Raw genomic sequence first — 72,089 nt, 5'->3', positions numbered from 1 at the left:
CAAATTGGGGAAAAAATTGCTCAAGAACACCAAATTTCGGATTAAATGGTGTTTAGGTGTAGAAATTTACCGTTTTCCTTGAGTAATTCCTAGATAGCATCCTTCTCAACATGATTTTAGTAAAAAATTTGGTGATTAACGGTTAAAAATTGTGATTTTGGGGTGTATTTCGAGGGGTTTTTCGGCAGTTTTTCGCTGTGTTTTTGAGTTGTGGAGTGGGACTGATCTGTTTCAGCTATATTTTTTTTTCTGTAATCCGACCCCTCCGCGAGTCGCGGCATTTAAGCCTTCAAACTCCGCGACTCGCGGAGTTTGCTTTTTTTTTTAATCATTAACTTATAAAACAATTAAGTACTAAATTTTAAAATTTTGTTTCCCTTGTTATTTAGGACGAGGTCGTTTCGGATCGATGACCTAGTCCGTCCCTCGACAAAATTTTAAAATTTGTCTTTTTGTAGCGATTGTTTTAAAAGCTAAGATTTTTGGGGTTTTTTAATGTTTTTGGCATACTTTAATTCAATGAGATTAAAAATAATGATAATAAAAGTTCTCGTCCCTCTCTCGGGTCAAGAAATTTCGGTTCAAAGACCTAGTCTTCAACTTACGACGAATTTTAAAAATCATATTTTTAACTTAATGAGATAAAGTAAATTTTTGTTTTTAAATTCACACAACTTAAATATAAAATTCAAAATTTATATTAAAAATTCACACCAAACTTAAAATTTGAAATGCATAAAATTAAAAATTTATATTTTAAAAATTAAAAATTCACACCAAACTTAATTTAAAAATTTATAGATTCATACCAAACTTATATTAATTTTTTCAAATATTTACAATTTTAAATATATTGTTTTTACAAAGTTTATAATATTAATTTAAGATTTAAATATTAATTTTAAAAACATGGTAAAAATAAAATTAAAAATCTTTTTGGCTTTTTATCCCACTTTAGTCAATCAAATATTATCAAAAATATGCGCCCCTCTTTTCGGTAAAGTAATTTCGGTTCCAAAACCTAATTTAACTCATGACGAATTTTTGAAATATTTTGGGTTGATTGTTTAAAGATATTTATACCTTAAGAATAAACGTTAAATTTCGCAGTGATGTAATAAATTTTTGAATGATATCAATAATTTTGGTTGCCAAACCTAATTTTATTCAATACCAATTTAATACTTTTTAGCGAACAAATTAGCGTTTATTATCAAAAGGTTAAAAATAAAAATAAAAATAAAAACTGTACAGACATACCTGTGAAATAGATTTCTTAGTTATATGATCTATCCCATTCATAAGATAGTCGGTTTAATTGGTTTTCCATGGCTACATAGGCGTAACCTCGAGCATTCAGTGTCTTTTCTTCTAAACATATGAACGGTCCGTCTCTGCATAAAGTAACAAATTCGGTATTTGAATAGGTTTGATTATTTGAACATTTACCTCCATGTGACCATTTTCTGCATTTGTGACATCTTTCTAGGTGTTGTGCTCTTCTTTTCGCTGCGGATTTTGATTTTCCTTTACCAAATTGTAACTTATTATCTTCGCATCTGGATTCTTTTCTAACTCCGTCCATTCTTTCTCTGATTACTGATACTAATTCACTCGGTAGTATGTCATTATTACGTTTAGTGATCAAAGCGTGTAGCATTAGACCATGGTTTAGTTCACAGGCAGTCTTCATTTCGTAAAAACCTAAAAAAATAAAAATTCAGAATGGGGGAGAGAAGACTAGTTCTTTAGGGTCTGCTAGGGAAAGACCATTCGGGTTCCATTTTCGAGAACTACACGAAAACAGACAATCTAACTCTAACAGAAATACATATTATGCTTTAAAGACTTGATTCTCCCCACACTTAGTTAGCTGTTGTGTCAAAATTGTGATTAACTTCGTTGTCGACTTCCATCGGACCATGTATGTAATGTTTAACTCTGTGACCATTAACTTTAAATTCAATCCCATTTGAATTTATTAATTCTATCGTTCCGTATGGGAAAACTCTTTTGACTATGAATGGTCCAGACCATCTTGATTTCAATTTTCCAGGAAATAGCTTGAATCGTGAATTGAAAAAAAGAACTCTGTCTCCTTCTTTAAATTCTTTTGAACTTCTGATTCTTTTATCATGCCATTTCTTCGTTCTTTCCTTATAGATTAACGAATTTTCGTATGCTTCATGTCTTAATTCTTCTAATTCGTTTAGTTGACTTAATCGTAGACGTCCGGCTTCATGTAAATCAAGATTACATGTTTTCAAAGCCCAAAATGCTTTGTGTTCAATTTCTACTGGAAGATGACATGCTTTTCCATAAACAAGTCTAAAAGGTGTGGTTCCAATTGGAGTTTTGTAGGCTGTTCTAAAAGCCCAGAGTGCATCCTCCAATTTAATGGACCATTCCTTCGGATTTGATCCTACGGTTTTCTCTAAAATACGTTTTAAAGCTCGGTTGGTATTTTCAACTTGTCCACTTGTTTGTGGATGATATGCGGTGGAGATTTTATGAGTTACTCCATATCTTTTAAGAACTTTCTCAAGTTGATTATTACAGAAATGAGTACCCCGATCACTTATTAAAGCTTTCGGTGTTCCAAACCTTGCAAAAAGACGTTTTAAAAAGTTGACTACAACTCGTGCATCGTTAGTTGGGAGAGCTTGTGCTTCCGCCCATTTAGATACATAATCAATGGCTACGAGTATATATAGATTATTATGAGATTTTGGAAATGGACCCATAAAGTCAATACCCCAAATGTCAAATACTTCACATACTTGGATGACATTTTGTGGCATTTCATCACGTTGACTTATTTTTCCGGCTCTTTGACAAGCATCACAGGATTTGCAAAGAAGGTGTGCATCTTTGTAAATTGTAGGCCAATAGAATCCAGCTTCATAAACTTTTCTTGCTGTTAGTTGAGGCCCATAATGCCATCCTGTTGGTTCTGTGTGACAATGGTTTAATATTTTACTAGCTTCATCTCCAAATACACATCGGCGTATTATTCCATCGGGACAACTTTTAAACAGATGTGGATCTTCCCAAAAATAGTGTTTTATATCACTGAAGAATTTCTTTCGTCTTTGGTACGATAATCCTTTTTCAAGGAATCCACATACTAAATAGTTTGCATAGTCTGCAAACCATGGTATTTCTTTATAATCTATCTTCAATAGATATTCATCAGGAAAGTTGTCTTGTATGGTCGATTCATTTAGAACTTCTAATTCGGGATTTTCAAGACGAGAAAGATGATCAGCGGCGAGATTTTCTGCTCCTCTTTTATCTCGGATTTCAATATCAAACTCTTGTAAGAGTAAGATCCAACGGATTAATCTTGGTTTAGCATCTTGTTTTGAAAATAAGTATCTAAGAGCAGAATGGTCGGTATAGACCACCGTTTTTGCTAGAACGAGATATGATCGAAATTTGTCAAAAGCAAAGACAATAGCAAGGAGTTCTTTTTCAGTAGTTGTATAGTTTGTTTGTGCTCCTTGTAACGTCTTACTAGCATAATATATAGGTTGAAATCGTTTTTCAATCCTTTGTCCTAAAACGGCTCCCATTGCAAAATCACTTGCATCGCACATTAGTTCAAATGGTAGATTCCAATTTGGTGTTATCATGATCGGCGCATTAGTGAGTTTCTCTTTAAGAATATTAAAAGATTTGATACACTCATCTGAAAAGATGAATGGAGCATCCTTTTCTAGGAGTTTATTCATAGGAGTGGCAATTTTAGAAAAATCTTTTATGAAACGTCGGTAAAAACCGGCATGCCCTAGAAAACTCCTAACTCCTCTAACATTGGTGGGATGTGGAAGTTTAGCAATTATATCTACTTTAGCTCTATCCACTTCAATTCCTTCCTTTGAAATTTTATGTCCAAGAACGATGCCTTCTTTAACCATGAAATGGCATTTCTCCCAATTAAGTACTAGATTTGATTGTTCGCATCTAATAAGCATTCGTTCAAGATTAACTAGACATGATTCAAATGTATCACCGAAGACTGAAAAGTCATCCATGAATACTTCCATGCATTCTTCTATCATGTCGTGAAAAATCGCCATCATACACCTTTGAAAGGTTGCAGGGGCGTTACAAAGTCCAAATGGCATGCGTTTGTAAGCAAAAGTACCATAAGGGCACGTGAATGTGGTTTTCTCTTGGTCTTCGGGTGCTATTGGAATTTGAAAATATCCGGAAAATCCATCTAGAAAACAATAATAACTATTTCCGGCTAATCTTTCCAACATTTGATCTATGAAAGGTAAGGGAAAGTGATCTTTTCTGGTGGCGTCATTTAATTTTCTATAATCAATACACACACGCCATCCTGTTACAGTCCTAGTAGGAATAAGTTCATTTTTCTCATTTGTAATGACAGTCATGCCACCCTTCTTAGGCACGCATTGAACTGGGCTTACCCATGGACTATCATAGATTGGATAAATTAGACCTGCGTCTAGCAGTTTAATAATCTCTTTCTTAACTACATCTTGCATATTAGGATTTAGTCTTCGTTGGCGTTGCACATACGTTTTATGACCTTCTTCCATAAGGATTTTATGTGTGCAATACGAAGGACTTATTCCTTTAATATCATGAATCTTCCATGCAATGGCTGGTTTATGAGCTTTCAACACAGAAATGAGTTGTGATTTCTCATTTTCAGTAAGAGAAGATGATATTATTACAGGTAATTCAGATTTACCATGTAAATAAGCCTATTCCAAATGGTTTGGAAGTGGCTTTAACTCTAATTTCGGAGGTTCTTCTATCGATGATTTGTATCGATATCTGTCTTCTTCTTTTAGCATTTGAATTTCTTCTGTTGTTGGTTCATATCCATTAGCTATAAGTGTAGCTAACATTTCAGCTTCATCAATTGGTTCATTACCTTCTCCTAAAGAACATTCTCCTGTTCCTTGTAATTCTGGAAATTCTTCTAATAATTCTGCATGTGCATCTATAGTTTGAATATAATAACATGTATCATCTGCATATTGTGGTTGTTGCATTGCTCTATCAACTGAAAAGGTAACACTCTCATCCTCTATACTTAGGGTTAGTTTCTTACCGAACACGTCTATCATTGCTTTAGCCGTGTTTAAGAATGGTCTTCCTAATATGAGAGGAACTTGAGAATCTTCTTCCATGTCCAGAACAACAAAATCTACTGGAAATACTAAAGTACCAACTTTAACTAGCATGTTCTCCATTATCCCTCTAGGATATTTTATTGATCTATCGGCTAGTTGTATGCTTATTCTGGTTGGTTTCAATTCTCCAAGGTCTAGTTTAGCGTATAGTGAATATGGCATTAGATTTATACTAGCACCTAAGTCTGCCAATGCTTCTATTGAACTAAGACTACCCAGAAAACATGGAATTGTGAAACTTCCTGGATCAGATAATTTTTCTGGTATCTTATTCAACAGCACTGCTGAACAATTAGCATTCATAGTAACAGCCGAGAGTTCTTCCATTTTCTTTCTATTTGAAATTAGATCTTTCAAGAATTTAGCATATCTAGGCATTCCTGAAATCACATCAATGAAAGGAAGATTTACATTTATCTGTTTAAACATATCCAAAAATTTGGATTGCTCGGCTTCAAGTTTCTCTTTCTTCATTTTACTCGGGTAAGGAAGTGGTGGTTGGTATGGTTTAACATAAGGTTTAGCCTTAACTGTGTTATCTTCATTAACCTTTTCAACTACCGGTTCTTTTTCCTTATCTTGATCAGGTTGTGGTTCTTGTGGAGTAGGAATAGTTTCTTCAGAAGTTACAGGTATTTTCGGTGGTTTAAGTGTTGTACCACTTCTTGTGGTAATAGCTTTAGCTGTTTCATTCCGGGGGTTAGCATTTATATTACTAGGTAGACTTCCCGGTTTTCTTTCACCTATTAACCTTGCTAGGTTACTTACTTCTTGTTCCAGATTTTGAATAGAAGCTTGTTGATTTCTAAATGCTTGAGCATTTTGTTCATTGGTTTGTTTTTGAGATGTGAAAAACTGCGTTTGAGTTTCAACTAGCTTCGTCATCATATCTTCTAAATTCGGCTTTTTATCATCGGTTTGTTGTGGTGGTTTGTTTTGAAAATTCGGTCTTTACTGATTGTAATTATTATTGGATACTTGTTGATTGCTAGGACCTTGTTGGTTGTTGTATGGAATAGTTCGGTTATAATTCTGGTTTTGATTGTAAATTGGTCTTGGCGGTTGATAATTATTCTGATAATTATTTCCAGGCCTTTGGTTTATGTATGAAATATTCTCTCTTTGTTCCATTGTTAATTCAATACTGAGACAATCTTTTGTCAAATGTGGTCCTCCACACTGCTCACAACTAATTCGTATTGAGTGAATATCTTTAGTCATCTTTTCCATTCGTCTCTCCACAGCATCTATCTTTGCGGAAATGGAATCTAAGTCATGGCTAGAATCTGCTCTAGCTGCTTTAGATGATCTAATGATATCTTTTTCTTGGTGCCACTCATGTGAGTGGGAAGCAGTGTTATCAATAATTTTGTAAGCATCTGTTTCGGTTTTCTTTATAATAGAACCACCAGCTGCTATATCTATGTCTTTTCTTGTAGTGATGTCGCATCCTTGGTAGAATATTTGTACTATTTGACAGGTGTCTAAACCATATTGCGGACATCCTCTTAACAACTTTCCATATCTTGTCCACGCCTCATATAAAGTTTCATTTGGTTTCTGTGTAAACGTAACAATTTCTGCTTGAAGTCTTACGGCTTTAGATGCAGGAAAGAATTGTTTAAGAAATTTGTCAACTAAAACATCCCATGTATCAATCGCCCCTTCAGGTAACGATTCCAACCAATCTTTGGCTTCTCCCTTTAAAGTCCAGGGAAATAACATGAGATATATCTGTTCATCCTCCACTTCTCGGATTTTAAATAGTGTGCAGATCCTATTAAAGGTACGTAGATGTTCATTTGGATCTTCCTTCGGCGCACCACTAAATTGGCATTGATTAGTCACCATGTGTAGAATTTGTCCTTTGATTTCATAATCTGGCGCATTAATGTCTGGATGAGTAATTGCGTGACCTTGGCCAGTGCGTTTAGCTCTCATTCGGTCTTCCATACTTAAAGGTTCCAGATTCTCCATAATTGAATTTGTTGAATCGGAATCACTAGAGGATTCTGATTTAATGGTTCGTTCCTCAACAATCTCTGTTTGAATGATTGGTGGTTCCGGAGGAAAGTTTAATGGTTCAGGATCTACGAACCGTTCCTGAATATTCTCCGGATTCTCAATTGTAAGGTCGGGTTCAAAAAATGGATTATCGGAAATTTGAACTGAAGTACTTGGTCGACTGGATGATGATTCTAAAGAAAAATCAACGGCAGTAATATTTGCTAAATGTCTTGATCTAGTTACAGGTGGTGAACGTACAAAAGGTGGTGAACGTCTTGCTCGGTGCATTCACTGAATATCCTATTAGTTTTTAAAAGGAAAGAAAAATTATAATAAGTTATCCAATTAATAGACTTTTCTGATTTTGCCCACGTTTCGAATAGCCAAAAGATGCAGCAGAGGGGCAGGATTCGTTTGGTCTCAACATAATTGAAGACTGTTTGGCTCCAATAACCCGGTCCACGTACAAATCCAACTATTACTACGAACCAGAAAATTTCGATGTCTATCAATTTAACCACTTAAAATAAATTTTCGTAATTTTAAGAAATTTAGATAAGAAGTAGAATAAAAATCTATGTCCTAAAACTAGAAAAGCGAGAAATAAGAAAGAAAAAGAGTTCGTCGGAAAAATGTCAAAAAAGAAAAATGGTTGAAAAATAAAAGGTGACGGAAAAATTAAAGAAACTTATAAAACTTAAAAATACTTGACTAACCTAACCTTATTACTACAACTAACTTAAAATTATAATCGCAAATTGAGATTACTAATTGGAATGATAATTGATACATAGTAAAAGGTGTCTAAAAATATTAAAGCTTACAGGAAAAACTAAATCCCAAATGGAAATAACTTAAAAAGAAACTAAAACTTAAAAAGGCGTCGCAAAATTCTAAAGCACTTAAATCTTAGTCTAAAGAAAAAAAGCACTTAAGGAATTCTACGGCAAAGACTAAAAATCTAGGAGTAAAAATAACTATAGTAAAAACTAAGTTTAAAACTAAATATGAGCTAAAAATACAAATATTAAGCTAAACCAATTAAAAAGGGACAAAATATAAAAATATACAAAAAGTTGTAAAAATTACAATTTTTATAAAAATATTATTTTTATATTATTTATTTATTAAAACTATTAATTTAATATTTTAATTAAACTAATTAAACAAAATAATAATAAAAACTAAAATTAATAATTAATTAAAACCTAATTAGGGTTTTATATTAATAATTATAATATAATCCGTAATTAATGTGAAATTAGGGTTCTGTCAGTGTGTCAGAGCAGCTCCGCGACTTGCGGTATTCAAAGCTTCAAACCCCGCGACTCGCGGGGTTCCAGTTTTCAACTGACAGGTTATTTAAATTCTACGCGTTTTTCTTTATTTTTTTTATATATTTTTTTTCTGTTTTTAATTTTCTGTTTTAATAAAAGTATTTATATAATAAAAACTTATATCTAAAAACTAAAATAGAAATATTTTATAATTTTATAAATAAAAATCTTAAAACTAGATTTATATATATATTTTTTTTATATATGTTTTTAAATAAAAACAAAATACTTAAATAAAACTTATATAAAAAATAAAAAAACTTTATAAAACTTAAATATTTAACAAAATCTTAAAAATACTTATATTTTTTTTGTTTTTCTTTTTATATTTTCGAATATTTAAAAATACTTTTATAAAAATGAATTTTAATAAAAGTAAACTAAAAATCTTTTTTTTTTTTTATATATTAGCGTTGCGCTTTCGGCATTTAAGAAGTTCCCCGGCAGCGGCGCCAAAAATACTTGATAGTGGTAGCGGAGTGGTATAAAATAGTTATTAATTTACTAGGAAAAACTATTAAATACGATACAATTTTACACAAGATATTTATTTATTTAGAGAACGGATATACTTAAACCTTGCTACAACACTTATAGGCAGTGTACCTAATCGTACAGTAGTGTAGTTTTTAGTAAGTCCGGTTCGTTCCACAGGGAATCTTTTTTTTTTTAAACAAAGCTCAACGCTATATTAGTTTACTTTTATAAAAATATAAATATATATATAAGTAATATTATTATTATAAAGGGGGTTTTTTACCGTTTAATGACCGGTTTGTCGATTTTAAAACTTTAGTCGCAGTTAAAACCTAATATAAAATATTAAATAAATAAAAGACTTAATTTAAAGCGTAAAATAAATAACGATAATGAAATTGCTATAAATAAAAGTGCGATAAAATAAAATTGCGATAATTAAAAAGTACGATAATTAAAAGTGCGATTAAATAACAATAAATAATAAAAATGTGATAATTAGAAGTGCAATTAAATATAAAATAAAGGAAATTAAATATGAAATAAAAGAATTATGCTTATTTAAACTTCCGTAATCATGATGTTTGACGTGTTGATTTTAGTTTTATTCCCATGGGTTAATTGTCCTTTGTCCTGGATTATTTAATATGTCCGTCTGGTTTTTGTCCATAATAGTCCATCAGTCATAAATATAAAGTGCGAGTGTCTTCGTCAAATTATCCTTATACCCGAAGTTAAATATTCCAACTAATTGGGGACTTAAACTGTAACAAGATTTTAATACTTTGTTTAATAATTACACCAGGATGTCGACTGAGTGTAACCCAAGGTTTTAATATTTTGTTATCAATTATACCAAGTGTCCTTGTACATAATTTTACCCCTGTTTTAATTATTCTAGAGGCTATTAATCCATTCCCGTGTCCGGTTAAATGAACGATTCTTTGTACATATAAATACCCCGCCCATCGTGTCCGATCGAGTGTATATGGTAATTTATAGGGACGCCCAATTGTAAATCTTTATATTAACATTAACAAACTATCATTTAGTTAAACAAATATAAAGCCCATTAATAGCCCATAGTCTAATTTCCACAGGTGTCGTTCTTTTGTCCAAACCCCAATTATGGTACAAAGTCCAATTACCCAATTTTAGTAATTAGCCCAACATCATGATTACTTCGGATTAAATAAGCATAATAATAACTTAGCTACGAGACATTAATGTAAAAAGGTTGAACATAACTTACAATGATTAAAAATAGCGTAGCATTACACGGACAGAATTTCGACTTACACCCTTACAACATTCGCTAACATACCCTTATTATTAGAATTATAATTAAAATAAAAATATAAATTATAAATATATATATATATTTTACGTATGAATGAGGAGAAGAAAAAGATGATGATTACGATCAGAATGCGCGAGCTTTATAGGGATTTTCTGAAATTGGGGCTCCGCGACTCGCGGCCTTTTTGGCCTTCAAACTCCGCGAGTCGCGGAGTTTGAAATTATAGCTCAGATACTTTGGAGTCTTTCTTGCCGACGGATTTATAAATATATATAATATATTAAATAATTATAAGAATTATTTAAATATTATATTATATTTATGTGCATAGTTGATTTGTAATTTTTAGTCCGTTGCGTCGAGCGTTGAGAGTTGACTCATGTCCCGGTTCCGGATTTTTGAACGTCCTTGCGTACAATTTAATATCTTGTACTTTGCGTTTTGAATCTTGTACTCTTGTAATTTCGAGACGTTTCTTATCAATAATTGGAACCTTTTTGATTGTCTTTTGTACTTTTGAGCTTTTTGGTCGTTTGCGTCTTCAATTCGTCGAATCTGTCTTTTGTCTTCACCTTTTATTATTTAAACGAATATCACTTGTAAATAGAACAATTGCAACTAAAAGCTTTTCTTTCTTGAGGAATAATGCTATGAATTATATGTTCGTTTTTAGCATTATCAGTTATTATGATTAACATTAACATTATTATTAGACGTTATTATTATTAATATTATTAGTATTACTATTAACTTATTTAATTATTAATTATTAATTATTAGAAATATTGATATTATTATCATTATTATAAATTCTATATAATTGTTGTTAGTATCAATACATGTACATATTTAATCAGTATTATATATACATATACATATGCAAAATACAGTTAAGTTTATAATCAAATACATATACAGATTTATAGTTATATAAAAACAGTTTATATATTATATTTTTTTATATATACGTAATTAATTATAGGATCCAAATCAGATTCAATTTGTCAAACCAACTGTTGATGATTGATTGAAAGTACCAATTAATTCACAATACCAACAAATTCTATTAGCAATTGCTTTCAACCTTTTATTTTTATTTTTCCTTCTTTTCTGTCTCTTTAATCATCACATGCAAATTAGTTCGTTTTTGTTCAACTCTTCATTAGAACCGCCACTCCAAGAACCCAAGCCAAACTTCTGTCGAGTTATTGATGCTACTATGTCCGTTCCATTCGAAAACCACCTATTCCATTTCCTGTTCTTAATTATGATCCGATTATAACTCAAAACACCACACAAACCCATCGACTACTACCTCTATTCACTTCTGTTCTTTCAGTCGACACACAAACATATCCAAGGAGTGCTGCTACTCGCCGTTTCTATAAGGATAAAAAAATACAATTTACAAATGATGAAGAATGATGAGCAATAATGATAAAATAGTGAAAAAGGTTACAAGTGCCCTTCCTTTATTTTTTTTTCTTTTAGTTGACATATATCCCCACTCATCATATTGTTTAGGTAGTGGTAGCAATATTATAATGGATGGTTCAAATAAATTAGTTAAAGTACCCAAATATTTGAACAAGTCATGAGTATTACGCAGTATTAGGAGGGATAAAGTAAAAATAAAGATGATGACATGATGATAATGTTTGGATTACGATTATGATGATAGAGCATGTTAAATGATGATGATGTACGCGATTAAGATGATGATGGGGTTGTGAAATGATGATAAAATAAGTATGGTGATATATGACGGTCACGTTGATGATTGTGATCGACAACAAGATGATGAAGTTATGCTTTTAATAATTAGGATGATCACGGTGGCATGAGGATGATGATGATGATTACGTATGATCATGGAGTTAGAATGATTCGAAAATTTTTATGACCGAATGATAGATAATGCATTATGATAAAGATATGATGATGATGACATTCGATATGAAAATGATGGTGATGAAAGGATAGCGAGGAAGACGATGATTAGTGCATATGGTATGGATGAAGGCTACGTACCATTTCTGTTTCAAATCCCCTTTACGTCATTTTTTTTTTCTAAATCAAAAGCTGAACCAAATTGCTTATATATACAACGGGCCACGAATTCAGTTGTTGGGCCGTAAATTGGTTGGGCCGGATAAGGAAGCTTGGTCGGGTGATGAAGACGGGTTAAATAGACGTGGAGGAGTATTTAGCTAGAAAATAAAATTTGGAAGGATGGTCTAGGGGTGTTAGTAGCTAAACGAGAGGTTGGGAGTTCAATCCCTGGTGTGAGCATAGGAGTCTTTTTTTTAAGGCTTATCAAATTGAGGTAGTTTTTCTAATATTATTATTATTATTATTAGTATCATTAAATAAAAATATTATTATTAACAATATCATTATTATTATTAATATTATCAATTTTAATAAAGTTATTATTATTATTATTATTATTATTATTATTATTATTATTATTATTATTAGTAGTAGAAAATCATTAATACCAAAAATTGCCTTTTTAAAACAGATAAATATTTTGTACTTAAAATTTATTTATTATATAAACTATACTTATATTAAAATTTCACATAACTTTATATATATCAAACCTACTAAAAATTATTTATATAAATACGTACAAATAACAAACTATCGATTTTTAAATAAAACATCGAACAAGTATGTATATAAATATATTAATATAACTACATAAATATTAACCATTTTGAATATATATACAAATTAAATATACATAAGATATAAATTAAGGATATAATGAATAAATTAGTTCAATTACAATTACATGTGTTTTAATATATATATTACTGAAATAGGTTCGTGAATCCAAGGCCAACCCTATACTTGTTCAATGTCATTCTATGTATTTTTACTACAAAAAATATTAGGTGAGTTTCATTATTCCCTTTTTATATATATTTTTGGGCTGAGAATACATGAAATGTTTTAATAACTATTTTACAATATTTATAAGCGTGAGTTTTCATTTGCTCCCTTTTTAAATGCTTTTGCAATATATATTTTTGGGACTGAGAATACATGCGCTGCTTTTATAACTGTTTTACGAAATAGACACGAGTAAATGAAACTACATTCTATGGTTGGATTATTAAACCGAATATGCCCCTTTTTAGTCTGGTAATCTAAGAATTAGGGAACAGACACCCTAATTGACGCGAATCCTAAAGATAGATCTATCGGGCCCAACAAGCCCCATCCAAAGTACCGGATGCTTTAGTACTTCGAAATTTATATCATGTCCGAAGGAGGATCCCGGAATGATGGGGATATTCTTATATGCATATTGTGAATGTCGGTTACCAGGTGTTCAATCCATATGAATGATATTTTTGTCTCTATGCATGGGACGTATATTTATGAGAAATAGAAATATGAAATCTTGTGGTCTATTAAAATTATGAAATGATTATTTATGTTAAACTAATGAACTCACCAACCTTTTGGTTGACACTTTAAAGAATGTTTGTTCTCAGGTATGAAAGAAGTCTTCCGCTGTGCAAATGCTCATTTTAAAGTTATTATTTGGAGTCATTCATGACATATTTCAAAAGACGTTGCATTCGAGTCGTTGAGTTCATCAAGATTATTATTAAGTCAATTATAGTTAGATATATTATAAAATGGTATGCATGCCGTTAACTTTCAATGTAATGAAAGATTGTCTTTTCAAAAACGAATGCAATGTTTGTAAAATGTATCATATATAGGTCAAGTACCTCGCGATGTAATCAACTGTTGTGAATCGTTTATAATCGATATGGACTTTGTCCGGATGGATTAGGACGGGTCCTTTCATTATTGTACTAGAATTCCGTCATCAACAAGTTCTCACCTCGTCAATTGTTGCACTTCATCACACATCTCACCATATGCTCACCAATGCCGGATGAGCCTCTTTCCTTGATCGTTCGTGAGGATGACCCCAACATTCCAACCTAATCTCAAATCACATGATACCTCTCACAATACCAGGGACCACACCCACGTACCCAAACAAACAACCGTGTGTCTCTATATGAGAGAATCAGAACTAGAACTCCTCACCATACCATCGTCCTCATAGTAGAGTATTACAGTAATGATTCCTACAAACATGTTCCCCGAACAGGGAAAATGATGCAATCATCTCGGTACAAACTCAGAATCACTTGCAAACACCATCCGAAATTTACGCCATCCCTATTAATGTTGCGGAAACACCCTTCACGATACACTCAAAAAATCACTTTGGAATTCCCTGAGGTCATCACCGGCCTCCTATCCCTCACTAGTGAGACCCGATTGCCCCTTCATACGGGAACCGACTCTTCATTCGAAACACATCGTCATATACTCTACTCATGGCACTCTCGAGCCATAACTCAGCAGTCGAATCATCCGACCTCGAGTCCGTTACCAATGCCCAGTTACTCTATCTCGATAGGAGTTAGAATCCTTATTGAGGTCTCGAACGGTTCTTTTCAATACATCTTCTGGTATAACACTACACGAGCTTCTTCGTGCGGTAGTATAAACTCCCTCACTTAGAACTCTGCTCCACATTCACATCGCCAAGATGATAACACCTTGCGAATTCACCACTCTTCAATAGGCATGACTGCTCTTATCGTTGGTCATACTCTTTGAATTCTCAAGAATTCACCTCAAGCTATTATAGTGGACATACACAGTCACCCTTTAGCGTCATTCAAACAATGACATAACACCTACATAACGCGTACCTCGCACTCCACCTCACCGCTATCCACAAGGTAGACTTCTTCAAAAGTCTACCTACACCTCTGGACCTAGGCATAAGCTACCTTGCTTTACCAATTCTACAAGTCAGTCGAATCCAGTCGACCTTTCATTCACTTAACCATCCAACTGCCGACATACATTTGCTCACTCTCATGGAAAAGAGCGATCACTTAGGCATCATGAATGCGTCGCCCGCATTATCAACACCAGCCTTGACTTATCTAGACCGTTAAGTCCGAGCCCCACCGGGAAACCTCAAACACCCAACCTCGTTAAAGAGACGAGATTCACCCATCTCGCAAACTCATTGTACACCCGTCATCAAACTTTGCTCCAACGTTGAGCATATGAAGGATCTTAGATGGTCCTTCTGCACTTCATATGAAGTGTTTACTACACCGTTCTCAAACTTCGGCTCTCGCAATTGTTGAATCGTTAAAATCTGTTGTACAAAACGACCATACACTACTATCCCCAAGGGTCTCTCACCGGTTCCCTAAGCACAACACGACTACATCATCATTGGAGGCGAACATTGCACTAGCAGGTATAAAAGGTTAGATGACACATTGTCTTTCCGACTCCCACCACCCTTTATCGAGGTTTAAAGACTCGATCACTATGGTTCCATACACCCGATGTCACCTAATACGTAACCTAATGACCTGAAGTCATAATTACCTTACAAACCTTATTGTTATTCTAGCGAACTCACGCCCTTCAAGAATCCACCTAAGTTAAACAATATAGCCTAGCTAAGAGCTTCACAACACACTAAAGAATTGCTTGGAAGCACCAAGACTTTTACTTCTCCGCACATTGAAACAACTACGAATATAGGGGAAATTCCATAAGGAACTCACCCTACAATCCCACAAACATACAAACACGAATCATCGTCATAAAGGGTCTCACTCTCATGAGTTTAGCGACCCGAAGACTCTCCGACACACCAACACCAAAAGACGACTCACAACTAGAATCACGACATGACACTCTAACCACACACTCTACTGGGTCGTAACCTATATTAAAATCACAATACTTGTTACATCCCATTACGGGATCCAAGTCTCAACCACACACTCGTATCGGTCATCCTAGTTACGGTAGAAGACCACAATCATACAGTCTCGATCATGAACCCACTACTTAGGGTGGCTATAAACTCCCCAATCTCGTGATTCCACCTACTTGTCTTAAGTGTCTATATTCACCGTAAGTCTCCTCAACCTACAACACACCCGATGTGACAACAAGCACAGCACCCGAACCACCGCAATCTAGGAACCATTACATGACTCCAAAATTGCTCTCAAACCCAATGTCGGTCTACTTAATCTAATATACATGCTTCTCGACAAGTATCTTAAAGTCAACATAATCTAAGAATCACTACATGACATCCTACTCGTCACTAACATCTTCTAACCATGTCATGTTCCTCCGTTCGGACACAATATGTCATGCTCGCGTGACAAAATACACAATTGTAATAATGGTGATCAGGCACTATTACAAGCATGTACTTTATCGCCTTCACACGACATAGGGAGTACTTTACATGAAGTAAGGAGACATTCACTCAATTCTTTACACAAATCTATGTATACAATTTCAATCCAGACATATTTCAAAAATACATATTCGCATGTACCACACATAGACATGTCATTTAGCTACCTATACATTATAGGCACTAAGTTCTTACTAAGCACCTCATCTAATAAACTTTCAGGTCCCAAAATTATCACATAGCACATGTCATCGGCAAATCACGTTAACTACTTACTAAAGGTAGTCTACTATCTTCTATCGAAACGTCGCTATCTAGTATGAACTAAGTCACAGCTATTCACACTTTCAACATCACAAATAATGAATATGCAATTAGGAACTTCTAAATCACCCACTACCAAAGACACACAAGACCTTTCACAAGTGTGTTGCTCCAAAAGTCTCCCATTTCGAACACTAATATAGAGACTTCTACCAATGCTCGAGAAGTGTCCCTTACTGAACACTAATATAGAGACTTCTACCAATGATCCAGAAGTGTCCCTTACTTAACACTAATATATAGACTTCTGCCAATTACCTTCTAACAAATCATCTAACAAAAATTTTCATGGCAATTCAAGTATGCATATCCACAAATACTACCCGATAATCCGTCTAACACATTTCAACATGGAAAATCAAGTACACGTATACGACAAACAACACAGAAGACATGTACTACACAACAACCATAATATACTAACATGGCATGTAAATCATCTACCTATTACAATAGGCACAAGTCTCATCATATCGGGTCATATCGTCAATCACATATTTAAGCCCCACATATTTACATATAATACACAATCTCTAAGGTTTAAGTCTAGACAATCCTACTTCTACAAGCAAGCACCCAGATCCCTTATCCAGCGCTCTGATACCACCTGAAACAACCTCGACTAAATAACCGAAAACGACAATTTTTTTTAGATCCCACTATGGGATCTAGTTCTGATCAAAATAGGGAATACGGCCACATTTTTGCACCGTGACCCATTTCAATTCCAACCCATTTCGACACCAGTTGCTTAACCAAATCATATTTCATTTCAAATGTATTTAAACCAAGACTTTTAACAAGGTTATATCATTATACAATACTTGATAATAGATTGACCCGTTACAATATTAGGTGGAAAATTTGACCCATTTGACAAAACAACAATCAATGGATCAAAGCATGATTCTTGGGATATCACTCTCCCACCCAACGCACCTACCAAAGGCATCTAGCATAAGCATAAACAAGTCTCAGCTACATCAAATCAAACTTAACCGCATCGTAAAATCATCTCATGCATAATTAAACTAATCATCTGTCTTATCTATTTTTGCTCAATCCGAAACCTATAAAAAAGTTAAACAACAACAGAATAAGCGAAACGCTTAGTGAATACAATATGTGCATGCGATTTAACAACATTCATAAAGATAAACAATTATCCACATATCACAAAACAATCAAGTTATACAATTTCACAATCACATATGGTTCCCGATGCGTTCTCCAACATGAACCTAGAACTCTACCAGTACGGATCTAGAGGCGTTTTCCAACGTGAACCGGGATCCCGATTGATGCATTCTCCAACATGAACCAAGCACCTCATACCACTATGGATCCACGATGCGTTCTCCAACGTGAACCGAGACCCCGCTTGATATCTAGATGCGTTCTCTAATGTGAACTGAGATCCTAGTTGATGCGTTCTCCAACGTGAACCAAGCACCTCATACCACTATGGATCCACGATGCGTTCTCCAACGTGAACTGAGATCCCGCTTGATATCTAGATGTGTTCTCCAACGTGAACCGAGATCCCGGTTGATGCGTTCTCTAACGTGAACCAAGATCCTCATACCACTATGGATCCACGATGCGTTCTCTAACGTGAACCGAGATCCCGCTTGATGCATTCTCCAACGTGAACCAAGCACCTCATATCATCTACAATACAAACAATCGCATACCAATACAAATCTTATTAACAAGTAAACACACATTGTACTCACCTCAAATCCGAGCAAATTACGTAACAAACAAGTTTCAAGCAACTATTCAATAACCATTTATCAAATACTTCCGGTCAAGAAGTCAACGTATCCGTCATCAAGCACAATTCCACCTAATAATAAGCATACACATACATACATACATACATATATATATATATATATATATATATCACAAAATTCATTCATATTTGGTCAAACAAGACCGACTACTCTAAGATTAACCATTTAGATTCATAAACTCATTTTAACATCTTTTGAACTATTATCAAGCCCAATTCATCTCAAACCCACTTCTAAACTTGATCCACAAAACCCATTTTGACACCTTCTAAACATGAACACAAGACTTACAAATTGCAAGTTTCATTTCTCATTACCAAAAATCATACAAGTCTTTAACTTGCACATAAATTTCTTAGTTTAATCAACAATTTCTTCTAAAAGTGAAAAATTTGATTTTGACTCAAACTAAACCACTTGCAATTCACTAGTTAAAACTTCTAATTTCATTAAACTAGTTCATTATTTCAAATAAACCCCAAATCCACAATCCCTAACCCTAATTTTTGAATTAGGGTTTCAAAGGAACCAAAACCTTGATTCCAAACAATTAAAACATTATCTAGATACATAAATTTCAAATTTAGAAGCATAAAAGTTTATACCTTAACTTAGGGTTACAAAAACCCAAAATTAAAACTGGGTGTAGAAAAGATGATGAATCTTAGCCTTCAATGGTTCTAGCTAGTGTTGTTGAAGGTGATTACACCCAAAATATTAATTTGCATGAAGGAAATTTATGGTTCTTGATTGTTGCTTCTTAAAATCGACATTTTCACCCACTCTCTATTTCTATAAATATTTTTTTTAACTTCTAGAATAAAAGAGATGTATCCATATTTTAGAGGTGTTAAGTTATTCATAAGTACACTTTTAACCCTCCCTTGCACCAAGTCTTTCAATCCAAGTCCTGACTTTACATGATAAGTCCTTTTTCTAACCAAGGTTAAGTTATCAATAGAAAATAATAAAATAATACCTTATAAAATTATTTGGATGTTACATATAACTAACGGCAATATGACATATCAAAAAAGCGCTGTTTGATGAGCCTACATAGTATTAGGTAGTTGGTCAGGCATCTTCACGAACTTGTTGATATGGCCAAAACGGACAGTTTTATTTGTGCGGTGTCGTTAGGTCGCAACACGTCAGAATCAGCCACCAAGAGGGGGGTACTGTTTTAAATTTATATTTAGCGGGGCCTAAATCGTACTACTCCTTATTATGAGTAAAGAAAGTATGACCTAGGGTCGTATTTTTAAGATATCAGTAGAATCGAACTTATACTTATAGCTTAAGATAGTTATAAAGGAGTAGTGGTTACCTAATTTTGGGTTTTTCTAGTTTATAAGATAGATAAAGTAAATGCAATAAAATTCGTAATTCAGATAAGGTTAAAACAAGTGCATACTATGATTTCATCAGTAACTCTGCCGGAATTATGGAATGCTGGCTCATGAATAGGTAGAGACCTTGTATTCATTACACTGGTCCTAAACGCCCCCGTCGTAACACATGTCACTGGGTAATGCAATAGGATTGAAGATTTTGAATAGACAGCAACGTCCTTTACCCCCGACGCCCGTGCAATCTGACTACAAGCATACACATTCAGATGGCTCATCCAATTGAGTGACTCGATTGGGTGACGTATTAACATTCCACAAAGGTCTAAACTTTCTTAAACATAATAAAATACAGGGTTTACCATATCCGAGAGACGTGATGTGTTTCAATGATTTCGTTAATGATTGGGTTTAAAAGATAGTTAGGCCCTTTTAAAAAAAAGTTCAATCATAAAGAACACCATGGCCAAGTCAAGTTGACTTCCATGAACACGTTCGGTTATCCTAAGGTCCAATCCTTTATGTATTTAAACAAACAGTTCCTTAATTAACCAAGAATCCCTCAAGCAAGGTGCAATGCTTGAGACCGCGTTATGGTGCAGTGTACTAATCAGCACTAACCGGGTTCCATGTCCTTACTTAAAAGAGGTACAACTTACAACAACCGTTGTGCTTCAACATGCACGTACGAAGTTTATATGCTTGGTGACTACACTAGCATGGTCTAGGACTGAAAATGTACTAGGAGTCTAGTTAGATGTTTCACTACGAAAGAGTCCTTAGTCGGAATCCAAAGCTTGATAGACTTACTACAACCGGTGTGCCTCAATCGATCTTACATTGTATCCGATATACTTCTCTTACCAGGGGGTGACATAGATAGTGTACTCTGAATCAGGGTTCGCGACTTCCCAATTGCTCTAGCCAATAACTACGTTCTATTAGTTGGAAAAGCGATTGAGTTTAAAGCATAATCGGAAATCATTTCAACAACATTTACAAACAATAATATTATTTTGGCATTATAACTGGTTATATCATAGCATACACTAAAGATAACTACTCGCTAATCATGGCAACAACATCACAGAACATAATGATAGAAGACATTATTATAAGATAAAGGATAGAAGTACCAGTAGATTAAAGGAGTTTCGAATACAAAAGTGACAACTTCAAACTTCAGACTGCTCCTAATACAATCTTCGGCGTTCTTCTCCGGGTACTAGATTTCCCGCACGGAGTCGAAGACCTTGAAAGTATGAGTAATATTATACAAGAGAGAGAAAGAAGTGAATTGAAGTGTGTGTTGGATTGAATGACAAAGACCCTTTAAATAAGCTTGAAATTTACCTGCAAACGGCTGGAAGGCCGTTTGGCAAGCCGTTTGCAGGGGCTGTTTACCAGGCCTGCCCGTTTAACGTGCCCGTTTGATCTAGGCGTATGGCAGGCCGTTTACCATACTGTCAGGCCATTTGGCAGCCCGTTTGGCTTGCTGATTCGCTAGATCGTAAGTTGATTTCTTGTCTTCCACCGTTTTCGCTCTAGAATCTTCGTTTTAGCTCCGATTCTCTTGATTCTTTTTGCACCGTCTTCGTAATTACTTGATCTTCAATTTTAACTGACGAAGCGGGTATTTTGTGTAACAACCCGGAAATTTCCGACCAAATTTAAACTTAATCTTTATATTATTTCGACACGATAAGCAAAGTCTGTAATGTTGAGTCTCAAAAAGTTTTGGAACTATATTCATGTAATCAATTACCCTTTGACTGTGCTTGACGATTCACGAACATTTATGTGTATATAGATATGTATATATAATATATAGTTATATTAATTAAAAATGTTAACAAAGTATTAGATGTATAATACTTTACATGAACGTATTTGTTTCAATATATGTTTAATATATTTATCGATGGAATTAAAAGATAATATCAAATTATTGAATTATCAGATACATTGTGATATGATTATGGGTCTATGTTATGAGGTCCACTGTGATTTAAGAAATCTATTTTTTTATAACATTCGGAAAATGGTAAAATGATTTATAAGTAAGAACAAATATGTCAATTAACGGAAACTAGACAAGGGTTAGTAGAGATTCCTGTTTAATTTTCAATTCATGTTTTATAATATTTTCCTCATGACTTTGATAAGATAACTATGTTAACTTTCACTTTATTTAATATGAAAGTAAGAACGTGGAGTGTAAATAACTTAGATGTTGGATATCGACAAGTTAAGTAACTCGACATTTTTCATTAAGATGATTTCATACGTTTATTTAACCTTTGGACTTTATCTTATGCTTCACCAACAGACTATAATTTAAAAACTTGAAACCTATTATGAATATATATAATTCTACTTTTCTAAAACGTTTTATGATATAACGATTTCCATTATTTTAACCTTTTAACAAAATGATTCTTAAATATATTTAGTTTTGGAAAACAAAATTATCATATTTATTTGATTTAGTTTCAGACGTACAAATACATTTTCAGTTTAAAAAGAACTTATTTATTATTAAAACGTATATAACTTTTATACATATCTAGAATCACTTTTGACAACTCATTACTTAACCAGTATGATAAAGATAACGATATTTATATTTTATTTTATTAAATATATATAACGAATTAAATTAATATTATATATATTTATACGCGTATTATACGTACATAGTTTTATACTTTTACTATACTTTAACTTTACCTTTACTTTACTTTTACTTTACTTTAACTTTAATAATTCACTTTAATAATTCATACTTTAATAATTCACTTTAATAATTCGTACTTTAATAATTCACTTTAATAATTCACTTTAATAATTTAAAAATCTATTATAAATAGAATTCAATAGGTTTCATTATTTCATAGAAACTGAAAATATATTTCTCTAAACTCTCATAATCGATTTACTAATATATATATATATATATATATATATATATATATATATATATATATATATATATATATATATATATATATATATATATATATATATATATATATATATATATACTTTGTATTATTTCAAGATATTATTAGTATACATAAAATACTACGACGAGGTTCTGCTCGCATGTTTTCAAAATGGGTTTTGCGAGCGGGATAAGGCTAAGGAAATTATGGGTTATAGCTATGGAGGTTATGGATAATGTTCGGGAGTATGCTCATGAGGTCAAACTAGTGTTTATCATCTCCGTTGTGTTTACGTACTTTCCTGCAATATTGAATCACAATATTGATACGTGAGCACTCATAACTTAACTTTTATATGTTAGTAATGTATCTCTGACTAGTGCTCGAGTATATATGATTATGCATGTTTGTATGTTTAATTTCGTCGTTAAATAATTTATGATAGATCATGAGTTTAATACACATACTACTGAGATAAGGTATATGATATGCATGTCGTTGGAAAGCTGGCGAAAAATCAATACCTTTTCATTTAGATATCGAATAGTTTCGATGAACGGATTAAAAGATGTAGTCAATTGAATTATCTATAATTTTAGGTATTATTGTTAAAATAATTATTATTATTATTACTATCATCGTTATTATCGTCGTTATTATTATTAACTAATTATTATTATTATTATTATTATTATTATTATTATTATTATTATTATTATTATTATTATTATTATTATTATTATTATTATTATTATTATTATTATTATTATTATTATTATTATTATTATTATTATTATTATTATTATCATTATCATTATCGTTATAAATGTTATCATTAAAAATTGTCATTTATATTAGTATTACTATCGTTATTATCATCAAGATTATTAATAAAATTATCATTATTATTATTATTATTATTATTATTATTATTATTATTATTATTATTATTATTATTATTATTATTATTATTATTTTATTTATTATCATTAAAATAGTTATTAGTATTATCATTAATGTTATTATAATATTTATTATTATTAGTATCATTATCATTAAAAATTAATATTAGTATCATCTAATTATTATGACTAATATTATTATCATTATTATGAATGCGATTTAAAAGAGGACTAAAGCTATTAAACAAATCAATTAGGAAATAACGAGTATAAGTATCATGATGAAATTAAAATATTGTATGATATTGATTTAAGAAAAAAAATATCCTTTTTCATTATTTTTTATCATTATTATTATTATTATTAAAAGTATCATTTATATTAAAACTATCATTTTTATTAAAATTATCATTTTTAATAGAAATGTCATTGTTATTATAAAATATCATTTTAGTATATTAAAAATTATCATTTTGAAAAGAATTACTATTATATAAGATATTATTATTATTACAGTTAATATTAAAAAGTATCGTTATAATTATCATGATTAGAATTATCATTTTATCATAATTAATATCATCATTTGTAAATATAAATATTGTTATTATTATTAGTAGAATAATAATAATAATAATAATAATAATAATAATAATTATTATTATTATTATTATTATTATTATTATTATTATTATTACAAAATAATACAACTGTTACTTATTATTATTATTATCAATATTATTTTATCAAACAAATATGTGATACAAAGATATTTTTACCACACGTAATATATTTACATTAATAATACATACCACCATGTTTTTATAATATTGAGTGAACTGTATAAATTTTATTATTTAAAATATATAAAAGTATATTTTTATATATAAATTTTAATATAAATTTTTATTTATTAATAAATGACTTATATTATTATTTACTCTAATAAAATTTGATAAATATATTTAAATATATAAAACAACTATATTTAAGCTATATAATAAACACGTATGAATTTTTGGAAGTCATTTTGGGTCAAATTGATTTTTGTTGACTTTTGCATGATAATCTCGAGCATTAGAATTGTGATACACTACGACTTGACCTGAATTTTTTAGACAGATATTGACCAATTTATAAATATATATATACTTAATATAGGTTCGTGAATCCGAGACCAACCCTGCACTTGTTCAGTGCCGTCATATGCATAATTGCTACGAAATACCGTATAGTGAGTTTCATTTGCTCCCTTTTTAAATGCTTTTGCAATATACATTTTTGGGACTGAGAATACATGCACTTTTATAAATGTTTTACGAAATAGACACAAGTAATCGATACTACATTCTATGGTTGAATTGTTATACCGGATATCGCCCTTGTTGAACTTGGTAGCCTAAGAATTGGTGTTTATTATAATTGACACCAATTGACGTGAATCCTAAAGATAGATCTATGGGCTTTGACACGCCCCAGTCAGAGAATTTGAACTGCTTTAGTACTTCGATGTTTATATGTTTGGGGATATTCTAGATGCATTTTGTTAATGTCGGTTACCAGGTGTTCAATCCATACGAATGAATTTTAAACACTTGCGAGTGTATGATTATTGATTAAATGAAATCTTGTGGTCTATTAAAATTATGGAAATGATTGAGTACGATAAACTAATGAACTCACCAACCTTTTGGTTGACACTTTAAAGCACGTTTATTCTCAGGTATTAAAGAAATCTTCCGCTGTGCATTATCTCATTTTAAGGATATTACTTGGAGTCATTCATAGCATATTTCGAAAGACGTTGCATTCGAGTCGTTGAGTTCATCAAGATTATTATTAAGTCAATTATAGTTGGATGTATTATGAAATGGTATGCATGCTGTCAACTTTCGATGTAAGGAAAGTTTGTCTTTTAAAAACGAATGCAATGTTTGTAAAATGCATCATATAGAGGTCAAATACCTCGCGATGTATTCAACTATTGTGAATCGTTTATAATGTATATGAACGGGGCATTTCATTTTTCCGATAAAGTTCGAATCTTTCTTGTTTTTGGGCCTTAATACCGGGGTGAAAACGTGATGTTTTCGCCGATATCAAATATCCCACACTTAGACTTTGCTTGTTCTCAATCAAACTCTCATTTTTTTCTTAAGAAATCTTTTCGGTGTTTCTTTTCAAATAGCCTAAGCGGTTTGCTTTTTATTATAAGAGCGAAAAGTAAGATTAGTTATCTATGTTAGGATTGAAACTATCTCTGCAAGCATGCGAGAAGGTTACATGACTTAGGCTAGCTTTCACGGGTCACTCAAATCACACAAGTGTTTTGGGTTCCCTATAAATCTAAGAAATGAATTCACTCATAGCCAGCCATGCTGTACCCATCGTCATAGGCTTGATAAAGACTCAAATCCATATTACTAATGTGAGAACGGTAGTAACCATAGCTTCTAGGTCATTTGTCAATGATGGAAAGGAATTTTGGAGTGGCGGTGAAGTTGTTTTTGAGGGGTGAGAAAAAGGTAATACAGTCTTTATGAAGACTTTTATTCGGAATTTAAGATAGATAGGAGTGCTGATATTTTTTAGAAGAACTTTTGAACTTTTCTTCATTTGATAATCATTTTCGGTCAAGTTCTTCTTCGGCGATTCTCTTTATAAGTTCTGCTCCTTTTTCAGAACTTTTGAAATTTTTTTTTGGAGATATCATCTCGAGAAACTTTTTGCCGGTAAACTTTTTCAAGACCTTTGCCATGATACTTGAGAGGTTTATAACATTAGGTTTTCAGAAGGAATCTCATTTTCTGGATTTTTCAAGTGATAGTAAAGATGATGTGAATGAGGTGGTGAAGTAGAAGTAGTGGAGGTGCGAAAGGTTTATTTTTGACAAATGGCTAGCTCTTCTGATTATAACTGAATCAAGTTTCGCTGCTTTAGAAATGTAGATCTAAAACAAGTTTTGATTCTGAGCACAGACATTGACACTCTCAATGGAAAATAGTGAAGCATTAAAGATGAATGCTGGCCTTATTTGGGTACCTCACCATAATCAATTTAGGTCGATAATGCCTAGTCATGCAATGCTCTATTCGAGATTTGGTTCAACCTAACAAGATTTCCACCCTACTTAAGCCTTACTTTTATTTACAAACGTTTTAGGTTTTCAAAAACACTTTTTCGAAAAGGCTTTCTCTTGTTAAAAATTTTAAAATTTGGCTTAAGAACTTGGAATCTTCATAGTGGGTTATTTTAATACAACATAAAAAGATTATACCAGCATCCCACACTTAGATGAACATTATCCTCAATGTTCCTAGTGTATCCCACACTTAGGAGTTCTAGTTGAAGATTTGGGAGTATTTGTCTTGTATTTATTTGGGTTGGGATCCCACACTTAGTGATAAGCTAGGATGTGGCATAATTGAAAGTTTGAGATAGTAACGGGAGGAAAGAAGTAACCTTAGCAGATGTTGCTTGTGAAGATACTAGCTGGCTTTCAATCCTTGCGTCCTTTATTGATCGGCTCATTTGTCATCCTTTATTCTTCTACTCTACTTTATTGCACGGGTTGCCTCCCGAGAAGCGCTTTTGATTAAGGTCGTTGGCTCGACCGTAGTGATGCTTAGAAAGCAAACATTCCTCGCTAGTGGTTGTGATCTTGGTCTTCTTGAGGGAATGTGAGTCTTGGAGGGAAAATCCTGAGATAGTGTCGGACCAAAAGTGGTAGAAGATCCGGTACTTCTCTTAAAGATCTTCTGAAGGATAGGTAGTGTGCAGTTTCGGCTCGTGATAAATCTTGAAGTCCGATGAGAATATGATCCACGGCTCTGCTGGTTGACCCATGAATGTCAATCATAGAGGCAGTACTGGTGGTGATTATCTCTCTGATAGGATGCTCATTTCGGAGGTCTTCAAACAGTGTCAGAAACTGTATCTTTAGCATCTCAAAATCTTCGGAATGGTGATCTCCACAGTAAGAGTCTGTAGGTTTGCACAGATTGGTCAAAAGGCGAAGCTGAAAAGAAGTGAAAAGCAATCCTGACCCAAGCATCAATGTCACCGTCTTTGAGTATATCTCCCGATATCCAGCTTTAAATGTGAAATTTGGATCCGTGGATTCGTGGAAGATACATGCTATCTGCTTCGTAACGTAAGTGGCAATGTTGACTTGGTCTGGTTCAAGATGAGAGAATGGATTGTTGCATCTTACTTCTTCTGTAACTGCGTCTCGCAACTCTTTGATAATCAGATCAGCGTGGTGATCAATTGTTACATAAATCACTAGCCTGTCTAGTGTGCTTTCGAAATAATATTTTTTCAAGAGAGCGAAAAAGATGTGAATATCCTCGATCATTTGCAAATCAGAGTGATAAGTCAGGCGTCCGGTGGAAAGATCCATATGCTTCCGGATGAGAGTCAGTAGTGCTCGTTGGTTTGCTGAGAAAGGAAGTGCAGATCCGGCTAAGGTGTTGTAAACCTTAGAGTAAATGATCTTCTGATCTCGACAGAATCTTGTCTCAAGAATAGTGCGAACCACTGAATTGTGCTCTCGTTTCCTTTCTTCGCGGTAGATATGATCGAGAAGGGTGTTGATGAAGTCTTAAATGCGCTCTTCTAGGATTTCAACATCATTGTCTTCTCTTTGGAGATAGAGATTGTATTCTTCTGGGATAGCCATGATTCGTTCCGTTAAGCGTAGCGTGTAATCAATTGTTGATTTACGGATGGCTTCGAGAATATCTTCAAATTCATCGGTGTTATTGATGAAAGTTATCATGTCGGTGTGTGTAGATATGATCGGAATCTGATCTGAAGAAGAGTCCGACTCCCCTTGATCTGGTTCGGTTGGAGAGTATGAGTTATCTAGAATGTATTCATGTTGCTCTTCCTCGTCATCATCGGTATAATGTTTTTTTGAGGATTCGTCTGATGAACGGGCTTCTTCAGTATTCTGGTTATCCACTTTGATACTTGCAGGGTCAATTTCCATATCTTTAACCTCAACCTTATCAGTCTTCTTCTTGAAACGAATGATTAAACTGTGATCTTCTATCTCAAGCCTCATTAATTCTTTATGACGCTCAATACTTAGAGAGGGTATTATCACAGTTTCTTTTATGTCTTTCATTTCCTCTTCCTCTTCAGATTCTTCCTCTTCCTCTATTTCTTCGCTGGGATCCTCTTCTTCCATTTCTGGGTCGTCTGCAGATTGTGATTCGACACCCATTTCGATATCATCGGCTGGTGGTGAAGACTCATCATCGGAAGTGATCCGTCTGGTGGAAATAGCAAACATCTCTACCTGTCCAGAAAGATCGGTAGGTCGGTCAATTTTGAAGGTAACGCTCTCCCCATGTGATCGCAAGATCAAGGTTTGATTATACACATCAATGACCGTCCTAGCCGTATTAATGAAAGGTCTTCCTAACACTAGTGGTGTGTGTAGGTCTTCCTTAATGTCCAGCACTACGAAATCTGTAGGGTACAAGAATTTGTCGACTTTCACCAAGACGTTCTCAACTATGCCCTTAAGATATCGAATTGTGTGATCGACAAGTTGGATTATCATTTTAGTTGGTGACATGTCTCCTAACTCTAATCTCTTATAGAGAGAGTAGGGAATTAGGTTGATACTTGCTCCTAAATCTTCTAGCGTATGAATGGTTCCAGATTGATAGATCGAACACGGGAAAACGAATCGGCCCGTGTCTCCTAGCTTTGGTGGTAGAGAGTTTCTGAGTAATTTCGAGTATTCTTCACTCAGTGGAATTTTGTTAGAATCTAGTATCCTTAGTAAAGAGAAGCCTTCGGATGTGTCTCTTCTATTTTGGAGCTTTGGACATAGTGTTCAGAAATCTTCCATCGAGTTTGAAGGAATCAAGCTTGGATGGTTCCTCCTGTAGCCTTCCCGGGTAGGGTACACGAACTGGAGTTGCAGGGGGTAGCTTCTGAGTATATGTCGATTTGTTCTTGAGCCTAGCTGACCTTCTCCGGTGGTTCTTCCTCGGGGATTATAGAATCCATTTGCTTAGCTTCCTCTATGTGTGGATTTTGGATAGTATTACTAGGTAACCTTCTTTGTGGTCAGGTTTCAAGGCGTTGTGATAACTGTCCGAGCTGCGTCTCTAGACTTTTGAGCAGAGCCAATTGATTTCTCATTAGTATCTTCGTCTGGTCTTATCTGGATGCAGTTCTCTGATTTAACTGTTGTTGTCCTTGAATGAACTGAGTCAATTGATCATCAGCTCTGAGAGTGGGGTTGGTTACTTTTGTAAATTGGGTGGTTGGGGAATTTTCCTCTACTGGCGGACCAGTGAGTGGAAGTGGTTGATCGTAGGACAATTAAGATTGTTGGACTGGATAAGGTGGGTAGCGACAGGGAAAAGGCTAGTTGCTTCGTTGAAATTGGTTAACCCTAGGTTGTTGATTAAATTCGGGATTTGGTTGACGAGCTGGGTATTGAACGTAACATACTGAACCGTCAGGGTTTTCGTACTCAATTTGATATTCTTCAGTGGGTTACGGGTTGGTACAACTAACACAGGCCTGAGCTTGGTTAACTTGCTGCTGCTACGTCTTCAATTCTCCGAGTTATTTAGCGAGAGCTTCCATCTTATCTGTGAGGGATTTGATGGCCTCTGTCTGACTATTAAGTGCAGAGAGTGGGGCAGATGATGAAGTTGTTTCACCACTGTTCCAGTCATGATGATGCATTGGCATGTTCTCGAGCAATTCCCATGCTTCGTGTGAGGTTTGGTTCATCATATTTTCTTGAGCTGCTGCATCGATCGTTGTCCTATGATTTACCGTAAGACCATTGTAGAATGTACAGATTTGAGCTGACCGTTCTAACTGGTGATTAGGGCATTTCTTCAGCAGGGTTTTGAATCGCTCTCATGCAGTGTAAAGAGATTCATCATAACTTTGTTTGAAGTTAATGATGTCATTCTTAAGTTTGGTTTGTTTAGAAGGAGGGAAATATTTGGTTAGGAATTTAGTAGCCATCTCCGTCCATGACGTGATGGAATTTTTTTCTAGTCCTTCGAACCATGTTTGAGCATGATGAGTGAGAGAATATGGAAACAAGTATAGCCGGACTATATCTTGTCCTATCCCTAGCTGTTTGTAGGAGTTCGAAAGAGATATGAATTTATCAAAGTGAGAGTTAGGATCGTCATTCGGTAGTCCATGAAACTGACAGCTGTTTTGGATGAGCTGTATGATGTGATATTTTAACTCGAACGAGTGTCCTTGAATCTCTGGAAATCTGATCGGTCCTGTAGTGACCTGAACTTTTCCATGATTATATATTAATTGAAAACTATATTTGCATGATTAAATGTTTCCAACATGTTAAGCAATCAAACTTGTTAAGACTTGATTATTTGAAATGAGTTTCATGTAGACAATTGACCACCCAAGTTGACCGGCGATTCACGAACGTTAAAACTTGTAAAAACGACATGACGATATATAAATGGATATACATATAGTTAACATAAGATTATGATAAGTAAGTATCTCCATAAGTATATTAACAATGAGTTATATACATAAAAATGAGACTACTAAGTTAAGAAACTCGAAACGATATATATAACGATTACCGTTATTACAATGTCTTACTAAATACATATGTATCATATTAAGATATTGTTGCACTATATTTAACATGATAAAATGATAATTATATATATCATTAAGTATGTTAACAATGAACTACATATGTAAAACAAGACTACTAACTTAAGAATTTTGAAACGAGGCATATATGTAACGATTATCGTTGTAACGATATTTTAATGTATATATATCATATTAAGATATATTTATACATCATAATATCTTGATAATGTAATAATTTAACATCTCATTAGATATAATAAACAAAGGGTTAACAACATTAAATGAGATCGTTAACTTAAAGGTTTCAAAACAACACTTACATGTAACGACTAATGATGACTTAATGACTCAGTTAAAATGTATATACATGTAGTGTATTTAGATGTATTAGTACACTTTTGAAAGACTTCAAGACACATATCAAAGTACTTCTACTTAACAAAAATGCTTACAATTGCATTCTCATTCATTTTCATCAACAATTCTACTCGTATGCAACCGTATTCGTACTCGTACAATACCCAACTCCTAGACATATATACTATTGGTATATACACATAATAATTCAGCTCTTAGTAGCCCTAGATAGTCAACAAACATGTGGAACCAATAATTAGACAACTAGCATGACTTATGAGCAAGGAAACAAAAACAAGAACTCCTTTTAACCCCACTCACCTACACCACTCACCACCTACTCCATTTCACTTCCAATTTTCTTCCCAATTCTCTCTCAAAACACACACACTGTTCCATGAACGTCTAAGTTACTATTTTTCCAGCAAAAATCATCAAATATAATCTTTGGTTATTACCTATAATCATCATAAAAACAATTACTCAAGAACACATCAAGAACACTTCCAAGTTTACAAGTTTACTTCCAAGTTTCCTAATCCATTCCAAGCAATTATCTAAGATCAAGAAACCTTTGTTATTTACAGTACGTTATCTTTCTAAATCAAGGTAATATTCATATTCAAGCTTTGATTCAATTTCTATAACTATAACTATCTTAATTCGAGTAATAATCTTACTTGAACTTGTTTTTGTGTCATTATTCTATTTCAAGAACTTCCAAGCCATCAAAGATCCTTTGAAGCTCAAGTTATTTTTTCATCATTTCCAGTAGGTTTACCTACTAAACTTGAGGTAGTAATTATGTTCATAACATCATTCGATTCATATATATAAAACTACCTTATTCGAAGGTTTAAACTTGTAATCACTAGAACATAGTTTAGTTAATTCTAAACTTGTTCGCAAACAAAAGTTAATCCTTCTAACTTGACTTTTAAAATCAACTAAACACATGTTCTATATCTATATGATATGCTAACTTAATGATTTAAAACCTGAAAACACGAAAAATACCGTAAAACTGGATATACGTCGTCGTAGTAACACCGCGGGCTGTTTTGGGTTCGTTAATTAAAAACTATGATAAACTTTGATTTAAAAGTTGTTCTTCTGGGAAAATGATTTTTCTTATTAACATGAAACTATATCCAAAAATCATGGTTAAACTCAAAGTGGAAGTATGTTTTCCAAAATGGTCATCTAGACGTCGTTCTTTCGACTGAAATGACTACCTTTAAAAAAATGACTTATAACCTGTATTTCCGACTATAAACTTATGCTTTTTATGTTTAGATTCATAAACTTAAGTTCAATATGAAACCATAGCAACTTGAATCACTCAAAACGGATTTAAAACGAAGAAGTTATGGGTAAAACAAATTGGATATTTTTGCTTGTTGTAACTACGTGAAAATTGGTAACAAATCTATATTAATCATATCCTAGCTAACTCATATTGTATTATACATGTATTCTAATATATTATGTAATCTTGGGATACCATAGACACGTATGCAAATGTTTTGACATATCATATCGACCCATGTATATATATTATTTGGAACAACCATAGACACTCTATATGCAGTAATGTTGGAGTTAGCTATACAGGGTTGAGGTTGATTCCAAAAATATATATACTTTGAGTTGTAATCTAGCCTGAGACGTGTATACACTGGGTCGTGGATTGATTCAAGATAATATATATCGATTTATTTCTGTACATCTAACTGTGGTCAACTAGTTGTAGGTTACTAACGAGGACAACTGACTTAATAAACTTAAAACAGTAAAATGTATTAAAAATGTTGTAAATATATTTTGAACATACTTTGATATATATGTACATATTTGTTATAGGTTCGTGAATCGACCAGTGGCCAAGTCTTACTTCCCGACGAAGTAAAAATTTGTGAAAGTGAGTTATAGTCCCACTTTTAAAATCTAATATTTTGGGATGAGAATACATGCAGTTTTATAAATGTTTAACGAAATAGAAATAAGTAAATAAAACTACATTATATGGGTGAATGATCGAAGCCGAATATGTCCCTTTTTGCTTGGTAACCTAAAAATTAGTAAATCGATCTACTAATTGACGCGAATACTAAAGATAGATCTATTGGGCCTAACGAACCCCATCCATGGTTGCGGATGCTTTATTACTTCGATGTTGTTTTATCATGTCCGATGAATTTCTCGGAATGATAGGGGATATTCTTATATGCATCTTGTTAATGTCGGTTACCAGGTGTTCACCATATGAATGATTTTTATCTCTATGTATGGGATGTATATTGAAATATGAAATCTTGTGGTCTATTATTACAATTTGATAAATATATAGGTTAAATCTATAACTCACCAACATTTTTGTTGACGTTTAAAGCATGTTTATTCTCAGGTGATTATTAAGAGCTTCCGCTGTTGCATGCTAATATATGGACAAGATTTGGTGTCAGCATGCTTGTATAATATTGTTTAAAACTGCATTCGAGATTTATTTTGTTGTAACATATTAATATTGTAAATCAATAAGTATTGGTAGTGTGTAAGTGTGATATTTTTTAGATTATCATTTCTGGATAATCTAGGTGATGTCTTTTTAACCTTGTCGATAAAATAAAGGTTATGGTTTGTTTTAAAAACGAATGCAGTCTTTGAAAAACGTCTCATATAGAGGTCAAAACCTCGCAACGAAATCAATTAATATGGAACGTTTATAATCGATATGAACGGGACATTTCAGGTCCTCCTCAACCTTTAATCGAGGGTTTGGTATTTTCTGCTAAAGTAACGCGTAATGCCATTTGATTTCTGATTCGTGTTTCCTTGCGTGCTTTAGAGATTATTGTGTCTGGATCAGGTATGAAAAACAACGGCCCTGGTCTAGATCGGGTTTGGGTCATACACTGGGTATGCCTTTTTGTTTTTAATTTTAAGCCGATAAACTAAATTTCTAAACTAAGGTAATTCTAATGCAATCTAAGGTAATCTTAATCTAAGGTAGTCTAATTTAAAGTAATCTAATTTAATCTAAGATAATCTAACTATCCTAAGGTCGAATATGTTTTTGATTCTTGCTACTGATTCCCTGGTACTTCGATAATAGAGCTTCGCACGAACTATTCAACAAACCAAGTGGTCAGGCCGACTACGGAGAGGCAGGATTCATTTGGTTCCAATATAATTGGAGACTGTTCGGAAAATCCAACAACAAGTCTGTGTATAATTGTCTTTCTTAGACACCACTAAATGCTTGTGAATGAGTTTGATAGAAAGCAGTATTATCTGATACCAGTTCCCCGGCAACGGCTCCAAAAACTTATACTCCCCCTTGATTTGGCCAAAACGAACGATTTTATTTGTGCGGTGTCGTTAGGTCGCAACACATTAGAATCAGCCACCAAGAGGGGGTACTGTTTTAAATTTATATTTAGCGGGGCCTAAATCGTACTGCTCCTTATTATGAGTAAGGGAAGTATGACCTAGGGTCGTATTTTTAAGATATCAGTAGAATGGAACCTCTATTTAGAGCTTAAGATAGTTATAAGAGAGTAGTGGTTACCTAATTTTGGGTTTTTCTAGTTTATAAGACAGATAAAGTAAATGCAATAAAATTCGTAATTCAGATAAGGTTAAAACAAGTGCATACTATGATTTCATCAGGTACTCTGCCAGAATTATAGAATGCTGGCTCATGAATAGGTAGAGACCTTGTATTCATTACACTGGTCCTAAACGCCCCTGTCGTAAGACATGTCACTGGGTAATGCGATAGGCTTGAAGATTCTGAATAGACAGCAATGTCCCGTGCAGTCTGACTATAGGCATACACGTTCAGACGGCTCATCCAATTGAGCGACTCGGTTGGGTGACGTATTAACATTCCACAAGGGTCTAAACTTTCTTAAGCATAATAGAATACAGGGTTTACCATATCCGAGAGATGTGATGTGTTTCAATGCTTTCGTTAATGATTGGGTTTAAAAGATAGTTAGGCCCTTTTAAAAAGAGTTCAACCATAAAGAACTCCATGACCAAGTCAAGTTGACTTCCATAAACACGTTCGGTTATCCTAACGGTCCAATTCTTTATGTGTTTAAACAAACAGTTCCTTAATTAACCAAGAATCCCTCAAGCGGAGTGCAATGCTTGAGACCACGTTATGGTGCAGTGTACTAATCAGCACTGACCGGGTTCCATGGCCTTACTTAGCAGAGGTACAGCTTACAACAACCGTTGTGCTTCAACATGCACATACGAAGTTTATATGCTTGGTGACTACACTAGCATGGTTTGGGACCGACAATGTACTAGGGGTCTAATTAGATGTTTCACTACGAAAGAGTCCTCGGTCGGAATCCAAAGCTTGATAGACTTACTACAACCGGTGTGCCTCAGTCGATCTTACGTTTTATCCGATTGAGTTCTCTTACCAAGGGGTGACACAGATAGTGTACTCTGAATTGGGGTTCGCGACTTCCCAATAACAGAGCCAATAACTACGTTCTATTAGTTGAAAAAGCGATTGAGTTTAAAGCATAATCGGAAAGCATTTCAACAACATACACAAACCATAATATTATTTCGGCATTATAACTGGTTATATCATAGCATACACTAAAGATAACTACTCGCTAATCATAGCAACAACATCACAGAACATAATTATAGAAGACATTATGATAAGATAAAGGATAGAAGTACCAGTAGATTAAACGAGTTCCGAATACAAAAGTGGCAACTTCAAACTCCAGACCGCTCCTAATAAAATCTTCGGCGTTCTTCTCCGGGTACTAGATTTTTCGCACGGAGTCGAAGACCTTGAAAGTATGACTAATATTGTACAAGAGAGAGAAAGAAGTGAATTGAAGTGTGTGTTGGAATGAATGACAAAGACCCTTTAAATAAGCTTGAAATTTGCCTGCAAACGGCTGGCAGGCCGTTTGGCAAGGCGTTTGCAGGGGCCGTTTGCCAGGCCAGCCCGTTTAACGTGCCCGTTTGATCTGGGCGTATGGCAGGCCGTTTGCCATACTGGCAGGCCGTTTGGCAGCCCGTTTGGCAAGCCGTTTGGCTTGCTGATTCGCTGGATCGTAACTTGATTTCTTGTCTTCTACCGTTTTCGCTCTAGAATCTTCGTTTTAGCTCTGATTCTCTTGATTCTTTTTGCACCGTCTTCGTAATTACTTGACCTTCAATTTTAACCGACGAAGCGGGTATTTTTCCAATAAAGTTCGAATTTTTCTTGTTTTTTGGACTTAATACCGGGGTGAAAACGTGACTTTTTAGCCGATATCACTTGTATAATCGATGCCACAGAGATAGACAACGATATTATTAAAAAATAGTGAAAGGGGCGACGATTTAGCACCAGATATCCGGAGGTGTGGAAAGAGAAGAGAATGTTGAAAGAAAAGGGTTTTTTGTGTCGCCCTATCCAACACGTAGTCTCACTTGTGTCATGCTTTTTGTGTTATGTTTGGTTATGCGGTTTTGGTATGTTTCTAAGTTATAATTTTGTTTGTAGCGTTCGTTGGTGCCTTTTTGGTTAGTGACCTTCTAATTTCGGTACGGTTTAGTTTAGATGAGGCGCGGTGTATATAGTATATTTGTTAGCCGCTTTCTAGGTACGAGCCTCGTCGGTTTATCCTTTGTATCTCTTGTTGAAGACGTTTTCTTATCAAGAACGTTTTCCGTTTTTTATATTAGTTTTTTCTTTATTTTCGGCAAAAAAAAAAAAAAAAAAAAAAATAAAGAAAAATAAAAAGCACACCCTTAGAGTAGATACACGAGTTGATAGGGATGATATATTTTGATGGAATGCAGACATGGATGCCATGAGGAAATGCAATACAAAGGATGTTATATCCTTTGTATCTCTTGTTCAGGACATGATCTATAAAAAGGGAAATGTCATCAACAACTTGCAACACGAAGAGTTCATCGAGATTTATGAAGTTATCGGTTACAACAAACCCTTCAATAGCTACAAATTGTTGCACTTCAACAAGTTCATTAAGAACTTATAAGCTTCTTATTAAATACCTGATAACTAGATCTTTATAGTTGAAACTTTAAGTAAACCTGAGGCCCTTGATTAAGTTATGGTTTAACAAAAACCCCTGATAATTAATTTTACCTCTCTTCTTGAAAACTCTATACTACATACTAGTATCATTCTCCCCATTAAATTTTTAACAAACCGATCAAATTTGTCGTAAACCTGATATTCACAAAAAATTTGATTGGTTTACTGTATTCACTTGATCATCAAAAGTATCCTCCATAAGAAGACTTTGAAGAACTTCGAACCTTGAAGCGATACTGTTTCTCACCTTCTTTAGAATTTTGAACGACGACAACTTTCATGGTAACATTATTAGGAGGAAGCTGCAATCGAAGGGGGTAAAGCTTCCCGTCTAATGGACTTTGAGAACAAACCGTTATGTTGTGTAGTCTCGTTTCTTCCTCTAACATACGTGTCAACTCGTTAACTCCGTTTCCTTTGAAACTAACGCAAAATCCTTGCGAGTTTTCGTCAATCTCCCCAACATCTTCAGACACCACATGGTAATATATCGCTCGCCCTTCTTCCCTCTTTAGCGGTGAATCAATCGACTACAAAAAAAAAATTAAAAATTAAAAATAAAAAAGATTATCCCTTATGTTTCACTCTAAGTGTCTACCGTTACTTTTTAAGTCTTGCTTTGTCAACTTTGACACTAAATATTTTCATCTGTGTTATATAATATTTAATGAAAATTATATGAATAAAAACACATTTAAGGGCAATTCATTCATATAATTTTTCATCAAATATCATATAACACAAATAAAAATATTTACAGTAAAGTTGACAAAGTAAGACTTTAAAAAGTGAATAGTAGACACTTATAACGTTTACTTATAAATTAAGATGATAGTTTATCAATCCGTACCTCATGATTTGAGAAAGTCGGGGACTTCGACCGATTAGTTGACGGGGAGCTGGTTTCAGTGGAACTAAACGATCCCGAATAAGGAACCAACTGCATCGAATCAGCAACAGTCTCAACAAACTCAATTTGCCACATGATCCAATCTTGCGTAATCGTTCTATGAGGAATATCGTGAGTAACCGAATTCCTCCATGGAGGAAGCCCGCCGTTAGCCCTCAAATAATGCCCGTATCTCGTCTTAAACTTCACTTGTTTCCCTTCGGTTATCGGTTCCCATTCAACCGACGAGTCAAGTCGACTAGGCACAGATTGCACAACTTTATTTCCAGTCATTCCAAGCAAAAAATGATGATTCGAAGCCGTTAAGTATTTATTATAGCACGACTTGAAGCGAACAATGGTGACATCATCGGGCGTATCATCAACAAACTCGATGATCCAACGGTTGCTGTTTGATCCCTTGTTGCGGTCTTGGGAAACGTTTACTTGGTCGTGATTAGCGTGAAGGTATTTACCGTGGTGACTTTTTAAGCGAACCATTTTAGCGTTACGTAGATCCGTTAATGAAGGTGATTCTGGCTGCTGTTGATGTTGGATTAATTGTTGTTTTCGTTGTTTGATCATCGTTAACATTGAAGGTAAATGAAGTCGAAAATGAGGAAGTTTCTGTGTAAAAGAATGAAAAGAAAAGGAGATGAATTTGGTGAGTTTAGTTTGAAATTGGGTATTTGTCACTGTCATTGTACCTTCAAACATCCTCACCTGTTATTTGTATATGTTTGGTGTCAAACTCAAAGCAAACAAATTAGCATATGATTTATCAAACGCGTATTACATACGGATATTAGTTTACGTGTTGTTTGATGACCAATATAAACTGTTTTTGTACCCGCGTTTGTTTTTATGTAGATGTGACCAAATTAACATAGTAAGCAACTAAGCATGATCATACATCAAGTTTAGTTTATAGAGATTTTTTATTTTTTTTTAATTGATTTATTTATTTATCAAAGAAGACAAAACACTTCGTATGACTGTTTTCGTTAGGGGGTAATGTCGATATAGTTGAGTTCGAGTTAAGTGATCAGGGTTTTGTTTTCATGGTTTTGTATTGTGTCTGCTTTTTAGTGATTTTCAGTTTTATCTTTATTTAATGGTGGTTTTGATATAACCATCGTAACATGAAGGCGAAAATATTAATTTAGGGGTGATGGTATAAAAAAATTTACCCCTAAAAATTATAGAATATTACACCAGAAATTTTTTCCTAGGTGGGAGGGTACCACCTCCGGGTACCACTAAGGTCCACCCCTGAAGGTAACCTAATGGTCAGTGGCGGAACATGAACTCGACTTTAAGATAGGTAAAACCAATGACATGGGTAAACACTAAAAAAAAAATCTTATTTTTTAATTAAAAAAAAACTTTTAGTCAAAATTTTTTTTTTTTTTTTTCAAATCCAAGTGTGACAGATACCACCCTACGGATGCACTAAGATCCGCCATTGTCAGGGTACTAATTTTCTTACAAGTTTTCTGGTTCAAATTTCAGTAACATTATATCATGGGGTAACTAAAGAACATGTTCGAAAATACTCATGTTATAACTTCACTAACACTAACATGTTCATAAATACTAATGGTATAACTAAAAAATGCTCCAAAATACTAACGCCATCATATAGACTTGGTCCGGGTAATACTATCTTAAGACTGGTGCGCTTTTATAAATTGCTTGCACTAAGGTTCGCGAAAAAAGTGATTACCCGATATAAGTCAATGCTCGTATGCAACTTTACGAATACATGGTGATTTAAAGTTGCATAAATTTGGGCCATTATAATCAAGGAGTCCAATTGACATAGACTTGTGTTTACCGGGCCACCAGCGTCATCTCAACCCACTTGGGCTCAAATTCATATCTGGATATACTAAAGAAGATAGTGACAAAAGGGTTCATTTGGGCCCATATACTATCACAATACTTTTCTAGTTAAATACGCACAACGTGTTGAAAAAGCCTAATATAACTCCCATTATTTATCTTCATTTTTAAACAACTTTCAAATATTATTTATTCACTTAAAATGTTGTACAATTTTAATTTTCCTAGAAATTATGGAGCTTATACTATTGAGAACGTTCATATATCTTCACCATTTAAGTTAATGCATGTTTAAGTGAGAAAACATGATATACTTTATATAAGTAGTGTATCGACAATATAGTATCTATATACTTTGTTGTAAATTTACTTTTAGTGACAACTTTCAATAAGATTCACTTAATCGTGGGAAACGACAAACAACAGTAGAGTCACGGGGACCAATGTAAACGGACAAACCACAGTAGAGTCACAGGGACCAATGTGGAATATTAGTAGTGTAGATGTCACCCACTATCAACGTCCTTGGTACAATCTAACCTCACCTTCACTTGTTAAAATTAAACGACAAAGTATAACAAACGAAACGACCAACCTAATAGTATATAGGATAAAATTAAACGACAAAATATAACAAACGAAACGACCAACCTACTAGTATATATAGGATAATATATTGTTTACACTTCACATAAGGTCGTAAACATCTTTAAATGGGAACTTGTCTCTTGTGACTTTGTAATTACTAATCGGTGTAGGTAGGGACTACGGAGAATTTTTTGGCCAAAAGGTATATTTTTACGGTGTGTGTGTTGTCCTAGAACTATGCATGGATGAGATTTGAAACACCGGTATACCCGGCCTTCTCAAATCCGAGTTTGACAAATCACCACGAACAAGGGCGCAGTATTATGAAGACATGTAGGGGCATCCGCCTGATCTGTTTTTTTTTTTTTTTTTTTTAAATACACTAATAAGAAATTTACTAAAAAAATAAGGTTTTTATTTAGGTTTACCCCGCTCTTAATAGAAAATTTTAAGTTTTTGCACCCGTCCGATTTGTATTCGGATTCAAGTTTCGCCACTGACCATGAAGATGAGCTTGTCAAGTTCGGGTTAGGCCATGTGGCCATCCTTTTTGAAACTCGGTCTTCCCAAGTTTGGATTTTGACCACTTTTTCTAACGCGTTCTGAAACCAGATTCGGAAGGCCGAATTTAAGTTTTTAATGAGCTCAGTTACTTCATGTCTAACTCTTTTATAGCTTTTTCATTTATTACAATAACGAGGTGGATGTGGATATGAAATGGACAAGTGGTAGTAAAATTGCATGTGATTTTGCTGTCCATTTTTATTAGAAGAATGAAAGAGGATATTGAACATATGCTTCCAAAGCCGTTTTAAGTGAAAGAAGTGAAACCTGGCCTTTTCAAAGCCGAGTTTCAGAACGAGTAAAGAAAAAGTTGTCCACATGCCTTAACCCGAGATATGCCAAAACCCGAATATGGGCAGTGACGGATCTAGGATGGGGTAGTCACCGGTTAAAACACCTAAAAAATTTCTACTAGATGTCTTATTTCAATGGTGTCACTCAAAAAAATGTACACTATCCAGTAGTGTAACTAGTTAAAAACTCAAAAAAATTTCACTACATCGCGTATTTCAGTGGTGTCCCGTGCTACCACTGAACACTATATAGGTCCGCCCCTGGATATGGGAAAGCCAGGTATAGAAGTTTTACAAATCTCATAAACACACCCTATGACATACCTTTTGGCCAAAAAATTCGACTAGGGACTACTTGGAGATTCATAATCGACTAGTTTGACGGTGATCAACTATAACTTTGACTGAAATTAACCGAATTTGAGTGAATAAAATCCGGTTTTAAGTAATAAAATCAATTTTGACATAGTAAATTGGACTTTTGACAACTAATAAATTCTACTTTGGCTAAGTCGAAGACTAGACGAAATTAATCACGCTACTTTAGTCGTATTAGTCGGGAATATTTGGCCAAATCGGACTACATTTATAATCAAGATTTCACATACAATCCAACTAATCATGTATTATATTTACTAAACAAATGACTTCCACTTGTTGGGTACTTTATACTTTGACTAGTTGATGTACTCGTATATCACTGAAAAAATTTCGTATATCACCAAGTCCTTTATGGTGCTATACAATAGATATCACCAATTAGTGGTGTACAAAATATTTTTAATATCATCACCCTTATGTTTTAGCTAAGCACTTCTAATTTACAAACATATAAGCATTTTTATAATAAAAAAAAAACAAGTTTTTCTACGGTTATTTTACAAAATTTTCTTTTTCTACTAGTGGGAGGAAGGAAGGAGGTTATCAATGGAATTTGGTCCAACATTTGGTATATATATACATATATAGTTCTAAGCTATTGTGAATCTGATTCTCATTGTCCCCAATTCTTTTAAGTACTTCGTAAACTACATTGCTACCATACAAACGACTCATATAAATACGTAATGATGTATATACATCTATACATGTTCATATAAATTACATAATGATGTATATCTATACATGTTTCACTAAGTTAGTGTCCTAACCTATTACTCTATTCGTCTCATGATAAATTAATATTCACATTACTATTTTGAGTTATCTCATTATTAGTCTCTTTGGTTGTTTAACCGATCAAAAAAGTCTCAAGCGAGTAGATATGAAACTTGATCGGTGAAAATTACAATTAAGAAGTTTTCGTCAAAATTGATAGGACAAATGGAGTATCTAACATTTGGTAATAGTAAAATATATGTTTCAAATTGACACTATCCTACTCTCCACTTGTTCTCTAGCTATGAGAAAGCATAATCACAAGTAGTGTGTAAAAAAAAAGTGGTACACTAGAAGATGGAACATATTTAGGGTTGTGTTTTTTTGCATGTGAAAGCACTAGCTAATATGATAAATGACCATATCTACCATCCACTACGAGTGTTGGAATTTTGACATTCTATGTGGCCAATAACTCAATCTTCACATTTTGTTGGGAGGTCCATTATTTAGAATTCACATCCACATGTTATATGCCTTTTATTTTAATGGTAAGTGCAAAGTGCAATGCAAAGTGCTAATTGAGTTCCATATTACAGTATGTTTTAATCTTTTGTTCATTTTCATAGCATATAGCATATTATAACTAGATTTTCATATGTTTTGTTACGGATATTAAAATGTTACCATAAGCATCATTAATGATTTGTTGAACGCTTTATGTCTAAATTCTTTGGTTAACTAGTGAATTTATCAAAGTAAAAGGAGGCCTATATACGTCTATAGACTAGACTTATGATCTGATTTATGTTCCGGTCAGTACTAACTAATTTAATTGTATGAATATAAGATTTCTATTGAGCCCTATTTAAATAAACTGAGATTTCTTTAAATTTTAACATTTGTCTAATTATTATTAACTAAATATGATATTTACTTTTTTATACACGTATTAATTACTGTACAAATTATGTATAAAATTTTAAAATAATTGAGGTTGATTGAGTTAAATTTAACGTGTGACACTTGTAAAACTCTTTTATATTACCAAAACCACAAATTTTCCTTTTTTTGATCACCGGTATTTCTTTATAGTACCATTTTGACATGTATCTTTACCCGTTAGGTCTATCTAAATAAACAACGTAATCTAATCACCATCATATATAACAAATAATTAACTTTCCACACATCCCAAAAAAATTTGATATCTTTAAAACGTGTCCATTATTATAATTATCTATTATCTATGACGTTTTATATCAACCGGGAATTTATTATCTTCAATTCATTATCACACCAATGCAAAAGCTACACAAAATTGGTACGAAAAAAGAAACGTTACACGTAATATTTAGTTAATTTATGGAAATATATAAGGAGTAAATAATACGTACACATCATATAGTATTTCAATTCTTCTCTTTTTAATATAAATAAATATAAATATATATAGCACTCATAAGTATAAGTATGTTACAAAAAGGAAGGTCACACAACATTTTTTAATCCATTTATTTTTTTGTCTAATAAATTTACAGTTATATTTTTAAATTAATCTAAATAGTTAAATTTATATTATTATTATAAATATAATTACAGATATAATAGGTAATTAAATATACATGAATAGTGTCGTTTAAGACCTCCTTTACTAAAAGAGTTAAAATTATTTAAATCCAATTAATTAATTACCACAAATTTCATGTCAATTAAATTATTATATAGCAAATAAATAAATATTAAAATATTGGAGAACTAGGTACCTTTTTCCTCGATTGTGGAAGGCTCCGAGGTGACGACCCGGAAGACTGACCCGACCCAAAACCCGATCCAGAAACATTATCGGACTCCGGAAAACTAGGAACTAACACTAAACAATTATTTGCAACAACACAATCATCTTCCATAACATCAACAGGTTCAACGTCCCACAAAATCCAATTATTCATTGAACTCGTAAAACTTCCGTCATGCGTCACCGTATTCCGCCACGGTGGCATCGCACCATTGGCTCTCAAATACGTTCCAACACACGATTTCAGCTTAAACTGAAACCCATCTCTTATTGGTTGCCATTCAATTGATAAATCTCTTGTGTTTTCAGTAACTGATTGGATGATTTTATTGCCAGCTGTTCCTAAAAGTACCGGTGTACTGCATGCCGTTAAGTAACGGCCGTAACAGCTTTTCAGACGGATCACGTGATTGTCCACGTGTTCGATTAACCATCGTGCCGGTCGTGTTGAACGGGCGGTTCGGCTTTGATAAACGGTTTGATAGTCATCTCCGGCGATGAGGTATTTGTCGAGATGGCTTTTTAGTTTAACGGCCACTGCTTTCTCAAAAAATTCCATTTTTTGATATTTATGCAAAATAAGAATAATAAATGTTAGTGTACAGTTTGGTTTTATATTAGGGGAAGTTACAACATTAACCCTTCAACTATTTTGTGATTTACAATATTGTTTATGGAAAGTGTTTTACATGTTCATGGTTATAAGGCATATTTTGCTAGTTCTATTAAGGATTTATGGTAACACAATTGTTAATGAGACTTTGATATCATGTATGAATTAATTTCAGTGATCCATATCTTTTGGTTGCTAATGATTTAGTTAATATCAGACAGTCTGATTCTCTATATTATGTTGTTAATGTTAATAAGCCGAAACAAATTGATGAATGGGGTCTTGCTAGCCTTGGTAAGGATATAGTCTTCATCTCTCAAAGTTGGTTTCATAATTTTCTAGTGATCCATATGTAGGTATTGTTGGAAAAAATTAGTTTCCAAGTGTATATTTTCCTAACTTTGGACCTAAATAATATTACATATATAATGAGTAATATTTTGTATGACCACGTAGCTCTTGACAAGAGCTTTACAGTGATATATTATATGTCCAAAGTTATGTTGTGATAACTGAGATATCGTGCTTCAAAGTGAGGTGATTGATGTTAGAACTAAAGGAAAAATGGTGTATTTTTGGGTCAGCTTTGCATCCTACCTGTTGATTTGTTTTTGACCCGTAACCCGCTAGTTTAAGCGGGTTTGGTTGACCCACCAGATTCGACTTTGCTCTAGATTCCTCTCAATCATTTCCGAATTTCCGACTCCTAATAATGGTAAGTAAATCATTATGCTTATTGGTTTTGGTGTATAAATACACACCATTCTTACCATGGAGAGCACAAGGAAAAACATAGAAAATTTTAGCAAAACAAATATCCATTCTCTGCAATTTCGAGCAAGTTTCGACTCCGGCTGTACATAGCTTTGGGCGTTGTACCTTGGAAAATAGACGACGTGTAGATAATGATTCTGTTTTAAGGGAACCATGTTGAACACGGGTCTCGGCTCATCAGGAGTTATGAAAATCATTTCAAAATCTACTAAGGTATGAATATATTATTTCATATTTATGTTTTATGATGATCCATTAGCTTTTAATCTAAATTCATGTCGTATATTATAAACAATAATTTCAAGGACTTTAGTCTCATTCCACAACATAATCTCTTTTCAACCCTATAGTTGTTGAATCTGAAATGTTATCATTCAACATTAGAAAGTTAACTAAAATAACTTACATATAGTTGTTCTATTGTAATTATATTAAATATATGTCAATCTTAATCATCAATCATTGGCTTCAATAATCAATAAATAGGATTATAGCATTAACTAAATTCTTGTCATATTTCATCTAATAAAACATTTTATCATGAATCATGCACTCCAAGTTTTCTAAGTTTTGTGAAAAATAAGAATATGTTATAATTCAGTAGGCTTATAACTACCTTTAATGGTTATAAGAACAAAGAGAGAAAAAGAGAGAAGAAGGAGAGAAGAAATATTGATATTGATATTTCAAGAGAAATGGTGCACCTTAAATGGTTACCATACATGTCTATTTATAGTATAAAATATTACTATGCAAGAAATATAATAATAATAAAATTAACATCCAATCTAGATATTTTATAACACTCCCCCTTGGATGACAATTTTATTAGAGAATAACTAGTACTGCCTCGTTAAAAACCTTGCTAAAGAAAACTCATTGGGATAAAACTTTAGCTAAGGGAAAAAGAGTGCAGCATAAAGTTGACTCCCCCTCAAGTAGGCAACGCCTGAGTTGTTACATCTTCTGAACATGCCTCATGCCAATATTATGAACGTGTGTTCTGAAAATAGCAGTTAGCAGTGCTTTGGTATAAAGATCAGCAGAGTTGTTGATTGAACGTATCTCATTTTAATCTGGTTGTCTTTTACGATATCTTGAGTATATGAGAAAAATCTGAGGTTTTCATCTGAAACTGTATCATCTAAATCTTTTATGTACAAGTTTGGCCCTCGTGATTTGTCTACAGTCTCCTTCATGGTTTGTTCAAACCGTTGTTTCAGTTCATATTCCCTTTCAGTCTTTTTCTGAGCCTTACCAATATACCATTCTTTTCCATCAAACTTATGACCGTTTATAGCTTTAGCGCCTCGTCAGCATTTATGTTTTGTTCTGTCATTTTTGATACTCTTCTTTCATTTGTATTATGTAAGCTGTATTATCTTCATAGATAGTTGTTACGCTTTTATAGCGTTCTAGTCCACAAGAATCAATAATGATTTGTATCATTGATCTTAACTAAAAATCATTCCCGAGTAGCTTCATGTAATGCAATCACTTCGGCATGATTTGATGATGTTGCAACAAGTGTTTGTTTTGAGAACGTCATGATATTGCGGTGCCTCCATTTAGGAATACATATCCAGTTTGAGATTTAGCTTTATGTAGATCGGATAAATAATCTGCATCTGTATAACCAAACAAATCTTGTTTCGAGTTGTTAGAATAAAATAATTATAAATCAGTAGTTCCCCGAAGGTATCAAACTATTTGTTTGATCCCATTCCAATGTCTTTTGGTAGGGGCTGAGCTGAACCTTGTCAACAAATTAACTGCAAAAGAAATGTCAGGTCTTGTACAATCTATAAGATACATAAGAACCTCAATTGCACTAAAATATGGAACTTCCGATCTGTTAAGATTTTCATGATCTTTCATTTCAAAATAATTCTTTAGAAGTTGAATGATTTCATAGATCTCTTTATTCGTTCATATGATGTTAAGAACATTGACATAAACAACTACGATCTCATATCCGAACATTGTTTTTATAAAACATACGTGCAAAATAAGTTTATATTTATACCCTTTTTTTTTAAGTAGTCATTTAATCGGTTATACCACATACGTCCCGTTTGTATAAACCCACTTAGAAATCTTTGTGATTTAATGGAATATATTCCCTTGGGTTTTACATTAGATGCTTATGATACCTTAACCCTTTAGGTATATTCATATATATCACTATTAAGTGATCCATACAGATAAGTAGTAACAACATTCATGAGATGCATTTAAATAACTACCAGGTTGATTAAGTGTCTAATAAGTAATTGTATCCATTACAGGAGGATAAGTTTTCCTCCTAATTCATTTCTGGTCTTTGTGGAAAATATTGAGTTACAAGTCTAGTTTTGCCTTGTAACTTCATTTGCACATTTCTTTTCGGATAAAAATTCATTTGTATCCCATACGTTTCACATCTTTAAAAGTGATAATGATTGATCCGAAAACTTTTCTTTTATCGAGCGATTCTAATTCAGCTCGTATTGCTCCTTTCCATTGAGCTCAATCATGTCCATTTTGTATATTCAATGACAGATTTTAGTTCCAGATCATCATCTTTATTCATGATGTCATTGTAACATTATATGAAAATATCTCATAGAGATTTTAGTTTCATTTCGGTTCCATAATATTGCATAATTTATCACAATTTTAGTATTTACATTTATCAATATCCTCTGCAGAAGGAATATTGATTTGTGGTTCTTCTTGAACACTTTCTCTTACCTCATTATCAGCTGATTTTCTTTTTCGAGGATTTTTATCTTCGGAACCAATTGATCTTCCACGTTTGATGCGTGGCAAAGACTCAACAGTGACATTATTGCCAGCTTTTGGAATTTCAGTTCGAGCTGGAGCATTTATCGCTGGTATATATGATTTAGTCACTTTTTTTATATCTGTAAATGCATAAAGTAATTAATTTGCAAGTTCTTGCATATGCATTATTTTTGAACTTTCGTTTCACATTCTTTTGTGCGAGTTCAATATACCTTAATTGATGTTCACATCATGAAGCATCATTTTATTTTTTATTTTTATTTCTCCCCCTAATCTAGGGAACAATGTTTTATTAAAATGACAATCAGCAAAACGTGCTGTAAAAACATCACCCATCATGGGTTCAATATATCTTATGATTGAAGATGTTTTATATCCAAAATATATTATCATCTTTCTTTGAAGAACCATTTTATTGTGTTGTGGTGATACAATTGGAACATACACTGCACAACCAATGTTTTAAGGTAGAAAATATTTGGCTCTTGGCCAAAATCAAGTATTAAGTGAAAATATTTACGACTTCCACATGGTATAATGCGAATTAATGTCGCAGCATGTAAATTTACATGTTCACATATAAATATTGAGAGATTTGTACTCATTATCAATTGTCTAGTTATTAGCTGTAAGCGTTTATCTATTGATTCAGCTAAACCAATTTTGTGTATGCACATGAGCAACTGGATGTTCAACAACAATCCCTGTAGATATATAATGATCATTAAATGCTTGAGATGTTAACTCACCAGCATTATCAAGTCTCATCCTTTTAATGGTGTAATCAGAATAATGTGTTCTCAATTTAATAATTTGTGCAAGAAACTTTGCAAATGCCATATTACGGCTTGATAACATACAAATATGAGACCATCCGCTAGATGCGTCTATTAGAACCATGAAATATCAAAATGGTTCACATGATGGATGAATTGGTTCATATATCTTACCTTGAATTCTTTCAAGAAACATTTGTGATTCTTTTTCACAATATTCTTTTCATTAATCACCATATGTGCTTTCCATTAATCACCATATGTTTTTTTTTTCTTCATAAATCACCATATGTGCTTTTTCATCATATATCCTTTTCACCATATACGCTTTTAATCATATGCGCTGTGTTTTTCACCATATGCGCTTTTCATCATATGCGCTGCGCTTTTCATCATATTCGCTTTTTATCATATGCGCTTATTATATGCGCTACGCTTTTTTATGTGAATAGTAAATTAATTAATTTCGTTTTACTATTCATATGAATTAATTTCGATTTACTATTTTGTTAATTGAGTAATATATATACATCATATACTTGTGACTCCGAAGGCTCAAATGAATTTGACCATATAGTTATACGTTGTACCTTGCACATTAATTTTCAGTAGAAGCTTTAGATGCATATTATTTTCAGTAGAAGCTTTAGATGCACTTTTTTTTTAATCACCAAATACCACAAATACTTTGTTTGCGTTTGTTCATAGTCATCAATGAAAACCATTTTCTTTAATTTTATTTTATACAATAAAATTAACGCATCATTATTCTTTTCAAAAAAAAAACAATAATCTATTGTTATTGTTCACTTGTGCCATGTTTAACAACAAAGGTCAACAACCTCTGTCTTGTTTGTTGTGGCAACCAAAAACAACCTTTGCTTTTGTTACCGAGAATCCAAGACCAAAAAACAATTAATTTTCAATTAATCTTTTATCAAAACCATAAATGATTTTGTTGATCTACGTTGATATGGCCATAAAGAATTGACGGCTGACCTACTTTTGTAAGTGTATTTCGGCTATTATCCAGAAAACGCACAACGACCTTTTTTTTTTTTTTTTTGAACTATTTGTTTCATATCTAGCTTAGGCAATTATTGTGAACATTTGGTCCCTATAAGAGCATTTATTTTTTAGACTTTTAGTTGATTTGTACTTGTCACAATTAGGGATAGCACCCGCGGGTCGTGGATGCGGATCCATTGGATCCATCACCCGTACCCGCGGATTTTTTTTAAGAGACATCCAATTGAACCCTTGTTCGTTGAAACAATTTGACTATATTTTTACTCCCCATTATTAAACGGGCCATTTTGATGCACACTCTTAAAAAAAATAATTTTTTTTTTAAGTTTTATTATTCAACCTCCTTTTTTCAACGGTCACGTTTTTAACAAAACATTTGACAAGTTTGGAAAAAAGTTTTTTATTGATTATCATCAAAAGTTTTCTATTGTCACTCTACTGGATGGAATTATGGCATACAACCAAAATTGCAACCCAACACTACATAAGAACAAAAAGGTTATTTTTAATTAACATATGTATATGTGTTAAACTCGGAATAATAATAACTTATTTTAGAAAATTAACATAAGACATGTTGAAACATTTTTGTCACATTTAGCTCATCAAGTCTAATACTTATCATTGATAGATTTTATCACGTCTAGGAGATGTTTACTTTTTTCTTGTATTAAGTCCTACTTTAATTTACCTTTGTTTGGAAAAAAAAATTTTTTTTTTACTTTGCTTTCCCCCTTTCTGTAAAACTCATTTAAACACTTTCTTTGTTTTTTTTTTTTAAAAAAAAACTTCCTTTTTTTTACGTTACCCGTAAATTATAAATATATAAAAAAAACTTTTTGTTTAAATTTTTTTTCTAGTTTTTAAAAGGCCACTTGACCAATTTTTTAATTCTTTCACAACACCTGATATCGTGATCGTGACCTTTCACCAAAGCAAGAGATATTCTTGATAAACTAAACACGGACTCGTGTTTGAAATTGTCGGCCACAAAAAAATTCATTTGATAAAAGTATATAATTTTTTTTTAGTTATAGAAGGAGACCACTTCATTTTCAATACTTCATTTTTGACAAAAACTATTCCATTTTACCATCCTTTTTTTTTCTTACTTTAACTTTTAAGATATACTTTTAATAAAAATACAAACTACTTTTTCTTATTTTTACTTTTAAGATTTACTTTTAATAAAAATACAAACTACTTTTTGTATTTTAACTTTTAAGATTTACTTTTAATAAAAGTAAAAACTACTTTTTCTTATTTTAACTTTTAAGATTTACTTTTAATAAAAATACAAACTATTTTTTTATTTTAACTTTTAAAATTATAAATTTAAGAATAAACATTAGTATGCATGAAATAAATAATGATTAATTGCATAAGTAATCATAAATGTTAGATAACATATAAAGACCCCGTCGTATTCGTATTGATCGGAATTAATCTCGACCCATGGTACCGTGTTGTCAAATGACGTGTTGCGTACATAAAGTACCGTGTTGTCAAATGACGTGTTGCGTACAATCATGAGGTCTTATTAACATAAATATAAATGTTAGTGAAGTTAATAAGAGTTAGATTACAGAAAATATAATTCAGGCGGTATAACCGACCATATATAACTTAAATAACATAAATATAAATGTTAGTGAAGTTAATAGGAGTTAGATTACAGAAAATATAATTCAGGCGGTATAACCGGCCATATATAACTTAAATAACATAAATATAAATGTTAGTGAAGTTAATAAAAGTTAGTAAACATAAATGATAGTTAGGCGACAGTGTCGACCATATATAATTTAGGTGGCAGAGCCAACCATATAATAAGAACAATACAAATGCACTAAGAACTTAATAAAAATTAGTAGTTCAAAATGTTAGTAGTCCAAAATTTGATATGTCCGAGTCTGAAAAACCTTAATAATTTCATACCTTGATTAGTGACTCGTGATCGTTTGAGATATCCTTTGATTACACTAAGCTCTTCGTGCTGATAACGTGTTATAATTCAGTAGGCTTATAACTACCTTTAATGGTTATAAGAACAAAGAGAGAAAAAGAGAGAAGAAGGAGAGAAGAAATATTGATATTGATATTTCAAGAGAAATGGTGCACCTTAAATGGTTACCATACATGTCTATTTATAGTATAAAATATTACTATGCAAGAAATATAATAATAATAAAATTAACATCCAATCTAGATATTTTATAACAGAATAATAAATGTTGTGTACAGTTTGAATTTATATTAGGGTAAGTTACAGTCAACCCTTCAACTATTTTGTGATTTACAATATTGTTTATGGAAAGTTTTTTTTTACACGTTTATTGTTATAAGGCATATTTTGCTAGTTCTATGAAGGATTATTGATGGTAACACACTTTAATTAATTTAATGTATCTGTTATAGTATAATAGTGAAGAATAAAGAATGTAATTTAAGATGTGTTAGTTAACATTTTGAATAACGTCATTTTTTTCATGAATTTTATACTTGATAGGGAGGTAGATAGATTTGTTGTTTAAAAAATTAACTAATTTCTTAGTAAGGAAAATACATGTGAGATAAATAGATGATAATGTTATATACCGACTTTTTCTTTCTTTGGAATGATTTAACCTTAATTATGAATTGTTAATGAGACTTTGATATCAGGTATGATTGTATGAATTAACTTCGTTCCACGAATATTCGGGGTGATCGATATCTTTTTGTGGCTAATGATTTACTTAATATGAGACGGTCCGATTCACTATATTATGTTGTTAATGTTAATGACCCGAAACAAATTGATGAATAGGGTCTTGCTAGCTAGTCTTGGTAAGAACAAGACCCGGTTCGGCCCGCGCACTGCGGCGGGGTTTTTCGGGTTACATATTCATATGTAACGTAGCGTTATGTATTTACAAAAGAAAAATAGCTACGATTTGTTTATGTGGATACATTACATACATAGGCAGAATAGATGATCTGCCTAGTCGAAAAACACAATTTCATCCCTGCCATGAAGTATCCACCCATGTCACCTTTCCCATATCGTTTGGGGGGTAAAGGGGAAGGGGGTTTTACTTGGCCGTGCCCTTGGATCGATTTCAAGGTTTCCTCCCGGGCCAGCGATGGGGCGAGGTTATTATCGCTGCATCGGCATAGTCAAAACGGGAGATGATCGTAACGGGTGGTTTAGTCCCCCTCGGGTGATCCCAATCGCTGTCCAAAAAAAATAAATAAAAAACAATAGATGATCTGCATACATTACATATATTAGATGCATAGAAAAAATCAGATAGTGTTTTTTCATTATGTGCTTTCAATTCCATTTTCTTTTTGTTTTATTGTCTGCATCGTCGGCTAATAGTTGTCTTTTTGCGCTAGTGTTGCTTACTTGTGCTTCTTCCTTGTTTGGTATTGGTGTTGCGGATGTTGTTGCTGCTTTACGGAAAGGTTTCCCATCACACGGCTCATCAACTTTTTGATGTACGAACAGGCCTGGAAAAAGAGGTAAGGTCTCGCTTTCCCTTTCCACTCAAGTGTACGACATCTGTCATGCTTAGGCCCCTTCTTCCCTTCCCTAATAAAAGAGTCCACCGCCTGCGTTAGTAGTTTAAAATTAGGCGTGCGGGCCTGCCCCTTTTTTTAGTAGGGGATTCACTACTGAAGCTAAGAAAAGGTTTTACATCGGATTCTGTTAGTGTTTCACTGGGTTATGTGTTGCTTTTTGGATATGTTTTATAGTGTTTGTAGTGTAAGTTTTTTACCTTCTGGTGGTGCTTCTTGTTAGAAGTTTGTGGCGGTTTATGTTGTTGGTGGGGAGTGCTTCTGGAAGATGTGGGTGGTCTATGTTGTTCGGGGTGAATATGAAATCAAATGTGTGTGTGGTGCCTTCAAGTTCCTATATTGCAGGTGGTATATCCTTTTTGTTGTCCTATCTCATGAAGGTTACCAGTGTTTTGCAGTCATGTCGTTGTTTTGTTCGTGAATTTTGCTATGAATTAGTAGCTGCGATTTAACAGTAGTTTAGATGGGTGTGCTTAAATGGGTAAAGCTAGAGCATATGTTAAGCAATTTAACTGATGGATATTTATATAAATATAGAAGATCCCGTAGGTTTCTGATTAGTTGTCTTCTTCATGCAGGGCATCCTTTTGTAGTACCAATATGAAGTTATGATCATTTTTCCGATTGTTGCTTCGCTTCTGAAAGGGCGGTATCGTAATAGGGTTTAAATAAATATGTGGTGCTATCAATGAAAGTCTATATGATAATAACTTTATGGAACTTGATAAGAAAGTTGTTGTTAATGAACAATAAAAATAATAAAAGACACTTACTTTTGGAGGATTACCATTTAGGGTAATTGGACTTTGGATCAGAAGAAGAGTATCTTAATCACTTCCAAGTTAAGAAGGTCACAAGTCAACAAATGGAGTCAGATTCTGCAGCAGAACCAAACAAGTCAAACGGCTACAACAACTAGCATCTTTCCCTTTTTGATAAAGTGGTTTCAAAGCATATTTGGACCCATACTTCAATAGGAATAGAGGTGTTAGAAGCATTTGCATATATATATATATATATATATATATATATATATATATATATATATATATATATATATATATATATATATATATATATATATATATATATATATATCACTAAATCAGTTTTAAACTGATAAGCAATCAAAAACATTAAAACTTTCAATCTTATTTTCAATTAAAATCATGGTATCAGAGCTGAAGGAGTATTGATCCTGGATCAAAACACCCTTTTTTTAAGCTTCAATAATTTACCTTGAGTGGCTGCCATGTCTTTCGACGGTAGCCATGCTCAATCAGACCCAACAAACAGCAGTGAATTATCAAGCCAATTAGCTAGTTTTTTGAAAAATAGCATGAATTTCCAACCAAAAATGTCAGATTGCTTACAGATTACTTTAAGCTTAAATAGCTCAAACTATGCTTTGTGGTCTAGGATGATGAAGGTTGCCATTAGAGGTAAATCCAAGGCCCTCCTTCATCATCTAACCACCAACTCACCCGACATCAATGATGAAAAGTATGAGCAATGGGAATAGGAGGACTTGATTGTGTTCTCATGGCTCATACAGAACATAGAACCTGGAATTGCAAGTAATTTAACTGAGTTCCCAACCTCAAAAGCCTTATGGGATGCTCTTGCCACTACCTACAGTAGTGGTAAAGACAAACTCCAGACGTTTGACCTACATGTAAAGGAAAATTACATCAAACAGAAAGGTATGTCACTTGAAAATCTTTGGATTACTTTACAAGGAATATGGGGAGAAATAGAAAGGAGAGAGCCAAACCCGATGAAATGTGCTGTTGACATCAATACCTATAACCAAATCAGGGTAGAACAGAAATTGTTCCAAATTCTGAACTCCCTTGACCAAAAGCATGATTCAATTAAAAGGGAATTGCTCAGATTAGATCCCTTACCTTCGGTAGAGGAAGCATATGCCAAAGTCAGAAAAGAGGTGGCTCACCAACAAATCTTAGGGCAATCCGGCATCGATTCAACATCAAGCCAAGGAATTGCAACCGGATTAGCAGCAACAAAATCCATTCGATTTGCTTCTCAACTGCAAAGGGTTGATAAATCGAAGTTAAAGTGCTCTGAGTGTGGTAAATCAAGGCACACTAAGGAACAATGTTTCAAGAAGATAGGGTTTCCAGATTTGTGGACAAAGCCGGGTAAAGCAACAGCAGCGGTGGTGGAGCCACCAACAACCACTACTGAAATGGCGACAGGATTTGGAGGAATTGCTTCAATCGAAACAGGTATTTTCCCAAAACCCTTTTCTTTTGTATGTAGCCCTAATGAGATAAGAAACAAGTTGGATTTGGGAAATAGGAAACTCAGTCACGAGTGCTGTATAGGAAATAGGGTAGATCACGTGAAGCATCTTGGGAATACAATCCCACCTAACGTAAACTAATTAATTAAAAAAGAAAAAAATATAACTTGTGGGAATAGGGTAAATCACGTGATAGATTTTGGGAATACAATCCCACCTGAGGTGACAACCCGGAAATTTCCGACCAAATTTAAACTTTAATCTTTATATATTTCCGACATGATAAGCAAAGTTTGTAAGTTGAATCTCAAGAATTTTAAACTGTGTTCATACACTCATTTAACCTCTACCAAATTCCAATGATTCACGAACCAATATATGAACGAACATGATTATATATGTATATGTGTATATATATTATAACTTGAAAACATTAGCAAAGTATTAGACTTATAATACTTTATATAAACGTATTTGTTTCAAAATATATTCTAATAGTTATCAATGGAATTAAAAGATGATATCAAATAATTAAATTATTAGATACATTGAATTATAATTACGAGTCTCTGTTAAGAGGTCCACTATGATTTGAGAAATTTATTCTTTTTAACGGTATTCAGAATAATTGGTAAAGTGATTTATTAGAAGGAACAAAAGTGTCAATTAACGGGAACTAGACAAGGGTTAGTGGAGATTTCCATTTGGTTTTCAATTTATGCTTTACAATAATTGTCTCGTGACTTTTGATAAGTTAAACTATTAAACTTGTATATTAATTAACGTGGAAGTAAAATTGTAGAATATAGATAACTTAGAAGATGGATATTGACAAGTTAAATAGCTCGACATTTTACATTAAGATGATTCCTTACGTTTGATTTTTCCTTTAGACTTAATCCTACGAGTCATGATTAAAATGGAAATTAAAACCTTGAAACCTGATATGATTCATATATGATTTTACTTTCTTAAACGAAAACGTCTTTTCGATATAATAGACTTTTATTATTAAAAACGTCTTATGACATAACAACTTCTACTATTATAATCTTTGTAATAAAATGATTTTTGAATATAAAATAATTTGGTTATTAAAATATTTTATGAACGATTGTATATAAATGAACTATATCAATTTTAAACTTTAAAATACAAATGTTACGAAATAGTAATTCTTAATATTTAAAAGATTTCTAAATATATAAGTTTTGAATGACATTAGTTTTGAAAAACTATATTAAGTAAATAGTTCAAATTTATATTTCGAAATGAAAATATAAATATATATAACTTAGTCAAAAAACGTCCTGATTTAAAATAATATATTTTGATAAACAATGAGTCACTGATTTATAGAAGCAAATGACCACAACGCTCAATTTTATAAGTTACATTTTTTATAAGGTAATTTATTGATGAGTAAGTCAAATTATTAATAAGGGTACACGTCGCGTAACGTAAAAGGCCAGTTTTCTAAACGTATGAAAGTGCGTTCGAAAAACCTATTATGAATATATATGATTCTACTTTTCTAAAACGTTTTATGATATAACGATTTCCATTATTTTAACCTTTAAATAAAATGATTCTTAAATATATTTAGTTTTGGAAAAACAAAATTATCATATTTATTTGAATTAGTTTCAAACGTACAAAAACGTTTTCAGTTTAAAAAAGAACTTTATTATTAAAACGTATATAACTTTTATAAATATCTAGAACCACTTTTGACAACTCATTACTTAACCAGTATGATAAAGATAACGATATTTATATTTTATTTTATTAAATATATATAACGATTTAAATTAATATTATATATATTTATACGCGTATTATACGTACATAGTTTTATACCTTTACTATACTTAAACTTTACCTTTACTTTATTTTTACTTTATTTTAACTTTAATAATTCACTTTAATAATTCATACTTTAATAATTCACTTTAATAATTCATACTTTAATAATTCACTTTAATAATTCATACTTTAATAATTCACTTTAATAATTCATACTTGTTATAATTCAGTAGGCTTATAACTACCTTTAGTGGTTTGATTCTTGATGTTATAATTCAGTAGGCTTATAACTACCTTTAGTGGTTTGATTCTTGATGTTATAATTCAGTAGGCTTATAACTACCTTTAGTGATTTGATTCTTGATTTAGAATACTAATAATGAAGTGTAAGAACAAAGATGATAATGGAGAGAAAGAAAGAAACACTTTGTAAGTGTGAGAAAATGGTACAAGTTTAATGCTTGCATTCATGAGTATTTATAGCCTAAAATCTCAATATAAAAATACATACTTTGTGTACCAAAATTGACTATATGTATACACCAAAATTGACTATCCATATCTATATTATTATTATTATTATAACACTCCCCCTTGGATAGCAATTTTATTTTGTTGAAGATCAACTATAAATTACTGCCTCGTTAAAAACCTTGCTAAAGAAAACCCAGTGGGAAAAAACTTTAGCTAAGGGAAAAAGAGTGCAGCATGGAGTTGACTCCCCCTCAAGTAGACATCGCTTCAGCTGTTACATCTTTTGAACATGTCTCATGCCAATGTTATGAACGTGTGTTCTGAAAATAGCAGTTGGAAGTGCTTTCGTGAAAAGATCAGCAGAGTTTTTGCTAGATTGCACATATATCATTTCAATCTGGTTGTCCTTAATGAGATTTTGAGTGTATGAGAAGAATCTAGGTGGTATGTGTTTTGTTCGGTCACTTTTGATATACCCTTCTTTCATCTGTGCTATGCAAGCTGCATTATCTTCATAGATAGTTGTTGGACTTTTATCGCGTTCTAGTCCACAAGAATCAGTAATGAGTTGTGTCATTGATCTCAACCAAAAACATTCTCGAGTAGCTTCATGTAATGCAATCACTTCGGCATGATTTGACGATGTAGCAACAAGTGTTTGTTTTTGAGAACGCCATGATATTGCAGTACCTCCATTTAGGAATACATATCCAGTTTGAGATTTAGCTTTATGTGGATCAGATAAATAACCTGCATCTGCATAACCAACCAAATCTTGTTTTGATTCGTTAGAATAAAATAATCCTAAATCAGTAGTTCCTCGAAGGTATCGAAATATGTGTTTGATCCCATTCCAGTGTCTTTTGGTAGGAGCAGAGCTGAACCTTGCCAACAAATTAACTGCAAAAGAAATGTCAGGTCTTGTACAATTTGTAAGATACATAAGAGCTCCAATTGCACTAAGATATGGTACTTCTGGTCCAAGAATGTCTTCTTGATCTTCACATGGACGAAATGGATCAGCTTCAACATTGAGTGATCTAACAACCATAGGAGTACTTAATGGTTTTGCCTTGTCCATATTGAAACGTTTCAAAATCTTTTCAGTATATGTTGTTTGATGTACAAGTAAACCATTAGGCATATGCTCAATTTGTAAACCAAGACAATACTTGGTTTTTCCGAGATCTTTCATTTCAAATTCTTTCTTTAGAAGTTGAATGGCTTCATGGATCTCTTTATTTGTACCTATGATGTTAAGATCATCAACATAAACAGCTATGATCACATATCCGGATGTTGTTTTCTTAATGAAAACACAAGGGCAAGTAAGATTATTTGTATACCCTTTGCTTATCAAGTAATCACTTAATCGGTTATACCACATACGTCCCGATTGTTTTAACCCATATAAAGATCTTTGTAATTTAATCGAATACATTTCTTTGGGTTTTGCATTTGATGCTTCTGGTACCTTAAATCCTTCAGGTATCTTCATATATATATCACTATCAAGTGATCCATATAGATAAGCAGTCACAACATCCATGAGATGCATTTCTAAATTTTTAGAAACTGCCAGACTGATTAAGTACCTAAAAGTAATTGCATCCATAACATGAGAATAAGTTTCTTCATAATCAATTCCCGGTCTTTGAGAAAAACCTTGAGCTACAAGTCTAGCTTTATACCTTGTAACTTCATTTTTCTCATTTCTTTTTCGGACAAAAATCCATCTGTATCCTACAGGTTTCACATCTTTAGGAGTGAGAATGATGGATCCGAAAACTTTTCTTTTATTGAGTGATTCTAATTCAGCTCGTATTGCTTCTTTCCATTGAGCCCAATCATGTCTATTTTGACATTCAACCATAGATGTTGGTTCTGGATCATCATCATTATTCATGATGTCATATGCAACATTAAATGAAAATTTCTCATCAAGATTTTTCATTTCATTTCGGTTCCATAATATTTTTGAATATGCATAATTGATTGCAATTTCTGTATTGACATCATCAATCTCCTCTGCAGTAGGAGTACTGATTTGTGGTTCTTCTTGAACACTTTCTTTTACTTCATTATCAGCTGATTTTCTTTTTCGAGGATTTTTATCCTTTGAACCGATTGGTCTTCCACGTTTCTGACGTGGCAAAGATTCATGAGTGACGTTATTGCCAGCTTTTGGAATTTCAATTCGAGCTGGAGTATTTACTGCTGGTATATATGATTTTGTCACCGTTTTTGTATCTGTAAATGCATCAGGCAATTGATTTGCAAGTTCTTGTATATGCATTATCTTTTGAACTTCTGTCTCGCATTCTTTTGTGCGAGGATCAAGATACTTTAATTGAGGTTCACACCATGAAACATCATTTTCTTTATTTTTCATTTCTCCCCCTAATCTAGGGAACAATGTTTCATTAAAATGACAATCAGCAAAACGTGCTGTAAAAACGTCACCTGTCATAGGTTCAATATACCTTAATATTGAAGATGTTTCATATCCAACATATATTCCCAACCTCCTTTGAGGACCCATTTTTGTACGTTGTGGTGTCGCAATTGGAACATACACTGCACAACCAAATGTTCTAAGATGGGAAATATTTGGCTCTTGACCAAAAGCAAGTTGTAGGGGGGAATATTTATGACTTGCACTTGGTCTGATGCGAATCAATGCAGCAGCATGTAAAATTGCATGACCCCATATAGATACAGGGAGTTTTGTTCTCATTATCAATGGTCTAGCGATTAATTGTAAACGTTTAATCAATGACTCGGCTAAACCATTTTGTGTATGCACATGAGCAACAGAATGTTCAACAACAATTCCTATAGACATGCAATAGTCATTAAATGCTTGAGATGTAAATTCACCAGCATTATCAAGTCTCACCCTTTTAATGGTGTAATCAGGAAAATGAGTTCTCAATTTAATAATTTGGGCAAGAAATTTTGCAAATGCCACATTACGGCTTGATAACAGACAAACATGAGACCATCTGCTAGATGCGTCTATTAGAACCATGAAATATCTAAATGGTCCACATGGTGGATGAATTGGTCCACATATATCACCTTGAATTCTTTCAAGAAACATTGGTGATTCTTTCTCAACCTTAAGTGGTGAGGGTCTAGTTATCAATTTTCCAAGAGAGCAAGATGTACATGGAACCATTGTATCATGATGGATTTTTCTATCCTTTAGTGGATGTCCATGAGTACATTCAATAATCCTTTTCATCATTGTTGATCCTGGATGGCCTAATCTGTTATGCCATAAACTGAATACACCAGGATCAATATATTTTTCGTTAACTACCATATGTATTTCTGGTACATTTATATGTGTATAATGTAATCCAGAACTAAGTCTTGGCAGTTTTTCAACCACATGACTCTTGTCAGTGATACTTAAATATTTCTCATTTTCTGTTGTCACTGACTGATAATCATACCCGTTAAGGTATATGTCGGAGAAACTCAATAAATTTCTGCTTGACTTGGGAGAAAATAAGGCATCATTTATTAAAAATTTTGTACCATTTGGTAGTATGAAATTTGCCTTTCCTATCCCTTTTATCAAGTTAGCAGGTCCTGATATTGTATGTATAGTTCCTTCCGTTGGTTTTAGATCAATAAAATATTTCTCGGATTTAAGTATAGTGTGTGTAGTTCCACTGTCTGCTATACAGAGATCTCCACCACTTGATTGATGTTGTATTCCAGCAAAATTCATATTGAACTTCATATATAAGAAATAAATAGTGAGTACATTAATATTACACAATATTTTAAACGCAAATAGATAGTACTGAAACATTTAGCAAACATAATGACAAAGACAGACGATATTAAATCGTTTATTTTTCAAAAGACACACAACTTAAACATTCAAGAAATCTTCATATAAATCAGATGGTTTCTCAGTGACTGTTGGATCAATATTATCCACAAAATTTACTTCCTTTTCTTTACCTTTCAGCGAATCCTGATACATCTTAACAAGATGTTTAGATGTTCGGCAAGTATTAGCCCAGTGGCCCATTCTACCACATCTGTAGCAAGATTCTTCAGAATTTTTAGAAGAATTTTCTTCAACATCTTGTTTAATGGGCTTGTTTTGTGGTTGATATTTATATTTTCGTGGATTACTATTTCTTTGACCACCACGGCCACGACCATGACCACGTCCACGCCCATTACCATTACCATAAGGATGGTTTCTACCATAGTTATGGCTTTTGGCATGATGATGGTGATGGTTATTATAACCACGACCTTGCCCGCGTCCTTGTCCCTGTTTATAATTATTTGCAGTATTTGCTTCAGGGATTGCAAGTGTACCAGTAGGACGGGATTGCTGATTTTTCATTAATAGCTCATCATTTTGCTCTGCAACTAAGAGATATGAATTAAGTTCAGGATATGTTTTGAACTTTAGCATTCTCAAATTTCTTTGCACTGTGATGTTTGCAGCATTCATTGTGGAGAAAGTTTTCTCCATCATGTCTGCATCACTAATTTCATGTCCACAGAATTTAAGTTGTGAACATGTATTATACAGAGCTGAGCTGTATTCATTTACTTTCTTAAAGTCTTGGAACCTTAATGTTCTCCATTGTTCCATTGCAGCTGGAAGTAAAATTTCTCTTTGATTATTGAATCTGCTTTTGAGACCTTCCCATAAAACATGGGGATCTTCTACAGTCACATAATTATTTTGTAAGCATTCATCAATATGTTGATGAATAAAGCAACATGCCGTAGCTTGTTCTTTTTCAGAACAAGTGTTGTTTTCATTTATGGTTTCAAGAATGCCCATTGATTTAAGATGCATTTTTACTTTTATAACCCATGGCATGTAGTTGTTTCCAGTTGATTCTAAAGGAGTAAATTTAAGCTTTTCCAGATTCGACATTTTCTATTATCAAAAATTAAAACAAACATCATGATAAATTAGAGTCAATTTATATTCATAAGTATATAAACATTAAACATAAATTTAATATAACATAAATGATAAGTAGGTGACAGTGTCGACCATGTGTAAGCAATCATAAATAAATGTTATATAACAAAAATATAAATATTAGTAAACATAAATGAAAATTTGGCGACAGTGTCGACCATATATTTTTTCAGGTGGTATAACCGACCTATATCATTCTGGTGGTATAACCGACCATATATCATTTTGGTGGTATAACCGACCATATATCATTTTGGTGGTATAACCGACCATATATCATTTTGGTGGCAGAGCCAACCATATTTAGTATTAAGATTATCGTGCTGATAACGTGTTATAATTCAGTAGGCTTATAACTACCTTTAGTGGTTTGATTCTTGATGTTATAATTCAGTAGGCTTATAACTACCTTTAGTGGTTTGATTCTTGATGTTATAATTCAGTAGGCTTATAACTACCTTTAGTGATTTGATTCTTGATTTAGAATACTAATAATGAAGTGTAAGAACAAAGATGATAATGGAGAGAAAGAAAGAAACACTTTGTAAGTGTGAGAAAATGGTGCAAGTTTAATGCTTCCATTCATGAGTATTTATAGCCTAAAATCTCAATATAAAAATACATACTTTGTGTACCAAAATTGACTATATGTATACACCAAAATTGACTATCCATATCTATATTATTATTATTATTATAACAATACTTTAATAATTCACTTTAATAATTCAAAAATCTATTATAAATAGAATTCAATAGGTTTTATTATTTCATAGAAACTTCAAAATATTTTTCTCTAAACTCTCTCAATCGATGTACATATATATATTTACTCCGTATTATTTCAAGATATTATTAGTATACATAAAATAATACGACGGAGTGCTGTCCGAGTGATTTCGAAATTGTTTTTCAAGCGGGATAGAGCTAAGGAAATTATGGGTTATAGCTATGGAGGTTATGGGTATGGTTCGGGAATATTGCTCGTGAGTCAAACTAGTATTTATCATCCCCGTTGCGTCTACGTACCTTTCCTGCAATATTGAATCTCAATATTGATACGTGAGTACTCATAATTTAATTTTTTTACATACTAATAGTGTATCCCTGACTAGTGCTTGAGAATATAGGATTATGCATGCTTGTACTTTTGATATTGCCATTAGATAGGATATGTTGAATCCTGAATTAGTTACGTATGCGGTTGAGATAAGGTATAAGATATGCATGTCGTTGGAAAGCTAGCGAGAAATTAAGAACTTTTCATTTAGATATCGAATGGTTTCGATGAACGAAATTTAGTTATAGTCAATTGAAATTTGGTATTATTATTAAAAAATTATTATTATTATCATCGTTATTATCGTCATTCTAGTTTTATCTTATCTTTATCAATAAAAGGAATTATCATTAAAAATTGTTATTTTTATTATTATTACTATCGTTATTATTCTTAAAGTTATAATTAGTATTATTATTATTATCTAATTATTATTATCATTATATTATTATTATTATTATTATTATTATTATTATTATTATTATTATTATTATTATTATTATTATTATTATTATTATTATTATTATTATATATATATATCATTATTCAAAAATGGTTATTGTTATTGTTATTATTATTATTATATTATCATTAAAATAATTATTACTATTATCATTAATAATGTCATAGTAATTATCATTATTAGTATTATTGTAATTAAAACTAATATTAGTAACACCTAATTATTTTGATTACTATTATTAACATTATTATGAACATGATATGAAAGTCGATTAAAAGCTATTAAATGAAACGTTTAGGAAATAATGAGTATGTGTATCATGATAAAATTAAAATATTATAAGATATTGATTTAGATAAAATTATCGTTCTTATTATTTTTATCATTACTATTATTAATAAAAGTATCGTTAGTATTAAAACTATCATTTTAACAAAAATTATCATTTTAATAGAAATGTCATTGTTATTATAAAATACCACTATTATTATCATTTTAAATAGAATTATTATTTTAAAGATAATATTAAAAAGTGTCGTAAATATTAAAGTTATCATAACTAGAATTATCATTTTATTTTAATGTCATCTTAGTAATTATAAATATTGATATTTTTATTAATAAAATAATAATAATTATTATTACAAAATAATACAACTTTTACTTACTATTATTATGAATATTATTTTATCAAATAAATATGTGATACAAACATATTTTACTACGTGTTATAAAATTTCTTTAATAATACCTATCATATTTTCTTTATGATATTAAATGAACTCTATAAATCTTATTACTTAATATATATAAAAGTATATTTTATTATATAAATTTTAATATAAAATTTTATTTATTAATAAATGAATTATATTATTTACTCTAATAATTTTTTTTAAATATTTAAAAATATAAAATGATGACATTTAAACTATATATTAATTATGTATAGATTCTAGAAATCATTTTGAGTCAAATTGACTTTTGTTGACCTATGCATATTAGTCTCGAGCATTAGGATTATGGTACACTATGACTTGACCTAATTTGTTAGATAAACATTGATCAACACATATATATATATAATTAATATAGGTTCGTGAATCCGAGGCCAACCCTGCACTTGTTCAATGATGTTATATGTATTTTTACTACGAAATACAGTATGGTGAGTTTCATTTGCCTTTTTACCCTTTATATTTTTGGGCTGAGAATACATGTGCAATTTTTTATAAATGTTTTACGAAATAGACACAAGTAATTGAAACTACATTATATGGGTGAATGATCGAAGCCGAATATGCCCCTTTTGCTTGGTAACCTAAGAATTAGTAATCCGGTCTACTAATTGACGGGAATCCTAAATATAGATCTATTGGGCCTAACGAACCCCATCCAAAGTACCGGATGCTTAAGTACTTCGAATTCGTTTTATATCATGTCCGAAGGATTTCCCGGAATGATAGGGGATATTCTTATATGCATCTTGTTAATGTCGGTTACCAGGTGTTCACCATAAGAATGATTTTTGTCTCTATGCATGGGACGTATATTTATGAGAAATGAAAATGAAATTCTTGTGGTCTATTAAAATGATGAAAATGATTGATTATGATAAACTAATGAACTCACCAACCTTTTGGTTGATACTTTAAAGCATGTTTATTCTCAGGTATGAAAGAAATCTTCCGCTGTGCATTTGCTCGTTTTAGAGATATTACTTGGAGTCCTTCATGACATATTTCAAAAGACGTTGCATTCGAGTCGTTGATTTCATCAAGATTATTATTAAGTCAATTATAGTTGGATATATTATGAAATGGTATGCATGCCGTCAACTTGCGATGTAATGAAAGTTTGTCTTTTAAAAACGAATGCAATGCTTGTAAAATGTATCATATAGAGGTCAAGTACCTCGCGATGTAATCAACTATTGAGAATCGTTTATAATGTATATGAACGGGTCCTTTCAGTTTGTATCAGAGCGGTTGTCTTAGCGAACCAGGTCTGCATTAGTGTGTCTAACTGATAAGTCGTTAGGATGCATTAGTGAGTCTGGACTTCGACCGTGTCTGCATGTCAAAAGTTTTGCTTATCATTTCTAGTCGAAAATCATCTGCTTATCATCCTTATGAAATTACCTACTTATCATTATTAGTCTAGACACGTCTTGCTACATTAATTACATGAGTAGTGTATAGACAAAATTCATATCTTAGCATATCTGCTAAATCATATCTTATCATATCTGTTACCTTAAACTTTGTCTGACATATCCCGCAAATTCCTCCGTAATCTACGAAATCTTTTAATCTATATATATAGATATCCTATGTAAATAGAATACCATCCGATAGCCGGAAAATCATTTTATATCAAAAAAATCCTTTATCCAATCGTACGAAATGGAATTTGTCATCAGTTCAAGTCACTCGGATTCCGAAATGGAATCCCACTCCAGCTCCGAAAGCAGTGTGACCGGAATGGATCAACCAATTAACCATCATCTATTCTGGATGAATTGGGGATGGGTTTGTAGGCTCCTCAATCATTGGAGACAAGAAGAAGGCGATCCTTTCCATCCACTACATTGTCCTCTTGACGAAGAACCTGAAGCACTTACCGGCGAACCAATCCGAAACACCATTTTCTCTCTCATTTCCAGAGTATCTCGTCACGATTATATACTACATCAAATTCTAGATTTTATTTATCCTCTCGTCCGAACCGACAATCACCCCGATATAATAGAAGAAGTCAACGAGCTTCGCGCTCGGGTAGTGGCTTTGGAGAATATGGTGCAAAGATTACAAACACCAGCAACAGCACCAGCAGCATAACCAGTACCACCATCATCAACGCCAAAAGTACCATTACCACCCCCAACCACAACCGCGTCGTAAACCTCAACTTCACAATCTGACCCACGAGCATCAACGTCATACGCACCATAGATACCAAGGAGTACCAACAACAATAACTGATGAAGTATTAATTCATAACTTCATTAGAGAAACATTGCGCAACGATTATGTAATCTCTAAAGTCTTAGAGATTATCTAATCTGGCCCTAACCATATATCAGTTAAGCGAACCAAAATGATAGAAGAAAGAGTAGAAAACCTGACAAAAATGGTGTGTGGTTAACAAGCTAAACTTGTTTTACCAACAACATCAACGGTATCGTCAGCGTCACCCGCATCGTCAGTACAGCCAACATCAGAATCAACAACACCTGTAACATCACAAAACTCCGTCAGTTCAAGAATCACTGTGGACATCATTACGAATCAATAACGTGTATATTGTATCAACGAGTTATGAAGAATTAACTCATTCCTCCTGAAGAAATTATATGTATATTTTATATATATATATATATATATATATATATATATATATATATATATATATATATATATATATATATATATATATATATATATATTTTGAAATAAATATAAGTCTTTCCGTGCTAAGCTATTGTGTGTGAATCTTAACTACTCGGTTAATTCATACTACAAATATGCAATAATGTACGTCCTTCGCCTGCAACTTAACCATCGTTAACTACAAACTCTGTCTCAATTCAAAAAATTCAAATTCATAATAAATCAAGTATATATTTGATTTTATACTTTCTTCATCGATGTACCCGAAACTTTTCAGATAGCATCATTCGTACTTTGCGAAGTTCACAAGAATTTAACGAAAACCAACATCACGCCTCAACAAATAACGAAGTATTGATTCATAATTATTGAAGAAATACTTATGTAATCTCTAAAGCCTTCAAGGGATTATTCAATTCTGGTTTCAACCATAAATCAAATGAGTTTAATTTAGTATTGACTCATTGAAATCTATGTTACATCTGAAGAGAATATATACATATATATTTTCATAAAGACTGTAATAAAATTCTTTTGTACAAAATATTAATTGTGAAATTTTTTTAACGAGTAGGTAATACCCGATATATATATATATATATATATATTCACAATTAATATGTTACATTCTTCGAATCTGATTAAGCAAATTATCAACTATACTTCTTACTTTCACAATAATATACATTCTTTCATAGCAATCAAAACAACAATACTCATTTAAACCCAATTACATATTCTGATTTTGAAACCTCAGAATTCAATACGAAATATAACCGGTACCATCACTTTTAGATTCTTACATCTTTGAAAGCTATATTTTGACTTCAAAATTGTGTTAGAACATCAAATGTATATTAACGATTACAATCTGTGTTCAAATCCTTCGAAAATTTCTGAAGACACTTCAAATAATGAGCAATCGAGATGATGATTCAACCACATATTACCCACAGTTATGTACTTAAAAAGCTCTCGAAACCAAAGTCATAATTCAACACAGATCTGTGTCAGATCTTTTGGCATTTATTAGCAAAAATAACTTTGCAATTCCTTTTCAAAGTAGCAAATTCTATCACAGCTCCAGCAAGACAACTTCGATTTTTCATTCGGAGTAGCCTTATCATAATCTTGATATATATGATTACCCTTTTGTTACCGAAGAACCTTTCATGTTTCACCACATTAGCCATAAACTTAATCACAACTTCACTGATCTTTGACCTTTCGAAGAATCATTATAATTACCGAAACCCCATCATTTACTCATTCGCATCTTGTAACGAGAATTTCCATACGAATCATCGGGAATTAGCAATCAGTATTTTGAAATCTCGCAGCATGTCTACGCCAACAGTTATATGTGTATATATAACGTCTATCTTCTGGACTTAATTTGAATGTGAAGTTTCTGAAAAACACTCCGAACTACGAATTGGTTCTCCGAAAATGGAAAAATGCTGATGAAGCAGCAAAAACTATAAACGACTTTAACAGTAAAAGTTTAATGATAATGAAGAAGTGTGCTGGCAAAGCGCAGAAAAAAAAGAGAAGTCTTGGAATTGGAAACCGGATTGAGCAAAGTATGAAGGAGACTGTGGACAAATCACAAAGACTGAACCTGACTTCAAAGGATCCAAATGATTCAGTACCTACTGAAGTCATTAACGAATACCTTGCTCCTGACTCTAAACCCCTGCGGACAATATTCTTCATCATCCTCTGATATTAGAAATTCTAAGATATCATCGTATCTTTCATTATAAATATCCTCCATATTTCTGAAGATATTTTCTTAATTATTCTTATCTGAAATCATTTACCTCTTCGCGCTATCTGTATTATATCATAAAAGAAACTATTTTAGTTTCTAAATTCTTTGAAACGTTCGAGTTTAAAATAAGAATATTTTGAAGTAGTGTTGGGAACCGAAGCATGAATTAGTATAATATAATGACACTTGATCAACGTGATTATATTACAGTAAGTCATGCTGAGTTTCTAAATGGAACGTGATGATTCACAGACTATACCGTCATCATGTGCCATGTTACACGACTCTTGTATTCTACTAAATCTCTAAAATATAAAGAAAATATTTCTTGATGATTCGACTTTTTCCGAGGTATTCTGGTAATTTGACAAGTCAAGATCATTCCATTACAATTTCCTTCCTAGAGCATTAACAATGTTTATTCCGAAAATCATATATGCGAATTCTGTACCATTACAAGCGGTGCTTAATCGCAAGAAGAAGAAACGAAAGGACAAAATACCGAAATAGAAATTAAGGTATAAATCGCAGCAAATAAAAGAGAGCATTAACTGGAGATGACAATGATTATGGGAGACAGAAGTAGAGACATCGAAATATAAGAGAAGATATAAAATCCAACAACCACCCAGAAATTATAAAACGTATATATCGATGCAAATAGCAATATAAAGACACGGGAGAACTAAAAACACTATAAACCCAAGGGTATAGTAAAAATAAATAGATTCTTCCGGCGGCAGATGAAAAAGAAGAATGACAGATATGAAGGTAAGGAGTATATCAAGAATCAGAACTGGATGGAGCATATTGACAAATACTTTAAAGTATGAGCTGAGGGAGAAAGAAGAGAAGGTGTGAGTGGTAAGGAAACGAATGGAGTGGATTTATAGTAAAATATCCAACAGAGCAATCAAAATGGATGATCGCATTTAATGCGGATCCTAATTTCCTTAATCAAATCTTATTACGAAGATTTTCTCCAAATCTCTTGAACTTGAAAATCAATTCTATCTACGTCAAAAGATATGACGAATCTATACCTACTCATTTCACTCTTTTGGTAATAGCTTCACTCGTACTCTTCACAAAATCAAATGATTTTATCCATATTACTCAATGATGATAAACCCTAATCTTCAGCTTATATGTGTCATGAAAACATACTAATTGTCAGCCATGACCATCCCAATCAAATTTCGGGACGAAATTTCTTTAACGGGTAGGTACTGTGACAACCCGGAAATTTTCGACCAAATTTAAACTTTAATCTTT

General features: G+C 32.7%; 1 protein-coding gene across 2 annotated transcripts; it reads right to left on the bottom strand.

Annotated features, from left to right (window-relative positions):
- Positions 1–37,811: 37,811 nt before the first annotated feature.
- On the bottom strand, positions 37,812–45,627 carry LOC139847207 (uncharacterized). Of its 2 annotated transcripts, none has more exons than XM_071836845.1 (3): positions 45,030–45,627; positions 38,837–39,598; positions 37,812–38,516 (listed from the first exon to the last, which is right to left on the bottom strand). In XM_071836845.1, the coding sequence occupies exons 1-3, from the start codon at positions 45,618–45,620 to the stop codon at positions 38,169–38,171; spliced, it is 1,701 nt and encodes a 566-aa protein (XP_071692946.1). In that variant the 5' UTR covers positions 45,621–45,627; the 3' UTR covers positions 37,812–38,168. The 2 variants fall into 2 exon arrangements, with proteins under 2 accessions (XP_071692946.1, XP_071692947.1); XM_071836846.1 differs by having other exon boundaries at positions 38,837–39,502.
- Positions 45,628–72,089: the final 26,462 nt, after the last annotated feature.

This window comes from Rutidosis leptorrhynchoides, chromosome 5, assembly GCF_046630445.1.
Source record: "Rutidosis leptorrhynchoides isolate AG116_Rl617_1_P2 chromosome 5, CSIRO_AGI_Rlap_v1, whole genome shotgun sequence".
Taxonomy (NCBI): domain Eukaryota; kingdom Viridiplantae; phylum Streptophyta; class Magnoliopsida; order Asterales; family Asteraceae; genus Rutidosis; species Rutidosis leptorrhynchoides.
Note: the sequence above shows the minus strand (reverse complement) of the source record. Positions and strands in the feature narration are given on the sequence as shown.

Excerpts from the sequence above, each read along its gene's own strand:
- LOC139847207 (XM_071836845.1), bottom strand. The coding sequence starts at position 45,620 with ATGGAATTTTTTGAGAAAGCAGTGGCCGTTAAACTAAAAAGCCATCTC. Across the intron at positions 39,599-45,029 it reads TTCCACAATCGAGGAAAAAG|GTGAGGATGTTTGAAGGTAC; the intron begins GTACCTAGTTCT and ends TACAAATAACAG. Across the intron at positions 38,517-38,836 it reads CGACTTTCTCAAATCATGAG|TCGATTGATTCACCGCTAAA; the intron begins GTACGGATTGAT and ends TTTTTTTTGTAG.